Genomic DNA, 70711 nt, shown 5'->3' with positions numbered 1-70711 from the left:
GGTGGAGGCCAAGCATTGGAAGCTACGGGTCCACATGGGCCCAGGTCTTGAAGGGTTTGGGTGAGTAGGCTGTAGCCAGGCGTCCTCTGCACCAGCAGCTTGATGAAGACCTGCACAGTAGGGAGCTGCACAGTTGGAATGAGGCCTGTCCAGGCACAGGGTGCAGCTCCCATTAGGCGTTTCCTGCACACAAGGACTGACTGAGCCAGTGCCACCCAGCCACCCATACTCACTGTTGCAGGTGACAACTCATCCAGGGTCATCTGGGTTCCTAAGCAAAGTTGTATTTGAATGTACATTTGAAAAATTGTCATTGGTTTTGGTTAAGTACAAAAGCAATCTGACACTGTATTGTAAAAAAAAAAAAAGAAAAAGTCAAAATGTACAAGCACAGGAAGTTGAAGTGACAGCCCTCGGTTTTCCCAGTCTCAAGTCTAATGTGCATCCTTTGGAAAGTTTCTAATTTTTGTGAACACAAAAACGCAGAAGCATGCTTGTGTATCATGTATTCCTTCCCATAAATGGGAACATACTATCCATATTCCATTTTCTTTTTTACATTTTCTGACACCAATTGTAATCATCTTTCCCTGACATTTCGTATCAACTCACCTCTTTCCACAAATACCACATTGTGTTCCGTTGTGAGGACGTTGCACTGCTTATTTAGCCAGTTCCCAATCGATGCAGATGACTTTTTAAAAAAATAACTAGGGTTTTGTTTTGATGGATGTTGTGAAAGTAATATCTGTACATTGTTTAAAATAAAAACCTTCAGAAAGGTTTAAAAGAAAAGAAAGAAAGAAAGCTCTCTACTCCCTCCTCTCAACTGCCCACTCTGAGCGTGTTTCACGGCCTCTTCTCAGGTATTCACATAACGTGTTCACCAGCTTCAGGTGGCAACTGTTGCTTGTTGCCCTATCACCTCCCTGTGACCAAGGGATCACACCTCGCCCTGCCTTCCAGTCTCGGGATTTTGGGCAAATTATATTATAATAATGTTCTCAAGTTTGTAATATATTACATCCTGTTCTGAAATTACAATGAAATCCTCCATGTTTTGTCTGTTAGTTGATTCTTAAAATTGACACCTAATAAAGCACTTTGGTGTTATGATGATTTATAGATGCATTCACTGAGGATCCCAGCAGAATGGCTGGACCTGCTAAGCTCCTCACCAGCTAGAGAACATCTGAGGTGACTTCTTTTAAAAACTCTTTTGCATTTTCTTTTCTTCTCGGTCATACCTATGTGCTGCTGTTGGATGTTTCAGGGATTATTATTTTTCTTAGAAAGTATTAAGGATGTTTATCATTCTGAGTAATTGTGTGCTGGAAAATGCTTTTTCTTCCTTCATTTGTTTCTTCCTTTCTTCTCTGCCCTCCCTCCCTCTTTTCCTTTTTTTTTTTTGGTAGACACCCTTGGTTAATGGGCTGCGGGTGGAAGTCTTGGTTCAACTCCCTAGGACTGTGGAGGTGACACCTTGCTGTGTCAGGCCCTAGGGTATTGTCACAAATGACTCATTTGGTACCAGCTCAAGAGAAGAAGGCAGATGCTCAGCCCACTGTCTATGAGCCGCCTCCATCAAACAGGACAGTAGACTAACTGCACTTAGAGAAAATTCGGTGTTCTGAATTAGATTTGCTATTATGGCAGCAATATGCACCCACAAAAGAGATGCCTCAGGACTGGGGGCATTCAGTGGAAAACAAAAACTCTTTCCCTCCCCCAGACACTTCGCTCCTAATCTCCCCAGGAACGGTTTCTTGGAAATGCCCTCTGTGCGTATATATGCATACAAGTGATATAAAGACTCTGTAATAAACGCCTTTTGTTTTAATAATTACAACTTAAGCCAAAGTCAGACTTTATAACCCGGTGTCATCTTCCTCATCAAAAAGAGCTGAGGGGCCATCCACGGCCATCCACAGCCCAGTGGACAGTGGTGGGAGAAGCACAGAGGCCCAGCCAGGGCTGCTGGGTGCCCTGCAGGGCTGCCCGCTCTGGGGTTTGTGTTCTGACCAGCAGCTTCAGGACCTGGTGATGCCCCTGTTACCTGGTGACTTTAGCTGGTCTTGGTAGTCAGGTGTATATGGATCAAGCGTACACATCAGCGAGTAAATGCACAGGGCGAAGATTCCGGTCATCACCACGTAGAAGCCCACGTAGTAGAGGCTGATCCACACTGCAGGGAGAGGCAGGTCAGATGCCGCTGACACATTTCAGAATCGTGGTAGGACACATTTCAACCATTTAAGGAGAACAGCTCAGTGACATTTACTACATTCACACACAACTTTGTGCAACCATCACCTCTGTCTAGTTTCAGACCATTTTTATCACTCCAAGGAAACCCTGTACCCCTTAACTTCAAAGTCTTTTTAAAAATTGTGAATTTTAGGGACATGGCTATAAACTGCTGATCTCAAATCTAAGCCTGAAACTTGGAGACCAATCCTCAGATGTTCCCACCTTGCAGGTCCCTGGAGCCAGGAGATGTTAGAGCTGAAATGGGCCATTGGGTCACCTGGTGATGGAGGTGAGGCCTGGTGGGAAGCCCAGGCAAGGCCTGAGTTCTGGGATCCTGGACCACCCAGCCCTAAGCCCTAAGCCACTGGTGGGCCATCTTCTGCCTCTGTCCTCAGAGAGGCCCCTCCTTTCCCTTCCTTGCCCGGCACATACCCCACTAGGACAGCACCCTCTGCTGGACACGTACCCCACCGGGACAGGGTCCGGCCCAAAAGCTGCCCCGTGTCCGGGTTCCAGCAGTAGCGCTGGAATTCCTCCATCCTCTGGCTGCATGACTTTTTCTCCTGCAGTGCCGCCATCGTCCCTGCTGCTAGTCCCCTCCTGCAGAACAGAGGTGCTCCCCACACCTAGACTGAGAGGAGAAAATCCTCCTCTGGGTTTTATAGTCTCCTTCTTTAGAGGTCAAAGGCACCATGGAGACGGGTTCCAGAGAAAGACCACAGAGGTGTTATCAGACCCCAGCTATCCAAACACTCATGGTGGGCGGCTCCCTGAGCTCGGCAGTTTCTCTCGCTATCAGGGGCCCCTCCGCCTTCTCCCCTGCACAAATCAGGGCGGTGTCACCTCTTCTTACCACTCCCTCCTGTCAGGATGCCCTTGGCCTGTAACTTTGTTCTGATAATGACTAAGGAGAAATTCATTCTTGCATGAACAGCCACTTGTTCAGTTACGTCCTATGCTCTCACTTGCTTCAGGAGGAAAGATATAAAGAGCACAGGTCAGCACAAGGACAGACCTGGACCCGGACACTCACCTGCTGCTTGGACATTTCCTGGTCTGAAGATGACGTGGAGCAGGTGCCCTGTGTCATGATACTGCTGTTGCTGGGCCTCTGCAAGTGGCTGCAGATGCTCTCATTCTTAGTATTTATCACACTGGAGAGACAGCCTGTGACATCATGAAAGCAGGACCAGTGTGTGAAGGAGGTTAGAAGTTCTGTTCCAGATGAGAGGGCTCAGAGGGTCCCTTTACCTCTCATCATTCTTGATGCTCAGTTACAGTGATGAGGATGGTGTCCCCTGAGATCTGTCGTTGGGTGGGACTCATGCCCCTTAGGACTCTTTTGGTGTCTATGCAGGAATTCATAGCCATACAATCTGGAAGTGCTTTTCAAAACCAAATGTGCACCAGACCCTGGGCATCTTGGTGATTCTGACCCAGTGGATCCAGGAGTTCCAATGGGCTGTGCTTGTGGATGCAGGACTGCAGCAATGTCCAGGAGGGGGAAGCTTGGCCTGGCAGCATGTTTGGAGTAACCTGGAGCACCTTGAAAACTCCTGTCGCCTGTCCCACCCCTGAGTTTCTGAGTGAGCCAAGCTACTAGATGTCCTGAGCTTCCAGAGACCTGCAAGCCCCCCAGACCACCTTGATGTGCAACCAGAACCACTGGCTTAGAGGCTTTAGTGGTGTATGTAGCTGGGGCTGTGACATCTGCTCCCTGGGGCATACATCTCTGCAGTTAGGTTGAAAGGTCAATACAAGGCAGATATAATGTGCTGCAGAGGGCTTTCTACAAATATCTTGGTCAAACCCAATGGATATAATGAGTATTGTACAGAAAGACCTAGAATTTTATTTATTGTCACATCTAGGCATTCCCTCTAAGGGACCTATGTAACCAAATCTGAAGATTTCTTTGGTAAAAAGAATAATGAAAAGCCCTCTAGATATTATTCTGCCTCATTTTCTCATGGATGATTTAGAGTTTATCAGCAAAATGAGCACCCTAAAATTCAGATGGAATTGTACCATTTTAGATAGACTCCTAATTTCTTAATGGGCCAATCCTAAGCCTTTTCCTTAACACTGTTCCCATTCACAACTTTGGAACTTTAGGGCAGTAGAAACACAGAGTGTGGTTCTATTAGCTTGCAGTCTAATTGTCCGCAACCTGTGGGTCTGGGACCCCAAGTACGGGGGCCTGAAGATCAGTGCAGCAATGTTGTCTGTGGAATAAATGCCACCCTTGTCTGTGAAGCATAGAGATGCTCTTGAAATGAGCAAAATGTGAACTCTTTCTAGAAGTCTTTGAACTAAACCTTCCCTGCTTGGTATCTGAATTCCCAGAAGCATAAAAGTATGTGCTGAACTGCATACATATTATCAGAATGACCTTCTCTGGACATGTGCCTATGGGGAGGAGAGGCAGGGGAGGGGACACTGGTAGAGGGCAGCTTCCCCCATTGCATGCTCTAAAAATGTAGGACTGATGCCTCATTAAGAGTGAGCTCCAGACGAAGTGTAGAGCGCACCCTCAGATTCCCAAGTGGGGAGCCTAGACTTCTACCCCCACCCGGCAGTAATGAGATGGAGCCCGATTCTCTTCTACTGCTGGAGTAGAGTCAGAGAAAGCCAGCTAAAACTGAAGGGACTTAGGAAAATGTCTAGATTTCAGTCGATAATCACTCATCATACTAAGAACCAGGAAAATTTCAAAACGAATTAAAATAAGACAATCATTGAATGGCAACATCGAGGTGACAGAGATGTTGGGGTTACCCAACAGAAATTTTAAAATAGCCATGACAAAATTATTTGAGTGAGCAATTATGAACCTGCTTGAAATAAATGAAGAAATAAAAGGCCTCAGCAAAGAAATTGAGTTTAAGGAAAGAAATAGAAGATACAAAGAAGAACTAAATGGAATTTTTATATTAAAATGAAGAATAACCGAAATAAAAGCTCAAAGAATCAGTTTCACAGTATAAGGGAGAGGGCGAAGGAAAGAATCTCTGACATGGAGGGAAAAAAACAATTGAAATGACCTTTTCTGAACAATAGAGAGAAGATAGACTTGGAAAAAATACATAGAGCCTCAGGGACCTAGGGGACCAGAATAAAAATCAAACATCTGTGCCATAAGAGTTCCAGAAAGAGAAAAGTAAGAGGGCAAGGCTGGAAACTACTCAAAGAAATAATAACTGAAAACTCCCCAAATTTGGCAAAAGACATACACTTACAGATTCAAGAAGCTAAGTAAATCCCAAACAGGAAAACCATGCCCCATCAAATCCATGCCAAATGCATCACAATTAAATTTCTGAAAATCGAAGACACACACACACACACACAAATCTAGAAAGCTGCCAGAGAAAAACCATCTGATGACAGAAGATTTCTTATCAGAAACTAAAAGAAAGTTGTACAGTATTTTTCAAATGATGAAACAAAAGTATTGTCAACCTAGAATTCTAAATGTAACAAAACATCTTTTAGGAATGAAGGGAGAATCAAGACATTCTCAAATGAAGGAAAAGTAAAATAATTTGCCACCAGTAGGTTTATCCTAAAAGGATGGCTATAGGAAATTTTCAAAACAGAAAGAGAACATTAAAAGAAGGCTTATTGGAGCACCAGGAGGGAAGAAATAATACAGTAAACAAAATATAAGTAAATACTGTAGGCTTTCCTTTTCTTCTTGAGTTTTCCAAATTATGTTTGATGGTTGAAGTGAAAATTATCATGTTGCCTAATATTGTTCCAAATTTATATAGCTGAAAAAATTAATTATAAAGAGAGGAAGATAAAAAGAGGTAAGATTTCTATATTTCACTCAAACTGATAAAACGAGAACAAAGGATATGAAAAATATGTATATATAATGCAGTGCCTATGGCAACCAATAAAAAACTATATAAAGAGACATTTAGAAATACTAAAATGAAAATTGAATTCTAAAAAATGTTCAAGAACCCACAGGAAAAAGAAAAAAGAAAACAGAAAAATGTAAAACAAAGCAAACAGAAAAATGACAGACTTGAGCTCTAACATAGCAATAATTACATTAAATGTAAATGGTCTAAACACACTGATTAAAAAACAGACTGACAGAGTGGGTTATATACCAACTATAAGAAACTCACCTTAAATGCAATGATATAAGCAGGATGAATGGGAAATGATGAAAGAAGATATATCACGCAAATAGTAACCAAATAAAGCAAGAGTGGCTGTAGTAATGTCATATAATATAGACTTCAGAGCAGAGAAAATTTCCAGAGACAAACATTATATAATTATAAAGGGTCAATTCACTAAGAAGATACAGCAATCCTGAATGTGTATGTGCCAAACAACAGAGCTTAAAATATGTAAAGCAAATTGACAGAATTTAAAGGAGAAAGAGACAAATCTACAATTTTAGAGATTTCATTGTTCTTCTCTCAACATTTGATAGAACAACTAAGCAGAAAATCAGTGTGGTTATAGAAGAACTCAACAATATCATCGACCAACAGGATGCCATTGACGTTTGTAAAATATTTCACCTAACTACAGCAAAATACACTTGCTTTTTAAGTGTTCGTGGAACATTTATCAACCTGGACCATATTCTGGGCCATAAAATAAAGCACAACAAATTTGAAAGAAATGAAATCATACAGAGTGTTCTATAACCACAATGAATCAAACTAAAAATCAATAACAGAAAGATAACAGAAAAATCTCAAAACATGTGAAAACTAAACAACACACTTCTAAATAATATATGAGTCAAAAAAGAAGCCTTAGAGAAATTTAAAATAATATATGGGACTGAATGAAGACGGAATATAACACTAAAATTTGTGGAGCACAGGTAAAGCCGTGTTAACAGAAAAATTTATAGCACTAAATGAATATATTAAAAAAGAGGAAAAGTCTCAAATCAAAAATCTAAGTTTCTACTTCAAAAACTTAGGAAGAGTGGGGCGGGGAGCAAGCAGGAGGAAGAGTGAAAAGATAAGAGGAGAAACCAATAAAATTAAAAACAAAAGCAAAAGAGAAAGTTAATGAAACAACAAAGAACTGGTTCTTTGAAAAGATCAATAAAATTGGCAAACCTATAGCAAGAGAGAAGATACAAATAACCAATATCAGGAATGAAACGTGGTATCACTACAGACCCTGCAGACATTAAAAAGATAATAAGAAAGTACTATACACAACTCTGTATATTTAAACTTGACAGCTTAGATGAAATGGACCACTTCCTCAAAGAACACAGCTTGTCCAATTTGAAATAGGTCATTTGAATAGCCTTATAGTGATTAAGAAAATTTATTGCGTAATTTAAAATCTCCCAACAAAGAAACCTCCAGGTCCTGATAGTTTCACTGGAGAATTCTACCAAATGTTTAATGAAGAACTACAAATTATGTATTATATTATATAGAAAATAGAAGAGAACATTTCCCAACTGATTTTATAAGACTAGTATTATCCTTATGCCAAAACCAGACAAAGACAGTACCAAAAAAGAAAACTACAGACCAATATCCTTCACAAATATAGACAGAAATAGCTATGGCAATCAAGACAGTGAGGTATGGTGGAGGGATAGACACAGAGACCAATGGAACAGAATAGAAAGCCCAGAAACAGGCCCATACTAATATGCCCAACTGATTTTTGACAAAGATACAAAGGAAATTCAAGGAAGCACAAAGGGCTTTTTCAATAAATAGAGCTGGAGCAATTGGACATCCACTGGCAAAAAATGAACCTTGACCTAAGTCTCATACTTTGTAAAAAAATTGACTCAAGGTAGATCATAGATTTAGATATAAAAATATAAAACTTTTTGAAAAAAAAACACGGGAGGAAAATCTACAAGATCTAGCACTAGGCAAAGAGTTCTTAGACTTGACAGCAAAAGTACAATTTATAAAAGGAAAGAAAATGATAAATTGGACTTTAACAAAATAAACTTTTGTTCTGTGAAAGCCATTGTGAAGGAGATGAAAAGACAAGCTACAACTTGGAGGAAGTATTTGAAAACCACAAATCCAATAAAAGACTCGTATCTAAGATAGATAAAAAACACTCAAAATAGCAAAAAAGCAAACAATCCAGTTAGAACATGGTCAAAAGACATGAAGAGACATTTCTCCAAAAAGAATATACAGATGACAAATAAACACATGGCAAGATGTTTAGTATCATTAGCCATTAGGGAAACACAAATTAAAACCATAAGATACCACGACACACATATCAAAATAGCTAAAATAAAAAATAGTGACAATACTAAATGCTGGGAGCATGCTGAGGAACTGGATCACTCATATGTTGCTGGTGGGAATGTAAAATGGTACAGCTGCTCTGGAAAAAAGTTGCCAGTTTCTTAAAAAACTAAACAAACAATTACCATACAACTCAGCAATTACACTCTTGGGCATTAATCTCAGAGAAATGGAAATTTATGTTCACATAAAAATCTGTACATGACTGTTCATAGCAGCTTTATTCATGATAGCCCCAAACTAGAACAATCCAGATGTCTTTCAGCAAGTGAATGGTTAAACCAACCATGGTCCGTCCTCACCATAGAATACTACTCTGCAATAAAACTACTGATCCACACGACAACCTGGATGAATCTCCGGAGAATTGTGCAGAGCGAAAAGAGCCAAACTCAAAAGGTTATTTACTGTACAATTCCATTTATAGAACATACTTGGAGTGACAAAATTATAGAAATGGAGAATAGATGAGTAGTTTTCAAGGATTCAAGAGTGTGTGGGGGTGGGAGGGAGGTGGGTGTGTCTATAAAAGGGTAAGAGGAGGGATCCTTGTGGGGACGGAACGTTCAGTGTGTTGTCTGTGTTAAGGTCAGTGTCCCAGCTGTGATTCTGTGCTTTAGTTTGGCAAGACATTGCCATTGTCAGAAATTGGGCGAAGGGTACATGTGATCTCTTTGGATCATTGCTTATAACTGCATGTGAATCTATAGTTATTCCCCTCAAAAAGTTAATTTATATAAGGAGAGAGGTCCCAGAGCTAAATGAGTTTGAGAAACACTGCATACTTGACCCCTATTAGGAAGCCAAGTTCACTCGAAAATCTCTAAATAAGTTCCTTGATAGGAAACATATTTAACTTTGTTTAACCCAATGCTTGCCCTTCCCCAGGATGTAGCTCAGTGTTAATCCAATGGGAGTTGTCTTCCTCAGACCCGGTTTCTCACAGTGAGTCCTGACTGACAATGTTAACACTAGCTGGGAGCTTGTGAGAGACCTTCTCCAGGCTACTAAAGCAGAATCTTTATTTTGGCAAGATCTTCGGGTGACCCAGGACACACTGTGGCAAACGCTAGCAGGGAGTGCTCCATTCTACAAAACACCATGGGCACCACTGTCTCATTTGAACCTTGATTGAGAAGGCAGAAAGGGGTTCAAGTGATTGGCCCAAGGTCATCTGTTATTAAGTGGCTGGGTTGGACCCTCCAACCCACCTGGTTGGGCAGAAGGACAATGCCTGCTCAGCCAGCAAGTTCTCATTTATGCCTTCCCAGGCCTATAGAGAAGCCCACCTGTCTTTCTGCACCCACTTACAGGATCTCACTGCCCTCCGAGACACTCCACTTCTCCTACCATGGAATAGATGGGTAGGCTGGGCAGCCCCCCAGCCTCTTTTGGCCATGGCATTCTTTGTTCTGAAACTCTTCATTTCCTTCCCTCATTAAACTATAACCAACCCCTTACTCAATTCTTGGCATCCTTTCCCAAACATTTGCTGAGCTCCTACTGTGTACTCGAACAGACAGACAAGGCTGTGACCTCATGAAGCTGACACTTCTTTTGGTCCCGGCATCCATAAATGTACTCCAGATGTGTCCCAGGTGTGCTCCAGGTATACCCAGATATGCCCCAGGTGTCTTTAAGTTGTGCTCCAGGTGACTCTCAGGAGTGTCCCAGGTATACCTCAGGTATATCCCAGATATGCCTCAGGTATGTTCCAGGTGTGCCCCTGATGACTCTAAAGCATGCTCCAGCTGTGCTCCAGGTGCGTCCTAGGTGTGTCCCTGGACTCTTTATTCCCCTCTCATTCCTGCCTCTCTGTGTGTGGGGCCTCAGCACTGGGTATAGCTCGGGGGTCTCCTGCTTCCCTGTCTAATGTCACCTGAACGCTTCTCTTGGCATTTTGGCTTTTTGGGCACAGTCCAGGTAAGAGAGGGAACTGATGTGGAGCTGACCCTCAGCAAGCGCCAGGGTCACCTTCAGTCCTCAGAGCCAGCGGCGTGCCTTGGGAGCACAGCTGCTCTCAGTGTCAGGTCAGGACGAATGTTAGTCTTCACATACTGATCGGTTCCCTGGGCCAGTGGTCTCACCAGGGGACACCCCAGGAAGCTGTTCACTATGGTTTCTCTCTCTCTAAACTTCTATTATCAGCAGGTTTTCTTCTCTTGCTGTTTTTCCCTAAGAAGAAAATGAAATACACTAGGAAAAAAACCCAGCCATCTTTATAAATTGATGTTTCTCCTGGTGCTCCCTTCGCCCTTCAGTTCAGCCTTGCGTCCTCTCGAGAAAGCAAACAGGAGGTCTGCCTGGCTGCTGAGACCAGAGGGCTGCACGGGGCAGCTCAGAATGACTCCGAGGGGGACTTCAGTGAGGTGCACCTGGGGGTCCCGGGGTCGGTCAAGACAGAGGCAGCCTCAGAGGAAGGAGTAGGCCGACCGGCCATCTAATCCTTCTGGGAGCGGCTTAGGGGATTGTCTTTTTCTGGCACCTGCTCGTTGCCCTGAGTGTGTCCTCCATAACCCCGGGCTGGGATTTAGCCTGAGCTGTCAGCTGGGTTACCTGGGTGCTCCTGGTGTGGCCCCCAGTTATCTTTGTACCAGCTGGGACGCCTCCTGTCCCTAGAGCCAAGAACGGGCACAGGCCAAGGGCAGTGGGTCAGGCCCACTCTGGACACGGGTACTGAAGGTTAGCCTATGGCCTGTGGTGCCTGAGGGGGGAGGTGGGCTCCAGGATGGATTTCGGGTCCTTGGAGACAGTGGTCGCCAACTCTGCCTTCATCGCCGCCCGGGGCAGCTTCGATGGGAGCAGTGCCCCGTCCTCCCGGGACAAGAAGTACCTGGCCAAGCTCAAGCTGCCTCCTCTCTCCAAGTGCGAGAGCCTCCGGGACAGCCTGAACCTGGAGTTCCAGAGTTTGTGCTCGGAGCAGCCCATTGGCAAGCGGCTCTTCCAGCAGTTCCTGAAGGCCGATGAGAGGCACGTGCCGGCCCTGGAGCTCTGGAAGGACATCGAGGATTACGACACGGCTGATGACGACCTCCGGCCGCAGAAGGCCCAGGCCATCCTGGCCGAGTACCTGGACCCTCAGGCCAAACTCTTTTGCAGCTTCCTGGATGAAGGAATAGTGGTGAAGGTCCGGGAGGTGCTTGTGGCGAGTGGGAATGGGCTCTTCCAGCCCCTCCTGCAGGCCACCCTGGCCTACCTGAGCCAGGCCCCGTTCCAAGAATACCTGGGGACTCTGTACTTCCAGAGGTTCCTGCAGTGGAAGTGGCTGGAGGCCCAGCCCACAGGGGAGGACTGGTTTCTGGACTTCAGGGTCCTTGGGAAAGGTGGCTTTGGGGAGGTGTCCGCCTGCCAGATGAAGGCAACTGGCAAGATGTATGCATGTAAAAAGCTTAATAAGAAGAGGCTGAAGAAGAGGAAGGGGTACCAGGTGGGCAGCACAGCCGTTCACAGCAGAGGGCATGCTCTTAGCTCTGGTGGATGGGTGGGTCAGTGGGTGGGGAGGGTCCTCAGCTGCGTTGTCCAGCTTCATGCCGTACCCCTTAGCTGGCTGGCTGGCTCGCTCATCTTGCCTTTTGGACACAGAACCTCTCCTGTCACGCGGCCATTGGCTGGTGTCTAGTTCATCTACGTCTCTTTGTCCTGAGTCAGCCCTGTCTGAGCCAGGCAGCCGAGCCGAGTGCTTGGTGCAGGGCGGAGTGGCGGGAGGAGGTGGTGTGTGGGCTCTGTGGCCCTCTCGGCCTATGACTCAGCTTGTCCAACTGCTCTTAACCACGAGCCTCACACTGCACACAAACGGGGTTTGCTGACATCCCTCCTCAGAGAGCCTTCATATTTGTTAGTGTGGATGACGCTCCACATTTTATTATCCTTCTCGTTTTTTTTTTTTTTTTAGCAACACCACTAAGTACAGTGGCAGTGTTAGGGGAGACTGTGGGAAATTGTTCTCCAAATCTTTACTCCAACTTTCTGAAACTTACTCACACCCTGGCTTTTGCTATGATGGACAACACACAGGGAATGGAGCCAGGGCTGGTGCCGGTCCTTTACGTGAGGCCGAGCCTGTCCACGATGCCGGGTGTGGGCTGTTCCCCTAGTGCAGCTGTTTCGCAGGGTCGGGAAGTGAATGGAGGCACAGGCAGGTCGCTCTGAGTGGGGTCTGCTCTCTTTAACTGGAGTCAGAACCCATTTAGGCAGGATCAGCGAAAGCTGCTTAGTGTCTTAGGAACTCATCTCCCAGCCTCACGTTCTGTCCTCATGGCTCTTTGTCCCTTTCCTGCTGCACAGTGCAGACTTGGGTTGTGGACAAATGCAGCTTTTTGGGGCATACGGCAGCCACCACAGAGCACCCCTCCCCAGGGGGTTACTTCATGGTGCTCTCCCCCATGGGACTTTAGGGGGAAGCAGTTATTCCTCACAGCTGGCTGCCTGTAATTTTAACTCAACAATTAGAGTACTGCCATCTCTTCTCTCCCGAGTTCAGGACCTTCCTTGGACTTTATACACAGTAAAGTCAACCTAAAATCTTCCCGTGTGGTGTGGATAGAAAGGGGCCTTCTCCAACATCAAGAATTCCTCCTTCGGAAAGGGAAGCTGCTTTCCTTGTCCAAACACAACTTTGAAAAGCATGTTAAATAGATTTTATGACATTTTAAAATAAAGATAGAAAATGGACAGAGATGCAGTGTGGCTTGGGACCTCGGCTATCCTCTGCTGTCCAGAGAAGAGGGGCTGACATTGCAGCAGGGCAAGCCGGTTAGATGTAGGGAAGGGCTGGCTGGAAAGTCAGCCAAAGGATGTGCTGGAGACTTCACCTGGCATTTTTAAGACTTGTTAGCTGAAGCCGCCCTTGTTGGAGGCTCCGGGAAACCGGAAGTCCTCTGTACATAATGAATTTGCACGTAAGATTTTATCCCTAAAATGGCGGGAGTGAGGCATGTTTACAAGTTATTTGCAATTACTTTGAGCAAACTACCATAAAAATATATTTGCAACTCTGTTTCTAGTTTACTGTGACATTTTCTGACTTGTGAGACTTGGTCTTTTATGACAATGTCACTTCTCTGCCTAAACCTGGGTACTTTTCAACATCTTGCTTTTCAGGGTGCTATGGTAGAGAAGAAGATTCTAGCAAAAGTACACAGCAGGTTTATAGTCTCTCTGGCCTATGCGTTTGAAACCAAAACTGACCTCTGTCTGGTGATGACCATCATGAATGGAGGCGACTTAAGGTAAACGGGGGTTCTCTCTTCCATGTGGGAGCTGGGACGGGGAGGGCTCGAGTGGTTGAGTTTTGGTCCCTGGGGCCCAGTGGGGCTCCTTCCTACCTGCAGAGCACATGGTGACATTTGATGTGCCCTCGTCGAAATCCTCCGCTCTTTATCTTCTGGTTGCTGATACTTGAAATGATGTGTCCTTAGTCCCATGTGAAATTAAGGCTCTCTAGACCCTAGGTTTGTGTGGATGGTGGGAAGCAGTGAATGGGATGGGTAGCAGGATCATGTGGTGCTAGTTGGATGGATGAATAAAGGGGCGCTTGGGACCTCATGGGGGCTGAGGCCTTGTATTAAGAGGAATATAAATGAAGATAAACTTCATCAACAGCCCACTCTTGCGGATGATGGAAGAGCTGGAAACGTGATGTGGCCAACATTGGGAACCTTGGCTTTGTCATTCAGTGGAGGAGAGAATGGGGGGTTTCAGTTCTGTACAGTGCCTGGATCTGCCAGGGATCTGAGGGCCTGGCCCTGGGCTCCCGGGGGAATCAGACTACTGGCTTCAGAGAGGAAAAGACCCACTTGCTGGTTGGGCAACCTCGCCACTCTTGCCTCAGTGTGCCGGTGTGTAAAATGAGGATAAAGAATATCACTGGTATTCAAACGTTGTTGTGGGGTGTGGGTTAACACAAGCGAGACACTTAGGAGAGTGTCACAGTCACTTACACAAAAGGGGGCGTTGCTATTGGTGTTCTTTGCAAGATCCTGCACTTCTATTATCCCATCTAGTTTCATCTCCAGTGAACTTTGCCAGGTAAGTTGGTTGGCTTCATTTTCCAGATGAAGATTCTAAGGTCTTGACTAAGTAACCCATGTAAGGTTACACAAAAGAGGATCGGAAGGGTCTAGGAAGTGCAAATCACATGACAGAGTAGGAATGATCATGATACTATACTACATTACATTATACTATACCATACTACACTATACTACACTATATTGTATACTATAATAAATTATACTGCATATAGTAAACTAAAATACTCTATCACACTATAATACACTATACTACATTAAAAACCTATACTATACTATAGTATACTGCAGTATACTATACTATGCTATATATACTGTACTATACTATACTATAATATAAATGTAATATGAAAGCCATTTTTGTTATTATTCCAGCTATCTCATGCTCAGGCTGATTTGAATGTTTCTCTATTTTTTTTTTCTTTTAAGTTTTCTGGTCTGCCTCTATTCTCCCATGTTGCTATTCAGTTTAAGTAATTTATTTCTGTTTATTTGTTAACATGGTAGTGGGAAACATGACAGGAAAGTTATAGGGGAGGCTGGAGGCTGGGAGGGAGGCCCTACTGTGGGTCCCCTGAGGAGTCTGTGTGTTCGAGTCAGGGGAAGTAGCCAACACTCACGTGGCTCTGTGCTAGCTACTTATATTTGAGGTAACTCGGGTGCTTCTGCCTTCTTCCACCCTCACGCATTCGATTGGTCAGCTGGTGATGGTGAAATGGCTCTGGGGCCCATCTCCCGGCCTCTGCAGGCCAGCACTGGAGAGGCAAGAGAGACGAGTGCCCTTCGCTGCCCCGTTTCTCTCCTCTAATGCTTGTGGCGAAGGGTCTATGAGGGGAACGGGGTCATGGCATTGCCACAGGCTCTTTGCGCTGGACAGTGAGGCCCCAAAATGACCACTTTGCTGACACAACATGGTATTTTGAGGCCCTCACTATTTTCCCAAGATTTTACTTCCATCAAGACTGTGGTCACACTCTTGTGGTTGTGCCAGAAAAGCATAGGCCTCCGCATAGTCTGCCTCCAGGTACCACATCTACAATGTGGATGAGGAGAACCCCGGCTTCCCGGAGCCTCGCGCCATCTTCTACACGGCCCAGATCATCAGTGGCCTGGAGCACCTGCACCAGAGGGGCATCGTCTACCGAGACCTCAAGCCTGAGAACGTGCTTCTGGACAATGACGGTGAGGCGCCTCCCCTCGCCTGGCCTCCCCTTCCACCTTCCCCTCAGCCCTACTTGCTTCTGTGGCTCCGTGGGTCACCTATAGGGGGTTGGGCTGATTTTGATAAGTGCTCATCAGAGCCTTATTTATTAATTTTTTAAAAATTAATTTACTTTTTAATTGAAGAAATGATTTAAATTTTTCCCCCATCTACCTCCCTCCTCCCGCCTCTGGTTCATCAGAGCTTTAAGCAGCACGAAGACACATCTTAAGTTTGTTTATTGTCCATTCCGCCATTTTGCGATAGAACAGCATAGTCTCCAGATGAAGATTTTTGGGTGGACTTTGATGAAATGTGGTGCATAATTAGGCACTTAGGTCTATAGGGAGTTAATCCAGGATATCTATTGTGCCTGGAACTATTGGCAAATAGTTGATATTTTATGGCCAAATCCTCACTCTGTCACTCTTTTCTTTTTGCTTCCTGTGTGAAGTCACTCTCGTTCCCTCTGTACTTTGGATGGGGAGCAGAGGCACTTGGGTGCTGAGGCCTTGGGCCTCTCTGCCCTGGAGTGTACACGTGTGTGCATGTGGGTGAGTGTATGAACATGCATGTGCATGTGTCCACCCTTGTACATGTGTGTCGGCATGTATGCATATGTGTGTGCACGCACAGGTACATGTGTGTGAGCAGGTGTAGTTATGTGTGCACGTACGTGTACATATGTGCACATAAGTGTGAGCATGTACATTTGTGCATGCACATGTGTGCATGTGTGCAGAGGCTGGCTCTTGGCTCCTGCGGACTCCAGCAATACCAGGTGCCTTTGTTTCCTGGAGCCACATGTAATCTCAGCCCATGTTTGTTTTTCAGGCAATGTTAGAATTTCTGACCTTGGACTGGCCGTGGAGCTAAAGGAAGGGCAGACCAAGACCAAGGGCTATGCAGGGACCCCAGGTAAGGGCCTGAGGGCAAGAATTAGGGTAGCCTGTCCTAGGGGGCGGGGCAAGGCTCTGGAGGTCCTAGGGGTCACCGTGGCTGGGAAGATGACAGGAGAGGGCAGAGGTTTTGTAGGAGAGTGGCTCCCTCATCCCTCAGAATGAAAAACCAAGGAGGCTGGCTAGTGTGCTTGCACAGCTGCAGCACAAGCTTGCCCCCACTGTGGGGACAACCCCTCCCCACCTAAAAATCATTATTTGTTTTGACACACTGCGCCCTCTATGACGAAAGCTTTCGCCTTCAGCGGCTTTCTTGTTTTGTGTCACAGAATCCTCCCAATCCTTGGACTTTGTGCTCTTTCGGGGTTGGTACCTGTCACCATAGTGAGTCTGTCCTCATCTGCGGCTTTACTTAGGCAAAGATCCTATCTTGAATTTTTCTGGATCCTCAACCAAATCTATGAAGTTCGCTCCCAGGTGTGAGTCTATGAGTGGAAACACCACTCATGTATTTCCAGGAGACCCAGATCATTAGGAGAAAGCCCCAGGGGACCTCAAAGCCAGGATTTAAACTAATTTGACCTCAAGATTACTGCTGACCCTGTTTCTGCCGCGTGCGAGGGCCCCACCCGCCACCAGAGGTCCCCGTAGGCTTTTGCTGTGGCTGCCAAGCCTCTGCTTTACTCTGAAGAGAGGGACTGCAGCTTTCCAGGCCCGAGGTTCTCTTGACCCTTGCGTGAGGACATTGCCCCGAGCATTTGGGGTCAAGTGCAGGGAATGACCCTCAAATAGCTGCAGCAAATGCCGAAGTTAAGGTGTAAGAAAGCTGGGGCATCCAGCAAAGCCACAGGGGCTGCCTTCTAGATCCTTCTTCTGGCCCCTGTGCACCCACCCTCCCAACCCTAGGCCCCACCTAGAGACAGAGCCTCTGAGCCTCTGCAATTGACTGTAAACAGGGGACTCACTTTGGATAGTGCTGTGCCAGCCCAGTGGGACATGTAGTGGAAATATAAGGCATGCTCTCTGTCCCCAGTAAGTTTCCAGCCTGGAGGGGAAGATGAGTCAATATGCAGAAGAATTAGTAGCTAGACTGAAGTAGTAGTCATTCATTCATTCATTCATTCATTCACACAACAAATATCTGTTGGCGCTTGCTTTGCCCCAAGAGTTACATAAGACCCCCAGGATACAAAAAGGTGTAACATTTGGGACTGAGTTGAATGAAGCAGACTAGGGGTGCCTGTGGTCTGGCTGCCCTGTTTTAATCTAGAAACTGTGGTCAGTTGGACATGGCTTTCTCACAGAGTCTGGACAGTAATATAAGTCCCTGAAAAGCAGAACTTACAAAGATGCATTCAGGGCCAGGAGGTTCTATAGAATTTGACTCTCGTAACCTCTTTGGGGAGAATCGATTCTTATGTCACATCAACTTGGTCGGCGTTGCCAAGAAAGTCTCCCTCTTGGAAGCTTACCATGAGCATGGGTACATTGAAGGAACAGAAATAAATGGACCCAATTAGCTTCATTTACCTCAGAATGTCTAAAGTCATCCAAGCACAGAAGCCACCCCATGCCAGCCCATAACACTTACCCCTGGTGCCAGGGGAGAGAACTATGGCCCCCAGAAACTGGCTTGTTTATCCTTCCCAGGTGCTGGGCTGGCCTCTGCATGGTGGCAGTTAGGAAGTTAGACAGTTGGGAGGCCCAAAGTTTACTGACTTTCAAGATGTGGAGCTCAGAACATGGCCCCAACTCCCCAAATGTGGCATGTACCTGGCATTGGAGCAGATGAGACAAAGGTGGGCATCCGACCTGCTCTTGGAAGTTGGATTCCTCCAGACACAGACATCTGACAAGTTCTTACTTGCTTCGCTGAACATGGCATTTTTTTCTTTAAATCAGAGAGAGGAACAAAGCACATGGTTAGGAACATGTGAGTCACACAGCATAGTACGTGGGCACACGGACCCAATACTGGGCTGCACAGGTGGACTTCAGGCCCCAAGACGATCCGTCTCTGTGAACTTGGAGAGTCACCTATACTTCCTCAGCCATAAAAAGGTCACGATTACTCCCCACCGAGGTAATATTGGAAGTGAGAAGACAGTGGGAAATGTCTTAAAAATAAGAGGGAAAATGATTTCTCACCTAGAATTTATACTCAACCGAACTATTAGTTAAATATTGAGGCACAATAAATAAAAGCATGTTCAAACACAAAAGTTCTGAAGAACTTACTTCCTTAGCATCCTTTTTTTCAGGAAGCTACCTTACCAAAATAAGGGAGTCAACGAAAAAGTGGTGTATCTGGGAGGGAGGACACAGAGAAGCAAAGGGTTTCAGGATGACAGGAAGATTCTAGGCTACTGGCCGTACCCCAGAATCCCGATTAGAGACGGTAAGAAGGTTCCAAGAGACTTTCTCATGAGGATAGAATTGATAAAATATTTAATATATCAGAACATGACAGGGATTAGAGAATTGTCCAAGAATTTAGGGTCACATTGACAATAAGGACATAGATAACTAAACAAATGAAAGAAAAGATAAGATAACCTGGGAAAACCACTAAAAACATGTCAGGAAGGACATATGAATGGGTTTTAGTTTTGGTTCAGTAGGGGATAGTGAGAGCCGAGTGCTGACCAGCCAGATGATGTATCAGGACGAGGAGGACGGAAAGCGTCTGCGTGGCGGTGGAGGAGAGAGGGATAGAACTTCAGCTTCCAGAGCAGGGAGTCAAGCGAGGAGGCCCCCATGGGACTTGCAAAACCTGCAATATAAGTATGTGATTTAGAGGTATGGATATTAGTTCTAAAATAACCAGCTCAAACAATTCTGAGATGACGATGAGGTGAAGGAGGAGGGGTCAGGGTACTAGTATTTTTAGAAACAGACCTTGTAGAATTAGCTAATTCTTAATACGCCTGTATAATTTTGGGACAGATGAAAACCGAGTTACAGAAAGACGATTAGGTGGATTAGCAGTGGGTTTAACCACCATACCAAAGGACGATGTAGTGAATGGGAGGTCAGATGCCTGGGTTTGAATCCTACTTTGTTACCTATTATCAATGTTACTGTGAGCAAGATAGTTCTCTTATGATAAGGAAAAGTAATGGCACTTACTTCCTACTTAAAGGAGATCACTTTGCACCTTCACCTGGCACACAGTAAGCGTGGAATACGGGTCAGCTAGAATAAGTGCTACTTATGGGTGCCAATATACCGACTCACATCAGTCAAAAACAAGGCCTCCTTGAGTGCTAATAGCCTGGCCTTAGTGGGCACCCCTCAGCTTCAGGTGTGGCCCCTGAGACAGTACCCTCCCTCTTTGGAATATCTTAGCTTAAATTTGTACTTTTGTGCTCTTTCAGGAAGCATCCCGTAGTGCCTGTCTCTGCAACCCTTATGCCACACACACCTTTGACTCCACAGGTCTGAGACCACCACTCTGTCTGTCATGGGGTATTAAAAGGGAGATGAGGCTTCACACCATGTGTGGAGAGCATGGTTCTCAACCAGGGCTCAACTGGCAATTCTGGAGACGTTTTTGGTCGCCACGACTGAGGGATACTAACTAGTGGGTGGAGGCCAGGGATGCTGCTCAGCACCCTAGAGTGCACAGGGCAGTCTCATCACAGAGAATTTTATGCCTCAAATATCATAGCGTGAGAACCCTGCACTACGTGCACGTGGGAGCATCAGTTCTGCGACTACCAGGACAGGGTAAGTGCTCCCTGCCGTGCAGCTGTGTCTCTGACTGTGCCCTGTGCTCTTGCCCGGCAGGTTTCATGGCCCCTGAGCTCCTGCGGGGCGAGGAGTATGATTTTTCCGTGGATTACTTTGCCCTGGGGGTCACGCTGTATGAGATGATTGCAGCCAGAGGACCCTTCCGAGCCCGGGGAGAGAAGGTAGGAGGTGGCCCAGCCAGTGTTCCTGCAGCTGTTCTGGGGTTGACCCTTTTTGTTGGGGGAGATGCTCAAATCTTAAGCACTAGGCTTCTTGTGGTAGGTCCTTTCTGAGCAGAGGAGAGGGAACATAGACTTCATTTCATGTAGCTCCCGGCACTAAGGAGCATTTCAGGTGCCTTCATCTTTCCAAACCCACTGCCACGATCAGCGCTCAGTACCACCTGCCCTGCCCCACCTAGCCGCCTGGTCCCTTTGATGGCCTTCGTGCTCTTCACTGCAGGCGAATGCTAAGAACATTCTCCCATGATGCTAAGAACCTGCAGGCCTTGAACCAGGCACAGCACAGCAGCTTTTCTGAATGTTTTGGAGAAAAGTAGACATCGCATGCTGTGCCATGACCCCTGGCCTCCCACGCTCCTCGTTTCTCTCCTTTGTGGTCTGCCCCAGGCATCTCTGTGACCTGGGAATGAGGAGGCTGGATGGGAAAGGAGGCACCTCCGGGGGCCCGGTGTGAATGGCAGTCTTTAGACGTGGCCCCTCTCTTGCCCATTCTCACTGCCCCTTGGCCTGTATGCAGGTCACGTCCACCACTTTCTTTTGCCTGGACCTCTCAGTGTGTCCCCTCCCCGCCCCGCCCCCGCTCCCCTGCCATACCAGGTCCCCACTCCTATCCCTTAAGACAATTGTGAAACAAATTATGTCCCCAATATTCCAAGGGCAGAGAATCCCCACATGACTAAAACAATGAGTCACTCTGTGTCTCTGCAACGCCACCTTGAACCCTAGTAACCAATTCTTTCTCCTGACTTTCAACAGCTCAGAAGAACAAAGTAAAACAAAATGGTATGAGATCCACATGCAGGTAGAGACAGCCATAGGCCATGCTAGAAGCTCCCAACTCTCACCTCAGTTTTCGCTGATCTCACAGCCCCAACCACAACCCCTGTTCTCTGTGTGTGAGTGAGCATGGTGAGCTATGAGATGCGCATAGTGACCCAGCAGAGGTCCATCTGTACCATAGAATCCTACCTTGGTAGCAACAAGAAAGAGGGAACCTAAGTATACTTATAACATGAATGGGTCTCAAACCTGTTACATGAAATGAAAGAAGCCAGACATGGAAAAGTAACTCTGAATGATTTCATTTCTAGGAAATTTTAGAAAAGCCATATCTAATCCATCATGAGAGAAAACGGGTCAGTGTTTTCCTGAGGTAGGGGTGGAGATGGGCTGCAGAGGACACAGGGTACTTTGGGGCAATAGTGGGGGATGTTCCATGGAGACTGATCGAAACCCTTCACTGGGGTCACTGAAGATAGAGCTTTGTGGTATGTAAATTACACTCCATAGAGCTGATTCAAAATAAGGTGCCGTAGACACACCCTCAGATTTCTATCCAGTTAGAAGACCTCTCTGCCAGCTCAGGTCTATAAAGTAGACTTTTTATTTTCTGTTATTCTTATTTTCTCCATTGGGTAAGAAATAATTATGTAATGTGCCAAGGCATCAGCCAGAGTTCCCTAAACTACACTGCACCCCGACTTTGAATGGCATCTTTAGGGTTTCCTCCTTCGACTTGAGATATTGAGCCCTTTAACTGGTACTATTTGGGGAAGAGGTGTGCACTCAGGTGTTTACTGTCGCCTCCGCTCCGGTATGGGTGAGGGCAGGCTTCTTCCTGTGAGGAGTGCGAGCCGGGGCACCAACAGGGGCTGTCCAATCTCCTGGAGCCTGACATGCCAGCTCTGGCCTTTTTGGTGGGTTCCCAGGAATTTAATGTGATACGTGTCCCACTGCACAGGTGGAGAACAAGGAGCTCAAGCAGAGGATCCTCTCAGAGCCAGTCAAGTACCCGGACAAGTTCAGCCAAGCCAGCAAAGACTTCTGTGAGGCACTGCTGGAGAAGGACCCAGAGAAGCGCCTGGGGTTTAGAGACGGGACTTGTGATGAGCTCCGTGCCAACACCCTCTTTAAAGACATTAACTGGAGACAGCTTGAGGCTGGTACTGTCAGCACGCTTTTGGATCTAGCGGGAGGGCGTGGCGAAGAGGATGGGTCTGTTAGGTGACCCTTGCTTGCCGTTAGCATCTCCTAGGTTTAGCTCGATGTCAGCAGAGTAGGAACGGCCTGGGTGATGCTCTCCCAATAGCTGCCCTTGGACCAAGTAACACCACCACTCTCTACTGCTCTGTTCATCCCCCACACACCCCAGGACTGGGTGTTAATTGATTAGATCTCTTGGGAAACCTGCTGGAGGCCGGTCAAATTTGGATAGGATATGTAGTGAATGTGCTGGCTTACCTTTGAACTAAAGACCCGAACCTGCTGTTTTGCTTTTCTACACCTTATTCTTTCAAGGAGCTCATGATTGCTCGAGCTGTCTCCTTGGGAGAAATTCATTCATTCAACCAGTATTTGTTATCAAGTGTCATGTGCAAGATCCATGTGTACATGTGTGTGCTTGTGTGCATGTGTGCGCTTGTGTGCATGTGTGCGTTTGTGCACGTATGTCTGAAAGAGAGAAGTGTAGGACATAGCCAACCACCCCCGCCCCCCGAGAACCCACAGACAGGATATGTAAACATGTGACTAGATGGCAAGGGCCCCAAGGTGACAGAGCTGTATGTAGTAGATGGCCCAATAAGAAAAGTTATTTTTTCAAGGAAGGGTCAGAACAGAGGCAGCTCCCAGTTGATCTAAAGGTGGGCTCTGCTAGGGAGTGTTGTCAAGACTGGTCCAGGATGGGGTGAGGTCAGGCAGCTCTGAGAGATCAGAACCAGGAGGCACTGGAGCTAGGATGTTAGTCCTGAGGATGCTGCAATGGTGTGGCAGCCCAGGTTCCAAGTGCTGAGAGGGGAGACAAAGCGAGAGGCGAGAAGAAGGAAGGGTTAATCTCGGTGAGGGTCCTGGGTGACTGAAGTTCTGGATCTGGTGACTGGATAATCACAGGTTAGAAAGAAAAGCTTGCTTTGGAAAGAAGATGCGGGGGTCAGCTCTGGGCGTGTTGGGTTCTAGGTGTCCCATCTGCAGACAGCAATGCGCGGGGAGACTGGCACTAGAGCGTGGGTGTGGGGTCTGCAGAGAGGGTGTGTGCGGCAGCACAAGGGGAGGAGATGGTGAGGGGAGAGAACACGCTGTCCTTCGTGACAAGGCTCTGTGGGGGATGCCCAGGACCCTCTCGGATGTGCTGTTTGTTAGTGGTTGGGATACTCTGGGAAGGGCAGCAGTGAGACTGAGGCAGAGCAGATTCTCGGCAGATGCCTGTCTCATGCTCTGTGTGTTCTGTCTTCTGACAGGAATGCTGATACCCCCATTCATCCCAGACTCCAAAACTGTCTATGCAAAGAACATCCAGGACGTAGGGGCCTTTTCCACAGTCAGAGGTGTGGTCTTCGACAAAGCGGATACAGAATTCTTCCAGGAATTTGCCACTGGCAACTGCTCCATTCCCTGGCAGGAGGAGATGATTGAGACAGGCGTCTTTGGGGACCTGAACGTATGGCGTGCTGATGGGCAGATGCCCGATGACATGAAGGGAGTCACTGTGAAGGAGGCTGCTCCCTCGTCCAAGTCAGGAATGTGTCTGGTTTCCTAGAGGTGGAGGAAAAGGAACCTTCCTCCTCTGCCCGCAGGGACAAACACGCCTTTGTGAGTCAGCCAAGCCCACCCTGGTGACAGGCAGCTCTCTGGGCCAGGCCACCAGTGTGGCTGTGACTCTCACAGCACCGTCAGGAGAAAGGAAGCTCAGAGCAGCCAGACTTTCCAGCCCTGGGGTCAGGAGCCCCAGCTTGTACATAGTCCACTTCTTTTGCCCCACTTCACTTAAAAGAGATACCACAGTGGTTCCCGGACAGAATATACCAACAAAGTATAACTCTCCAGGCTCTTGTGTGGACATGCAAGCTAGTAGTGGTGTTCCGTAGCCAGGGTGAATGGCTGCTTAGATGAGAGGATGCTCAATTTGGGTTTCCTGACATCTTAACTGCAACTTTCCAGAGCCCTGTCCTCATGGGCAGCCTTCTCTTGGTTGGTCCAGGGGTTGGCAAACCACGGCTCTCGGGCTCCTGGGTACGACCAGAGGGGCCTGGACTGTTAGCCCCAGCCTGGTCCTCCTTCATGCCCAGCTCCTGGCCACCTGCTGCCTGGCCACTCCAGGGCCCAGGGCATGGAGTCATCCATCTGCTCCCCCTGCCAAGTGGATCTTGACAGCTTTGGAGGGTTGCTGGCCAAACTGGGACCCAACTACCTCCTAGTTTGTCTAGAGCCTCTGTAGGAAAGATGACTTGTCTTCTGAGCCATTGCGTGTGGTATAGGTGACTGTTAGGTAGAGAGACTCTCTAGTTTTGTGGAGACATTTCAAGTGTGTTCTTTAGAGTTACCTTATGAACATGAAGACTTTACCTTGAACTGGTGAAATAAACCCTACCAGGACGATCCTTCTTTCCTGACTGCATGTGTGGTATTACATGTAGAGTCATAGAATGCTCTGGAAAGGCCTTGGAGAGGCATCCAGTGCTTTTTGCTTTGTGATCTGAAACCATTACCTGTACATCTCCCTGGGCAAGCCCATGATGAGAGACCTGGGGGCTGAGGAATGCTGAGATGTGGGCAGGACAAATCTCTGTGCCCTCCTTCCCTAAGTCTTGTTTTCTAGAATGGTGCACATTGGTTAGGTAACAGCTATAAATTTCATTTCACTATATTCTCATGCAAGGAAGACCCATTTCTGATTTTTCCAAAGCTATTTATTCTGCTCTAGGTCCCCATGGCCCTAAAGAGTGATTTAAGCGGACTTAGCTGTGTGGCTGGAGGCCTGGCCCTGAACCCCTCTTTCTATCATCGTAATGTCTGTCCAGGTCCCAAGGTGCCTGAAGGGAGAGGCCCTTCTTGTAGCACTAGATTCATCACAAGCATTTATCTTGTGGTTGGATGGCCATCTGGTTACATTTGGACTTCAGATAAACAACAAATAATTTTTTTTAGTGTATGTCTCGAATATTGGATAGGACATACACTAAAAAAATGTTTCATTGTTTTTCGGCTAAATCTGGCACGCCAGTGACTTAACCTATGAACAAGAAGTTATTCCATTGAATTTGTGGACCTGTTGGGATAGAATCACAAAAGCTACGTATTTGTGACTTCAGTTGTCTCTCGGAGTCTGTTCAGGCTCTGTCTTTTCCCACTCCTGATAAAACTCAAGTCAGCCCATGTATTCACACATAGGCAATAAAAAGGCCTGTCGTCACTTTATTTTAAAAAACTTTTTAAACATAAAATTTCACATAGGGAAAACAAATCGTAGATGCTCAGTCCGTAACCACCCTGTGATACCCAGGGATGCCCCTGCTGGCACAAGAACCAGGATGCTGCTGGCATTGCATCAGGGGCTGGCCATGCCCCTACCCTGCTGTTCTCCTACCCAGAAGTGACCATGTGTCTGTCTGCTGCCACTTTAAGTAACAGCGGTCTCAAGGCACTAACTTCAATTCCCCATCCGTCCATGTAATGGTAGAGACTCCAGTCACTTCAAACCTCTTTCCCAACTGGGCTGGAGGGATGTTCCCACCCTCCCTTCCGAGTTCTCCTGTCCCCTGCGCACCCCTCCCCCCTCTCCAGTTAACCTCAGCTTCTGGCTCCTGGAGGTGAGGCTGCGGAGGGAGGAAGGTGGACAGGGCAGTTCTGAGCTTCCTGAGAGTTGCTTACGACCACTGCTCATTGTGGGACTTCTTCACGGGCCTTCAGGGACCTCTGGTGTGGGTCTCTCTCAGGTACAGTCCCCCTGACTAGGCACACCGCTGTCTGGTAGTGTATGGCAGTCCTCATTCTAGCTCTCTCTTCCTGCTCACCTGGGTCCAGGAGGAGACCTGCTGTCCTGCTCAGACTACCAGGCTGCCTGCTGCCCCCAGTGCAACAAATTTCTATGCCCACATCTGTGCCACGTGCTCAATAAACACCTGCCTAACTGAAGGAGCAGGTATTTCCTCTAAGGCCATGAATGACCTGGCATGTGTTGTAAATTAGGTTAAATTGCTTTTCTGTTCTTCCCTACCCACCTGATTACCCATGTGCCACTGTGTCAGAGGATGGTTGCTAAAATAAATAACTCTAATAAGAGCCAGAGACTCTAACGTAATACCCCAAATGTCCGGGATACAATGGACAGTCACTCATCAAACCAAGAACCAGGAAAACCCTAACTGAAATGAAAAAACACAATCGATAGTGACAATGTCAGAATGACACAGATGCTGTGATTCTCTGACAAGCGTGTTAAAGTAGCCAACATAAAAATGCTTTGACAAGAAATTAAAAAATGCTTGAAGCAAATAAAAATGGAAAATCTCAGCAGAGAAACAGGACAATGTGGGTGTGGTGAGGTTGAATGGGAGTGGCTGTTCCATGGCTGCTGGGGCGGCATGGACAGGACATTTAGGTTCGAACTCTCCCCCAAACTCTGCACTGTCCCCTCCTGGGTTGGCCCTCAGGGAGCCCATGTGGACGCCAGCCTTGTGCTCCCAAGGGCCCAACCAGGGGCCTGGAGAGACTGCCTATGGGACATTCAGGACCCCGTCTTGCCATATGAACACAGGTTACATGACCAGAACTTCTCATTTATACCTCTTCTGAGTTATTTATTCCATTCTCATAGCCAGCTGTTCTTTTTTGTCTACAGTCTTTATAGATTTGCAAAATATATAATCACTTAACATGAGCCTAGCTGGAATGAGCCTTAGGCTCCTTTTATTTCGTAACAAGGCCCTCCCTTCCCCTCCTGTGAGTGTTCAGACTCACAATGGGCCTCAGTTGAAAATAAAACATACAGATTACAGGACTTATGCTAGCTAATAGAAGAACGGTTTTGAAAGAAAAACCTCAATTTGAAAATACGACATTAAAAAATGAATAAGAAAGGCTTTCAGGTGCTACCTAGACAATTTAAAATGAAGATAAGATGGCTTGGTTTGAAAATCAAACCTCAGTTCCCCAGTTACAGTAGAAAAAGGTTCTTCCAAGTTCAACCTTCTTGCTTCCAAGGTAAATGGGCTGAGGGACAAAGGTTATCCAGGGCCAATGCATTACGTGGGATTTAATGGAAACAGGTGTGCGGAGCACTTGCAGCCTGGCATTTGAGCCGCCTAAGACTGAGTGGGTCTCATTTCCTGTCCCTGTGGTTCCAGGAAAGCTTGAGGGTGCTACCTTTCCCTGGCATGTTGATATTTAGTATGTGCCGTGAGCAAGAGGACAAGCCTGCAAGGGGTATAGTTTTCTCCTTTTAATAGGGCAACCACCAGGCTGCTGAGACTTGCACTTTGCAGGTTGTTTGGCTAAAACAGGAAACATTGGACAAGCCTGTGGTTGCAAATCCAAGGCCTGGGGGGCCTTGCTCCAGGGAATCATGGGAAGTATGGGAGCAAAAGAACCTTGAAACGTGAGATGTCATGGACAATCGAACCTTCTTGCTTGGGCTTATTAGAGCGATCTGGGAGATCATGGTTACAAAGCCTTCTAGCAAAGCCCCGGGTGTTTCTATTTTAAAAATTCATGTCTCTGAGAACATCTCCTGTCTCGTCCCTGCTCCCTCACCCACCTCACCCATGTGTACAGGCAGACAGGGGCCACCTGCCGTTTCCCTGGCTCCTGTGTGCATTATTCATCCCCTGAGCATCATCTCAGGGTTATTTGGTTACAGGAAGGAGTCTTGTTTTGCTGCCTGCATGCCACTAACCCTTGAGAGCCGGGAGCCAGGCTGTGAACGCACAGGTTCCTGCAATGATTTGCAAGGACTGAATGGCCCGTGGTTTCGGAACAAACCGGAGAAACCAAACTATGCCTGTGGCTGATGAAGGTTGCTTTATGGTTCTTTTAATCTCTCTCTTTGTAGAGCTGGTAGAACCCATGTCCTTGTTGTGAGAGCCTGTTGACCCCATCTGCTCAAATAAACTGGTTTCCATGTCAGTCACTCTGAAGTGGTAGGTCCTCCAACAAGTTCTCCCTCTAGTGGGGCAGAGACAGTGAGGGCATAGGTAGGAGAGGGACAATGTGCCCTGGCCAGGCAGGGAGCAGGTACTAAGTGGTTTTGGGAATCAAGTTTATTCAGTCTCCCTTCAACATATTTTTATGGTGTGCCTGCCATGAGATAGACATGGTTCTAAGCAGGAGGCAAAAGGGCAGACATCCCTGCCCTTGATGAATTTATTTTCGTAATAGAACTGAACATGTGCTGTGGCCATCCCTGCACACCAATCTCTCAGACCTACTTTTATCGGAAAGAGGCAAGGCTTTTGGTTCTTATAGTCCCTGGGAAGGCCCTTCTCCGGCTCTGTCAGCTGCCCTGGCCAGTTTCTGCCTCTGCGATGGCCCGGGGCAACCAGGGAGGGTTCCCTCCCCACTGGCACAGGATCAAGGACTGCAAACATCTCCTCTTTGGGCAGCCTGATCTTGTACTTTTAAATCACCCCGATCATAATTTAAGACACTAAATTCTAAATTCTCTTCTACCTCCCTTTCCCCATTCAAGCCAGAGCCTGTGAGATTCATGGCTTCAGGCGGAGGCCTGTGGCATGGTGGATAGGCAAAAACCCCGCAAGCCTTTCCATCTTTGCTTTCTCTAAAGCCTAAACCTGAATAACTGAGGAGTAGTGACAGAAGGTAAAGGGGAGAGGTTGGCTTGTACCCAGAGCAGTCAGTCTATGCCCTGCTTCCCAGAGTAGCCTTTGGTGCGGCAAAACCAAGTGGCGGCCCCACGGTCACCAGGACCCCAACCTCTCACCAGGCAAGGAAGAGACAGAGGTTTGCTGGCCACAAAAGCCAACTGAGTTCAGTGGTGGACAGGGGGCAATGGGTGAGGACTGATGGCCAGATGTACCTCCTGCCACACCTTCTTCCCCATCTGTCACTGAATGACACAGCACTGTCTAGACTGGAACTCAGGACCAACCAAGTGTGTATGAATATGTGTGTGTGTGTGCCTATGTGCCTGTGAATGCTGACGTGCTACTGGGGGGCGCACAAAGGCAATGGACTGACTGGGGACCCATAGAGGAGACCCGGGGACTCCTCCATGCTAGCTCCAGGGAGAGTTGGATGTCTCACTGGCCCTCATGCTGGGAAAAGTCCACTACCAGGCATGAACAGGAGGACACAGGGAGACAGAAGGGAGGCACCACCATGGCCCAGAATCATGGGACTTGCTGGTAATTTTCTGCCCCTCTGGAGCCTCTGGCACTCTGCCCCTCCCCGCCGCCCCAGCAGCTCCTTTCTCTACACCTGACATCAACACAGCTTCTTTCTGAAACCACTTATCCTCTACTTCTACCTTTTAGCATTCCATCTGTCCTGAAAGCAGTGATTCCCAGTCCCAGCTGCTCACAGACCCACCCATAAACCTTAAATATCCTCCCATCTCCAGAGGCTCTCATTGAAGAGTCCTGAGTACCGGGATTTTTAACGGCTCCTGGGGGTTCTGGTGAAAGGCAAGGCTTGCTGGTCATTGAGGAGAGCTGATCTCCACAAGGGTTAGGCCTGGGGGATCCTGGTAGTTCTCTAGCCCGGCATTTGCACTAACAGTTGCTGTTATCATTATCTGCTTTATGGTATAATAGTGCATTATATTTCCTCCTATTTCTCAATTTCAATTATAAATTTCTTAACAGGCAGTTCCGTATAATTCATCTTTGAAGCTCTCCTAGTATCTTGCACATAGAGGAAACACAGTAAATATTTGTTGATTGCATGAATGAAAGACTGAATTAAATGTCTATAGTCAGGTAAATACATGTTTTCCCATTCGGAAGATGTAATTTTGCTTTGAAATGAGACTGACCTGGTTTGCATCTTGTTTCTGCCTTTGACTAGCTACTTGACTTTGGAGAAATTATTTAAATTCTCAGTGCCGCCTCAGTTTCTTCATTTGTGAAATTAGTATAATACTGTGTGAATTAAATAAGGCAGCTCTGGAAAAGTGGTGATCATGGTATGAGGCAAATGGCAGGTACTCGGCTAATGTTAGTCCCATCTCCTGCCCCTGACTTGCTCCCACGGTTTGAGAATGAATCCCGCTCAACTTGGCAGCTCTGGGTGAAAGACTGGGGAGACTCAGTTGTTTCTAGGGCCACCTGGGACCTGTGTTCATGTACGGGAAGTCCTAGGATACTTTAAACATTTACTCAAAGCAAGAGGAATTTGGTATTAGGGAGGACAGCACACATTCATCATAACTGTTTTAATAAGTTTATCTTCTTAATGTCAATAATAATTTGTCCAGTCCCTATGATTATCCTCGGACTGGTAAAAGACAGATTTCCTCATCTTTTCATAATTCTCTTTGCAAAAGCTAATTAAGTTACATTTTAAAAATACCCTGATTCCAGACTATTGCTCCCTGCAGAGTTCAGCTTGCTACAGGCCTCCTGTGTCAGACCGAGATGGGGTATACCAGTTGTCAGTTAGTATAATTGGCACAAGAGCCAATGTATCTCATATGTTTGGTGTTTGCCTTGCTTAGGCTCCTGGGGTGGGGAAGGGTTCTAAGAAATGAATTCTAACCAATCTCCCTCCCTACAGTTAAACACGCAGGCTCTGTAGGAATTCTGAATCTGCTCTCCGTCACACCAATTAACCATCTGGGACCTCAGTTTCCTCCTCTGTGAAAGGGGAACTATACTGACATTGTTAGAGGATAATGCGATGTTTATAAGGTATAGCCGCTTGACTCCTGGGCCACACTTACACCTGTCACGTCCCTTTGGAGCCATGCTTTTTGAGATTCTTTGCCCTGAAAGAATTTTCAAAAACGTGCCCATTTCGAGTTTGCATCTAAAATTTTCTGTAATAAATTTATTAGTGGGAAATGAATATTATTTCTGGCAGCACTCACACATATTCATAAAATGTATTTTCAGCAAAACTTTGGAACTACAGATCAAATCCATCCAGTTTTTGGAACGCATTGCAGCACAGTGGGGTGGAAGTGAGCTCTGCCAGCCTACCTGTGAAGAATCTCCCAGCTCGCCACTTACTAGCTGTGTGGCCTTGGGCTACTTCACCTTCCCAAGCCTCATCTTAAAAGGGCAGTAACAGCTGTGGCTAACTTGTAGGGCTGTTGTGAAGACTACACAAGGGAGGAGTTTGAACATGGTGCTTAGGACAGTGTGCGCTATACTTTATTAAACACATGACGGTACCCTAATTGGCAGAGCCAGTCTTCATTTTCAAAGCCAGCAACCAAATCAGACTTGCTTTTTGTCAGAAAGTGTTATGAATTGTTTTCCAATTCAGACGAACGGGGGAATAGGAATCTCCGTGACAACCACTCATTTCTCAATTTACCAGAAATCAGAAGTATACTCCATCCTGGGTCTGTCTCTCGCTCCCGGCCTCGCACCTGGATTTTCTGTTTTCCAGGAAAACCAGGTGGCTGGAGGGCTGGGGAGCTGGGAGAAGGGGAGCGAAGGAGGGTAGGAGGTGGGAGGTGGGGGAGACCAAAGAACAGGGGAGGGTAAAAGAGGAGAGGAGAGAAAAGCAGACTGTGGAGGGGGAAGAATGTGGCTGGGGAGAGGAGAGAGAGGAGGGGAACAGGGGGAGGAAAAGAAACGGGTAGAGGGAAGGAAGGGAGCACTGGAGGGAAGTAAGCAAGCGGACAGACGCAGAGAGACGGGGCGGAGGAGGAGAGAGGGAGCGGCGCTCTCAGGCAGGAGGAGATTCTGTTGCCACCGCACCTCGACTGTCGCTGTCGCGTCAAGAGAGCAGACTTCGCGCGCGCGGTGCCGGAGGAGCGGCCACCTGGGAACGCGTCGGGAAGCGGCCCGGCCCAGGTGCAGCGCAGCCTCAGGATGCAGCCGCCGGCGCTTCCAGTGCCCGGACCCCTGGCCCTGCTGGACACCACAGGTGAGAGCGGCTCGAGCATCCCGGCAGGCCTGCCCCTGGCGTCTGCAAGTCCCAGCACCTCCAGGAGCGCAGGTCTAGTCCTTCCCGCCTCCTTGGAACTTTATCTGTGGTATCTTTGCGCTGGCACAGGCCCTTCATTCATACTCGCTCTTCCCCTTTTTTCTCTCCCTCTCTCTCTCTTTTTTTTCTGTATGTCTCTGACTTAGTGTCTCTCCCTGTCTCTTTCCCACTATCTTTCATCATGAGCAATAGACCAGGATATGTATGAATGAGGCACTCCAAACTGCACTTCCTTTCTGTCTCTTCTACCCAATTCCAGTCTCTTAAAAAATTCTAGGAAAAGTTTGTTTCAATAAGCCAGGGAGCTTCTTCTTGCTTAAAATGACAAGGCCCCTTACAGTTTTTAATCGGTGTTGTTCTATTCCAGCACACCCTCCTCTACGGACTTCTCCTCAAATAAATTTCCAGAATCTTTAGTTCTTTGATTCTCTGAATCAAGCCTGATGCAGCCTCGAAGCCTGGTGCTGGCCGGGAAAAGAGGAAACCTGCTGGACGTTCACACGTTGGGGCGCTGGCCTTGGTTCTCTACCAAGAAGTGGCCAAGATGGGAATAGTGCTGGGGAGAGGGCAGGGCATATTTTGAAAAGAAAAGAAAAAATAGTTCCAAGGGAAGGGATGCTCAGACAGCTGGAATGAGGGATCAGATGATGTCTTCCGGGGACCTGCTGCTTGCTTGAGAAATAATACAATCAAAAACTTCAGGTGTTTAACCTCGTAACTCTGGAATATCTTTAGGAAGTCTCTTTTTAAAAATAAAATTAGTAATGTTGTTTGATTTTAAAATAATAATCAAGGTCTCTGGCTTCTTCCTTGAAGAAACAATTCTATATCCCTCACTCTAAGGCAAAACGTGCGATGGTAAAATATTTACACACATTTTCATCCTCTAGGATGAAACTAATTACTTATTCGTGTTTAATATTAATAACTATCTGTTATTAACTAGTTATTACTATACTATTATACTAGAATTACTTGATGGTTTAAAAATAACATTTGACTTTGTTTTTCTCCTGAGGAGGAATGGTAAATTAAGAAAACACTAAGAGGTGATGTTTTATGTAAAAACACTAAACATTAGTGTAGCTGGGTGTGATTATGAGTATTTTCTAACTTACAGTTCTGTGTTCACTACTTTGGGCATATGTTTCATTAAAATCAGAAAAAAAAATAAAAAGGGATACTGATGGCTGAGGGGCACATCATTCTGCCTTGGTTTACTTTTCCTGGGACTGTCACTTTGCCTTCACAACTAGGTGTCCCCACATGATTACAAGAGCTCATTCTTTCTGGGAGGCCTGGGCCCTTCCAGCAGGAAGGCCATGCCTTGGAATCCCCCCAGTCTTTGTGACATCCTCCTTCCCTTCCTGGCTCTGCTAAGTGATGAAAGTGCTGAGGGACAGAGACAGGCCGGGAGTAGGGACAGCCAAGGGCAGGAGAACTGGAGGGGCTAATGGGGAGTGACAAGGTGATATTCTGAGATATTCTAGATAGGATGCACCAGAGAACAAACTGGAGTTTGGAAAAACATCGAGTAAGACAGGTAAGATTTAGCTGTTGTACATTCAGATTCATATGTTAGAACTGCTCCTTCGACTCCCAACTGGAGAAGCACTGGTTAAGAATAATTGCTATGCCATCTTAACGTTAATACCACCCATGATTAATGTATTCATTAATGCCATAGTTAATATATTCATTATGTTCATAAAAATGTTCATAGAACTGTCACATATATTCTCTTACTGATCCTTGTAACAATCTAAGAAGTGGGTAAAGCAGGTGGTTATCATTATCTCCACTTCACAGATCAAGAAGCTGAAGTTCATTCATTCGTTCAACATATAAGATAACTATCTCCTAGTTTGAGCTGGGCCTGGGGATCCAGTGCCGAACAAGACAGACACAGCCTCTGATTTTATGGAATTCTCCTTCTGCTGTGCTCAGACAGAGTGAATGGCTGCCCAAGATCACACAGCCGGTCTGAGCAGATCAGTTTGGGTACAGTCCATGTAAGCTGCCACCAAGGTTATACACCAAACGGTAGATAGTTTAATTAACAAGGCACTGTCGTAAGAGCGCTTCAGTTATAAAAATGCACATAATAATATTCAGGACAGGAGAATCTAGAGAATAATTCAGGTAATTCTCGTTGTCTCCCTCTAATTCAAACTCCCTTTTCTCTTCAAAACCTGATCTAAAAATGCATGTCTTATGGTAATTAAAAGATCTTACATATTCTTATTTTTTCTTGAGTTAACTTTTTATTTTCTTATTTTTTGCAATATCCTATATTTATAAAGAATAAGGTCAGGATTTTTCTTTTTGTTATCTCTGTTTTACCTGGAGTCAAAATACGACAATATGTGTCATTAGAATAAGATTGTTCAAAACCATTCCTTCCTAGCGTTCCTGTCTTTCCAGACCTTATATTAACCTTGGAACCTATGATCGAAACGCTGATAAAAAGGGATAGCTCGCACCTTTTGCATTTTTATCATGTAGCAATTTTAAAAGAAAAGTCAGACTTGGGAAAAAGTGGTGAAATGGTAAAGTTATATTGAAAATGGTTCATAGGAAAATTTCCATGAGCTCAGAGGAGATGTGTTTAACATTCTACTCTGTGATTAGCATGTCAGAATGTCATTAATGAATTTGACAAGGGCTGACCACATGCTGTTAGCTAGTGAATCTCATCAGATCCCTATTCGTCATGCCAACATTTCTGAGGGGATGAATCAAAACAGAGCCATGAGCTTTAAGAACCAGGATATAGCTGTCAGGGTTCTGCAGACAGATAGATCCCCCAGTGAACTATGAGAGGGTTAAAACTGTGGTTTGAAGCAGGTGCTGAGGCATCTACTTAATTATTTTCACCATGATAGACATGTAGTGCACTTAATTAAGTAAAATAACAATACAAAATCTTTTGAGGAGAAAGGCATTTGTCTGATCATTTTCTCAAGTAGTTAGTCCCATAAAATTTAGCTTTAGAAGTCCTATTGCTCTTAAAATACATTTTAACAATCAAAACATCAGAATTGGAACCTAAGAAAGAATAGCTGAAGAGGAAATTGCACTAATTAAAAGCAATTGGCATTTGGCTCTATTCGCAGGTATTTGGAGGCTGGCGAGGGTAATCTGGAAAAGAAAAGGGGTTAATCCTCTGGTCATGCTCCAACGAGAAAAGAGAATTAGACTCCGAAAAAAGTTAAAGTTGCTACCCAGTTGCTAGGTAGTACTGTTATCATTAATATGATTATTTTATGAACTTCCACAAGAACAGCAACCATAGTGCTGTGGGAATCAGAAAAAAAAAAGAAAGAAAACAGAGCGCCTCCCTTCTCTGCTCAAAATCCTGCAACAGCCCAGCTCTCTCAGAGTACAGCTAGGGGTCAGATAAGAGAATCCACCCATGTGGACACAGGAGGTAAACCTGCCTCTTTAGCAGAAAACACATAACAGCAAGAACTCCGGAGGCAGATGGCTGAGATTTGAATCCCAAACGCCCACATCTGAGCCTGGAGAGGCTGGTTCTTGCAGAGTGGAGCCTTGCAGATAGCACTGGGGATAAGGCCACCTGTGCAGAGGGGAGCCCCCTCCTGCAGCCATCCCACCATCCTAAGGTCCTGGGAGCTGCAGGCAGCACCTGGGCCCGACACTTTCTGCTGGCTGATTGGGAGCTAGCTCATGGTTTATAATCTTAGCAAGTGAATTGCTCTCATCTCCTCCAGGGTGAAGGTAATAGGTGGTTTAGGATGAGCTTCTCAGGAGAAGTGTTTTCTCAAGGGTCTGGAGGAAACGGGACTGTGCCAAGGGCTGTGTTGAGCCTGAGAGGAGTTGATGGCAAAGGGAGAGAGGGGGGCCCCCATGAGGTTCCCTTAAGTCTCTGCAATGAGATGTACTTCCTGAGACATATGCCCTTGCTAGGTCAGCTGGATAAAAACGGTGTGCCCAGATTAGCCAAGTTATTCTGGGTTTGCACATTGATTTATAGTTTTGTGTAATTTCTTTCTGAGTATGTAACAATCCTGTTCTTGGATGCTATAACCTTGACTTTCCATTAAGCTTTGCTGATAAGACTGCAGATGTGTGGCTCTTTGGAGGCAAACCTCCTAGAGTGTAAAAAATGTCTGCATGCCGGCGATTCCAGTGTTCATCTGAGTTAGCAGTTATAATCAAATATGCAGCTGCTTCCCCCATGAAACACACACACACACACACACACACACACACACACACTGTTGATTTTAAAACTTTGGCATAGGAAGAAACATCACATTTTTCTTTCATCCCCTATTTTGTTTTGGAGTCACAGAATGGTTCGGCTTACACTGCTGGAGGAGAGAATAGTGGGTGTGCCCCCCAGGCTCCAGGACCACCAGGCCTTCCAGAGCCTTCTGGGCTCAGGGAGAAGAGCCACAAGGACACTGAATGTGCTTATGTTTGCTAGGACCCCCTTTCTGAGTCCTGTCCCTTACTAATGGCTTCCTCGTTTGTCCTCCTCCCAGAAGGGTTTGTGAGAAGAAAGAAGACTTCCCTTTGGTTTGTGGGGTCCCTGCTGGTGGTGTCTGTCTTCATCCTGACCATTGGCCTCGCCGCTACCACCAGGACGGAGAACGTGACTGTGGGGGGCTACTACCCAGGGATCATTGTGAGTGACGCGGTCCCAGAAGGGGCACTGGGCACCATAGGTTGCTGTGGCATGGTGACATACTCCACTCCAGCTCCACAGAGTTGGAGGTTTAGGGCACGGGAACTTCTATTGGTGATTGTGATTGGCAGAATAATAGCACCAAAGGCATCTGTGTCACCGAAGGATCTGTGAATGTGCCGGGCTACATAGTAACAGAGTATCAAGGCTGCTAGTCAGCTGGCCTCGTGAGAGAGTGATGATCCTGCATCGTCCAGGTGGCCCAGTGTTGGCACAGGGTACTTAGAAGTGGAGGAGGGCGAAGGAGAGGTATCAGCCATGTGATGGGGGAGGATGTTGATGATGGAGAAGGGCCACAGGCCAAGGAGTGTGATGGCTCTGGACATGGGAAAGGCCTGGCCCAGATTCTCCCCCAGAGCCTCCCGAGGATTTTAGGCCCATGAGATCAAGCTGATCAGACTAGTCCTTGGAAAACGGACATGTAGCTTTAAAAGACACCTGCCAAAGCACCTGGATTAAAGATTACTTTAATAATGGTATCTCATGGAAACAACAGGAAAATGACACCTTATCGGATCTGGCAAGAAGTGGTCACCCAAATTCAGAATTATCAGAAAGATTTTTTGAATTATTATTCACATCCATTCTTATTAGCAATAAAATTTGCTCCAGTTATCTGCAATGTACACAGGGAGCGTCTGTGAAATTGCCTTTTATCAGTTATGACACCCTTAAAATGCACCAGAACCTTGAGCTGTTGTGTCATAAAGTGCTAAACCAAGATTTTTTAAAAACGAAGCTAATTCGATCACATTACTCTCACCAAAAGTATTATTGAGGTTACTAATAATATCGGTGACATTTTTAGCAAGGATGAAAAGGTTTTTGGCATTTTTAATATCTAAAAATATTTAACGAATATTTTCATTTCATCTTTATGTTATCCTTTATTTTTATTTTTTGTCTATGCTTATATATCAACATTATCTACCTGTATATAATTTATGAGTAAACACATATAAATAGTGTCTGTATAGAAAAAGTTCTATTGGTGAAATCTCAGGAAGCCGACATTGTGTTGGAGACCCTGTTTTTCTGCCGTGTGTCCTGGACAAGAAGGGGAACCTGGAATTCAAGGGGTGGAGTTAGTGGCTGAGAGGATGTGTCCTCCCAAATTATGTGCAAAGTCTCAAGATCAGTCTCGAATAGTAGTTTTTTTGGCTTGTTCTTTAAGGTTCACTTACTCAGGATTCCCTACCTTAAGAATGTCCTGGTGTCGTCAGAGCCCTGCTCTGTAAGGGACCTGATTCCAGGGGAATGACCAGAATGAAATTAGCTTTAGCTGGATGATTCTGAAAGTAAACTATGGAGATGACAGATGAAATTCACTTAAAGAAAATGGGGATGAAAGTCACTTCCACGGAGATCCTGTGTCCGGCTTAGAAACCTATAGCAAAGAGTGGATCTCAGGAAGAAACTGTGGCTAAGCACCTCAACATTTTGGAAACAGGATTTTCTTTTTAAAGTCCAGAAAAAATGGAACTTAGTGAAACTTAATAGATATATTTTAATGCATTTATGTTGAAGTGGGATTTTGATATCTTTGAATGGTGGAGTTTGAAGCTCCACATAAAGAAAACGTTTGTCTCCCCTTACTCCTTGAGAATTCTTCAATTATTAGTAAAATCTATGTCTGTACTTACATGTCCATCTCCTTAGATGTCATTACAGATAAAGATATCTGTAGACATAAATAGGTCTGATTTTTAGTGCATTAAATTTGACTACATGACCATAGAGACTCCATAACTGTGTGGGTCAGCTAGTTAGTGGCCCCAATGGTCACTCAGAAGTCTGATGGGCAGGGCTCACCTGCTGTGTGAGAGTGGCTCTAATGCAGGGTCCCAGTGCAGCAGAACCACATTGTCTGCGAGAGGCTTGTCACCAGATGCTCTGAGCAGTGTCATCTGGGGGTGTTGCTAAAATTCTATGTTCTTCAAGTTGAGAGGAAGCTGTTTAAGAAATTCTTCCACAAGGTAGGCATGGGAGGATGAAACACACCTGTGTCCTCTGGACACACTCAGGTGGAGGGATCCTGGTGCCCAGCCCACAGATCCTTCATTATAAGATGAGGACAGCCATGGGAGGCTGAGAGCTCAGGCTTTCTTGAAGAACAAGAAGAATGATTCTTAGGAGCCCCTCCTTTCTCTATTTCCTTTCCTTCCCTAAGGTTACCTGTCTGCCTGCTCACCTGAATCAAAAGCTCATCTCTGAGCAGTGTCAGCAGTGTTCATGGATGACTGGAACTTTTCTTTTGAAATACCTGTGATTCTAGTTTTCTAATATCTTACCTAAGGAGTCCTTCTCTGACTATGGGACTTGAGACAGACCCAGGAGAAACATCAGGTGGGCCTCTCATCTGATGATCAGGTGAAGAAATGGGCTCATGAGTGGTCTGGTCTACCATGAAGAGGTTGTCCTCTGTGAAGGGGAAGGGGGCACATAATGCTCTCTTTTCCTGTAGCCAAGAGTTAAACTGATGTAAGAGTTCAAATGTTTGAATGTAGAAGATGAGATGGATCATGTCTCAGCAGTTTCTCTTTCAATCACTGGCTTTGATGGAGCCTTAGAAGCCCATCCAGACATGCATGAAGCCATCTGCCACTTGGTGGTTGGAACTTGGCGAGGTGGGAGTGGCCAGCCTTGACCCTTGGATAAAACGTTTTAAGGGTGGCAGTCTTCTGTGCATTGTTTATTGTTAAATGTCAGAATCAAGCCACCAGGCATGCTAATCAGATGTTTTCTCCCTTGTTTTTCCTTTGCTCTCAGCTGGGCTTTGGATCTTTCTTAGGAATTATTGGCATCAACCTGGTGGAAAATCGAAGGCAAATGGTAAGAAAGTGCGTTGTTTTCTTTAAATGACGATATTTCATCTTTTTTTTATTTAATGGCTGAGAAGTATGGAATTGTTTTCTTAACTTCCTTTTTTGGGGGGTTGTTTATTGAAAGTGCATAAAATTACAATTGATTTTTCTGTATTGGTCTTGTATCCTGCAACCCTGTTGAACTCATTTATTAGTTCTAATCAGTTTTTTAGTGGAGTCCTTAGGATTTTCCACTTGTAAGATTATGTCACCTGCAAATAGTTTAAAAAAGAAGCAGAGATAGTTTTGCTTCTTTTTTCCCAATCTGTATGCTGGAGTTCTATTTCTATGGCTTTTCATAAAAGAAATGTGGGCCTTGGAGTGAAAGAATGAAAATCCAGAAGCAACAGCAGTAGCCAGAGCAGATTGGGGTCCAGCTCTCCAATAAGCTTCCCTGTACGCTGGGGGCACCCAGGTTCCTCAAAGCAGATGCTTCTGACTGGCGTTGTTTATACAATCTCATTTCTGCCTTTTCAGAGAAAGCATTCTTCCAAGGCTGACGTTGTGTGATAAACATATATTTCACTATTTGACATTTAATTTAGTATTTATGAAAGCTGAAACCTATGTCCACCATGTCTAGCTGTGCGATCTTGGGAAACTTACTTGACCATTTCAAACCTCAATTTCTTCATTTTCGGGATTGTTGGGAGCATCTGAGTTAATGCATGTGAGGACATCTAGCACAGCGCTGGCCCACAACAGGTGTTCAGAGAATAGTAGCCATTGTTACATAGATTAGTCGGAAAAATCTAGTTTTTTCAAAAGGAAATAATAGCAGGCTGAGAAAATGTCGGCTAAAGAAAGTGCTTGTATTTCAAATGCATCTAAAATAGACCACACCAAAATTTAGAATGCTTTCTTTTTTTCTTGATTTATTTTTAGTTTAATTTTTCACTACAGAAAGTTTTAAACATATTCAAAAGTCTACAGACTAGTATAATGAACCCCTCCGTATCCATCTCCCACTTTATCAGCTGTTGACTCTGGGCCAATCTCATTTCATCTCCCACCTATTTCTTCCCTTCTCATATTATTTTGAAGCAAATCCCAGACATGATATCATTTCATCTGTAATGATATCATTACATGGTATCGTTTTACTCTGTTCAATTTAAAGGGTGGAATCTAATCACTAGAAGTGGCTTCACCATTATCTCTGCCCATTATTACGTCGGTATCCAGTGATATCCAAAGAATGCTCCAAAATAAATCAGCTTTTGATACTTTTCCATCCATGAATGAGTTATTACTTTCTCCTCACCCAAACAGACATATTAATCACTGATTTCACTAACAGCTCTATAGTCTAACTTGGTCAAAGGATATCAAAAGCCAGAAATGGAGAAGTTAGGGCCTAAAAAGTTTGTTAACTGCTGATCTCCCCCACCATTTGTGTGAGCATGCCCCACCCCCGCCCCACACTGGAATCCTCCTAGACTGTCGTTTACAATTCTCTGAACAAGAAGAACTAATGGGACTAATAAGAAGTAACTTATAGGTTAGAAAATCTTTCTTTCAGAGGGTTAGGTTATTAGCTTCTGGTTGTCTGGTCTAGAGAGAAACTTTTTTCCTGCTCCTTTGAGTGTTACGTGACACAGGGCTCCTGCTTGTCTTCCTCCCCACTCTTCTGCTTAATGCCTTCTGCTTCAGGTCTTGACACCCTGGGAGTCTCATCAGCCTTCTGGGGGACATCCAGCTCTTCACCTTCTCACATAGAAACCCAGATGGTCTTTGCCACTCCCAGGACTGAGTTGGATGGGGCTAAAACAAAGGAACAACCAAAGGGCTTTAGGCAGGGCAGACATGACACCGTGGTCCTAGACCCTAGGTCACTACACTGAGAGGATCTGAAGATCATCAGGAAAGAAATCTGCCCACGTCCACAGTGAACCTTGTAGAGGCTGAGCAGATGGGGCTGGGCCCACGCATGACGTATGCTTTTCCTCCAAAAGTGTCACGAGTGATTGCTGTCCTAGAGGGCAGCAGAGGGAGGTCAGTGGCCCCAGTCACACACCATCCAACCTTAGATGCCCACGTCTCACCTCAGGAGCTTGGATGCAGATATAGGGAGCCCCTCCCAGGTGTCAGTTTATCCCAGAATGTGGTCCCCTGCTTGCCTGCGTGATATGTTGAGGGCGAGCCCTCCCTGCAGAGTCTCACCAGGTAACTTAATGCTTTCTTCACTTTTTCCCACTCAGTTCCTTGGGCTGTGCTTGTAGGGGATGGGCCAAAGGACAAAGGACCCTGAGTGACACCTTCCTTTGAAGACACCATCACCTATACCTTCCAGAAGTTTGGTTAATTTCATGAGAGAAAGATGTGGAGTTGGGGTGAAGGAGGCGAATGGAGAAGCTACAGAATTGCCTACATTTTTTGTCATCCGGCTGGCTGGGGGTTGGGTGACAGAAACTAGGTCTGGTTGTAGGAAAACAGGTCAAGCTCTAGTGTGTATTGAGTATTGAGGCCTGTGAGAACACGTATCTGCTGCTTAGGAACTTGACTCAGCAGTTTTGATTCCTTAAAACCTTTATTTTGTTGGCTGGACCTGCCTTCTTGTAGGTCACCAAGGGCCTAAGTGAGGCCCAGGTGGACCCCTGCCCTGTAACTTGCTGACGTATGAAACACTCAGGCTCTCTGACCTCTGAGGACTGGCCTCCATTCCATTCATATAGCCTCAGCATTTGGACCCCAGTCCCGGTTCCTTCCTGTTTGAGGACTCCCAGCAGCAGGGGCTGGGGGCTAGTTTTTCCAAGCGTGCAGGGCCAGGTATGTAACTCAGAGCATGTTTTGCTGCACTAACTTGGATCTTCCCCTACTGTGGGCTACATGTGTGTGCCAGGCTTCGGCTCTCCAGCCAGCTGTTCACCAGTAGCCTGTTCTTTTCAACTTTAAGCTCCTCTAAAGGGATATTGTCCTGCAGTCCGACTCATAAGCAGCGTTGGTGGATCGGCAAGCATGAGAAAGTGCCTCGCTCTGCACTCCATTGGTCCTGGGAGCAAGCATCTCATGATACAGTGATTAGGTTGATCATGTCCACAGGGGAGAATTTACACAGTACCAGATGCTCTGGGTCTCTGTTTTTTGTGGCTATGTAGATTTGGTAAGAACAAATTCTCATGATGAATTGTCCTAAGGAACGTACAGAAGTGTTCAGTCTCCACCTAGGTAATAAAAATCCTCCATCTTATTCTACAAAATGAGTCCTATCTCTGACATGCGTGGTCTGTTCTGAAGATGGAGAGGGTGGGGGAGATGAGAGGAGAGCCACTTCAACTCCTTTTCACCCTAAATAGAGCAGAGCCTTTGCTTTGTTCCTATCAAGATTTTTACCTAGAGGTTCAGGTTGCCAACGCCTCCTCCTGGGAGGGCCTGGAGAGGTCAGAGGCGCATTCCAGGCTGCCCTCCTTCTCCTCTCTGGGTGCTGAGGGAAGAAATAAACATTTAATGAGTGCCATTCCTTGCCAATTTGCTGCCAGCTGATCTCTCCATCTCTTCCTTTCTATCTATTCTCTTCTTTGTCTCTCTGCCTGGAATGCTCTCTCCCTATACCCTGACCTTCTTCAGCTTTAGTAAACATCAGTTCCTTCTTCAGATCTTAGCAAAAATGTCAGGTCTTCAGAAAAGCTCTCTGGACCTCCAAACCTTTACAACAATTACATTTCCTAGCACTTACCTGTTTATAACGATGTTTCCTGAGATGCGAATCCAGTTTTCACACCACCAAATGGGCACCTACACGCCTTTATTTAATGAATAAATGAATCTTTGGAAGACATGAATTTTAGGTGGAAGTTGTTGGTTACAATGCTCTTGGCTGCAAAGAACATAAACTGCAGCCTTAACTGGAAGAGATTGCAAGGATTTGTATCAGGACATCCAGAGCGGGTGGTTTTATGGTTGGCTGATTCTATGGCTTACTGTGTCCCGAGGCCCCCGTTCCTTCTCTCTTTCCACTCTGCCCTCCTCAGGGTTTCATTCTCCCGATATAGCAGCATCCAGAGGAAGAAAGAAGATGGTGCCTTCTTTCGATTCTCTCTTAAGAAGGACACAACTTTCCTAGAGTACATGACAGACCTTCCCTCACATATCTCATTGGCCAGGTCCATGCTCGTGTCTAAACCAATCCCTATCATTGGATCACCTCACCAACAGGCTCACTTAAAACCTGGGTGGTGTCAGCTTCCCAGAGGGACACGGCTAATGTGGAAGTGAGTGACCCAAACACAATTGACATTAGTTACGAAGAAAGAAAGGAGAGCTGGATGCTGGATGGACAGCCAGCAGGACTCCCTACAGAGACCTTTCTCCTTTGAATTTGAAAGTTCAATCTCAGGCAACGGGTTATATCACCTGTGTGTCTGGAAAGATGTATCTCATTTCAACGAATAGTTATCAAGATCCTAATATGTACAAGGGACATAGTCTCTACCCTAAAGTTTTAAATTTTGGTGTGGTCTATTTTATTTATTTTTCCTTTTATTTGCTCATGTTTCTGTTGTGAAATCTAAGAATTCCTCACCAAATTGAGTTCATGAAGATGTATCCTTATGTTTTCTTTAAATTTTTTTATAGTTTCAGCTCATGTTTAGCTAATTAATCAATTTTTAGTTACTTTTTGTGTATGGTGTAAGGTAAGGGTCCAGTTTCATTCTTTTGCATGTGGGTATCCAGTTGTTCCAGCACCATTTGCTCAAGAAACTGTTTTTTACCCTGTCCATTGATCTCGGTGCCCTTGTAAAAAATCAATTAGCCATAGAAGTTTGGGTTTATTTCTGGACTCTCAATCTTAATGCCGTCTAGATATTGGTCTATATATCTAGCCTTATGTCAACAGCACACTGTTTTGATTACTGTAGATTTGTAGTAATTTTTGAAATTAGAAAGCATGAGTCCTCTAATGATGTTTTTCTTTCAGGATTGTTTTGTCTATTCAGGGCCCTTTGTACTTCCATATGGCTTTTCCATTTCTGCAAAAACATCATTGACATTTTGATAAGGGTTACATTGAATCTCTAGATTGCTTTGAAGAGTACTACCATCTTAACAACATCAAGTTGTCCGGTCCATAAACAGTGGGTTCCTTCCATTTAATTACGTCTTTAATTTCTCTCAGCAATGTTTTGTAGTTTTCAGTGTGCAAATCATTCACTCCTTTGGTTATTCCTAAGTATTTTATTTGAGGGAATGGTATTATGAATGGAATTGTTTTCTTAATGTCCTTTTCAAGTTGTTCATTGCTGGTGTATAGAAACATCACTCATTTTGTGTATTGATCTTGTACCCTGCAACATTGCTAAATTCATTTATTTCCTGTGGTAGTTTTTTTTTATGGGGATTATTTGGTATTTTCTATATATGGAATCATGTAAATAGAGATAGTTTTACCTCTTCTTTTTCAATATGGATGCATTGTTTTTCTTTTTCCTGCCTAATTGTTCTGGCTAGAACTTCCAGGACAATACTGAATAGCAGTGGTGAACGTGAGCATCCTTGTTCTATCCCTTTTAAAATCTTTCTGTCTTTTATCATTGAGTAGGATGTTAACTATGAGTTTTGGGGAAATACCCTTAATTATGTTAAAGAAATTTCCTCTACTTCTAGTTTGTTGGGTGTTTATATCATGCAAGGGTTTGGGTTTTGTTATATGCTTTCTCTGCATTAATCGAGATGACAATTTAGGTTGTTTTTTCTTCATTCTATTAATGTGGTGTATTACATTTATTGATTTTTTGTGTGTGTTGGACCACCCTTACATTTCTGACATGGAGTATGATCCTTTTAGTATGCTGTTGGATTTAGTTTGCTAGTATTTTATTGAGGATTTTTACTTCTATATTCATAAGGAATGTTGGTCTGCTTTTTTTTCATAACTTTGTCTGCTTAGGTATCAGGGTATTGCTGCCCTCATAAAATTTGTCAGGAAGTGTTTCCTCTTCTCCTATTTTTTGGAAGAGCTCTAGTAGAGTTTATGTTAATTCTTCTTTAAATGTTTGATAGAATTCACTAGTGAAGCAATTTGGTCCTGGACTTTTCTTTATGGGAGGTTTTTCGTCATTGATTCAATCTCTTTACTTCTTACAGGTTTGTCGAGTTTTTCTATTTTTTCTTGAGTTAATTTTGGTAATCTCTGTGCTCCTTAGTAATTTGTTCATCTCATCTAGATCATCAAAGTTGCTGATGTAAAATAGTTCATAGTATTTTCTTATAATCAGTTTAATTTCAGTAAAGTTGGTTATAATGTTCCCAACTTCATTTCTGATTTTAGTTGCTTTTTCTCTCATCTTAGTCAGTCTAGCTAAAGACTTGTTGATATTGTTGATCTTCTCAAAGAATCAACTTTCAGTTACAGTGATTCTCTTTATTGTTTTTCTATTCTCTATTTCTTTCATACTTGCTTTAACCTCTATTATTTCCTTTCTTTTGCTGGCTTTAGGTTTAGTTTGTGGTTATTTTTCCAGTTCTTAAGGTGTTAGGTTGTTAATTTGAGATCTTTCTTCCTTTTTACCGAGCATTATGTTTGCCACATCCTATGAGTTTGGCTGTTCTTGTTTTCGTTTTTATTTATCTCAAAATATTTTAAAATTCCCCTTGTGATTTCTTCTTTGACCTATTGGTTGTTTAAGAATGTGTGTTTAATTTTCACACATTTGTGGATTTTCCATTTTCCCATCTGTTATTGATTTTTGGCTTCATCCACTGTGGTTGAGAAGAGGAAATGCAGCAGCAAAGATGGAAGAACCAAAGGATGGGGGTGTAGTAGATGGAGGAGGCGGAGCGCAGGGGTGTAGGTGGAGGAGACAAAGTGCAGGGGTGAAGGTGGTATAAGATGAGCTCTGAAACCCTCCTGAGTTTCTTTGTTGGGGTAGCAGCGTGGCAGATGGAGGAGACAGGGAATAGGGGGGAAGCAGGAGAGAGAAATGCTAATGAGCTAATAGTCATAAAGTCTTAGAATAGTAACCACACGACCATTTGTTAAATAAGTAAGTTTGTTATCCTGGAAGCCGTGAGGAAAGTGTTTCCGTAGGAGAGTGATCAGCAATGTCAAATGCTCACAGATCAGGTCAGGTGAGGTCTGAGGCTTGACCATAGATTTACACTGTGCGGGTGATCGCTAACCTTGACAAGGTGGAAACAGAAGGCGAGTGTGCAGACAGCAATATCAGCAACCCTCTAAAGGAGTTTAAGAGAAGCAAAAAGGTGGAGGAGGAAGAGCTACTGGAGTGGGAGACATAGAGAAAATGGTTTTGTTGTTTAAGGAAAGAGGAATTCTGGCATATCTGTGCCGATGGGAAGATATAGTAGGGGATGAAGACCGGTGGCTGTGGGAGGACTGGTCACATGGTGTTCCTGGTGGGTAAGAAGTGTGGAGCCACTGGTTTGGGTAGGTGTGCAGCCCTTTGTCCCTAGTAATGGGGCACAGAGTGTGGGGACCAGTGTGGGGCTGGCAGGTGAGGTCAGATCTTGTGCAAGTTCTCTTCTGATTACTTTTGTTTTCCCTGGGAACTGAGCACATAGGGTCACCTGCTGCTGAGGAAGACAAGAGAAGGAGGGATGTGAGGGGTTGGAGGAAGGAGAAGGTATGGCCTGGCATGATCCTGAATCAAGTGAGGACAGGTCTTCATGCTTACCTGTTCAGGTGTGGAACATTTGGAGAGCTATATTTAATTAGATTTGGGCTTTTGGCAGGTGAATATGAGACCATAAGGGAGGACAAAGGATTGCAGGTATTCACAGGGATTATGATGACTGACCTGGGTTTATAAGCTGGGAAATGTCTTATGGTGCAGAGACAGTGATTGGTCACCAATGACTGGTGACCAGTGACCAGGTGGCAGGACCAGGGTAAAGGGCCAGGGTATGGAGTGTCTGTGCCTGTGTTGCAGTGCTGAGTGAGAGGCAAGCCTGTGGAAAGAAATGATGCAGAGCATGCGGCCGGCACCGAGAGGGGCTGCATGCAAGGAAGGCGATGAACGTTGTCCAGGGACTGAGAGCCAGGTTAGTGGAAGGATCACTCTGGACCTCAGAGTCGCTGAGAATCGAGCTTGTGGTTACACTGGGGAGGGGATCTGCGAGCCAAGAAAGAGGGAATGAACTGGAGATCAGTGAATGACAGCTGCCAGGAGGACTGGTGTGAGACACAGACCGGAGTCTGGGGTTATGGGAGGAGAAGGGAGAATGGTTTGGGTGGTAATATGCGCCAAGTCGGAGCACATCCCGTCCCGAGGCCCAGGGGCCCAGGAGTAAGGCAGAAAGACCTAACCAGAACCAGGATGTAGTAGATGTTACAAAGGAGCTGAGCGTTTACCGGATTTTACTGGTGCCAACACCAGAGGGCACAGCAGAAAGTTTTAGGAGATTTATTCAGAAAAGGAGATGAAGGGATACATGCGGTTGAGGGACACACAGGGATGAAAGACACATGGGAATGAGAGGCACAGAGTCCTGACCACTCCAAGTGACGACCTTCCCAGCAACACGCTCTCACCTTATCTGTTTCCTTTCTAACTCCCCTCTTATCACCACAACCTTATCTACTTGGTATTAGTTTTTTTTTTTAATCTACTATGCCCTGTTGGAATGCAAATGTGTGAGCCCAGCAGAGATTTGAAGGTGACCTTTCCCCTCCTGAATACCATGCTTGCCCTTCCCCCAAGAGAAGAGACCTCACGCAGTGCAATAAAATATTTCACAACCTTAATCTAGAGCCTTTTAATGTTGCTAGAGTAACGGAGAGTTTCTATCTGCAAAATCCATAGGTTCTGGCAGTCCTCACATATTATGGAAAGTGATTTTGTTTGTAGCATTTAGAGGACCGATCAGGTTTCTGCTGCGTGCATTCTTCTGGCTTTGTATTGTTAAACTCACCAGTAGCTTGAAGGTAAATTAGCAATGCCCACCTGTGACTCGAAAGCCAAGGAGAACACTTGGTTCTTTCCTAAGAGGCAGCTCTCCTGTCACCAATTCTGGCAATTTTGCATTTCTAGCCTGCAGAGTCAGAGGAGAGAATTTCCGACGTTTTTCCCAGTACTACTACCTGGACCCTGGGGTTTGCACACCAAAGAGGTTCTTGGGCAACATCATGCCTGTAGTCATCCCAGCACTGAATTTATCACATGAATGGTCTTGCTATTACTCAATTTTACTTTTGCATTGGTAGTAGGAGGAAGGGTAACCAGGCACCAGGAAGAACCAGCTGAAAGTTAATGAAAAAGGACATTGAAATGATGGGGACAGTTTGTGCAAGACCAAATCAGAACATCTTTATAAATCTAGACAGTCGAAGGTAGTCCTGCATTGTTAAAGGATACATTTGGATAATATGGGTTCTTGCATGTTTCAGGAATCTATTCTACTTATATATAAACCCAGATTTTATATGGTGAACATATTTATAATTTCCGTAGCAGAATTTGTAATAGCAAGAAATTGCAAATTGTTTAAATAGCCATTGCAGGCACTGGTTGCATAACCCCTGATTATTCATGAGAAGTGTGCAGAGGGCCACAGAAATGAAAACACTCTCTAAGGCACAAAGCCACCTGTTTATTCTGCGATATAAAATCAATAAGAATATACCTTGTACGGGGTGAAATCCGGCCTAGGATCTGTCCTGGACTGAAAGTCATTGAGGGCAGAAGGTAGTGGTGAAGAAGGGAAAATTCTGCAAAAGGCACTGTTAATGTCAGGGTGGAACTTCGAATTGGTTTGTATTTCATAAAAGGTTTTTTGTTAAACACTGGTTGCCCACACCTTCCTTTTTCTTCTGCTTCCAGTTGGTAGCAGCCATTGTGTTTATCAGCTTTGGTGTGGTGGCCGCCTTCTGCTGTGCCATCGTGGACGGCGTGTTTGCTGCTCAGCACATAGTGAGTTCCATCCTTTTAATTTTGTTCTCAATTGCTTTCTTGGGTTTAAAAGATCTACACATGAGAATAAAATTACATGTTGCAGAACTGAGCTCAGAGACCTTCACTGTTTCTCTCTCCATTAGAGTTTGACAGTTGCTATCTTTCCTTCTCTCACTTTTCATTTCCTGCAAAACACACACACGCATGCACGTGCGCGCGCGCGCGCGCACACACACACACACACACACACACACACAAACACTCCATCACATCATTATCAAATGCTTCAACTTCCCAAGTAACTTTCCTCAGGTCTCTTTAAACTTAAGACAAAACACATCTTGAAATCCATTGATTCTTGACTTCCCAGGTTTTATAGTTTAAATCTATCTCTCTTAAAAGATTATGACAGAATTTTCTAGCTTGATGCAATAGCCTGTGAAATCTTTTTACATTTATTTTATCTAACTGTGTAGAAGCCTGAGACTGAAGATTCTATAAATAGTTACAGTCATGTGCAGTGTAATGATGTTTTGGTCAATGATCAGTAAGATCGTACATATGATGGTGGTCCCATGAGATTATAATGGAGCTGAAAAATCCCTATTGCCTAGTGCCTTTTTAGTCATCATAATGTCATAGCGCAAGGAATTACATGTTTGTGGTGATGCTATAGTAAACAAGCCTACTGTGCTGCCAGTTGTATGTGTGAGACAGAGAAAAACGTAGCAGAGCCATCTAGGAAAGCCTGATCCTGTGAAGTAGGCTGGGTCCTTGCAGGGATCATGGAGAGGCCCTGGGCTACCTGGAAGAGGTGGAGGCCCTAACTCACCAGCCAAGGTCAGAACTTCACCACGATCTTCCTTCTAGGTTTTTTTTTTTTTTATCATTTGTTGAATAAATATTTACATTTATAGCACTTTTTAGGAAATTATATATGCTTTGTCCCAGACTTTTGTTTCTTGCTTTTCATTTTTGAAAAGATAATTGAACCAAGTCCCTGGTCAATATTCACTATGATGGTTCTGACACTTTGTTTGATTAGAACAGAAAGTATATCCTTTGGTCCGAACCTTTTTTTGCCACCCCGTGCCTAAGTTACTAAAGTCAGCAGGTTGCTTTGGTGTTGGACTGTCACAGCTGAATTTTCTCAAATGTCATTTGATTGGCAAATATTGATCAAAGGCCTTGCTCTCCCAAGCTCGATGCAAAGACGAATGTGCCTTGGCCCTTTTCTTGAAGAGCAAGTGTCTTAGTGCTCAAATTATGACAGCTGGAGTTGATTATTCCAAGGTCTGCTAAGGAGGAAATTTTTTGTCTGCTCTCAGAATGTCATTGTGGGAGTAGTGTCCCAGAAATGGATGTGTATTTGGGTGCAGTGTTAGCCGATTGACCTGGTGGTCAGCAGACAAGGGCATGTGAATGATGCCATCTGACCCTGAGTCAGCTGGTTGCCCGACTCGGGCAGCTTCCTCCTATCATAGGGACCCTGCGAGGCTGCACAAGGCAGCGCATATGAAACCCTGCTGGGGCCATGAGGCGCCAGTTTGTAATAGCAGCACCAGTAACAACTCCGGACCATGTGTCTGCGGTTGTCACACAAACCCATTCCTGTCTCTCAATGGGGATAGAGAACAACTGGTCAATATAATTTCCTATGAGAAATTAGCATTTTTATTTCTCCCACCAAATTGAAGGCTTGGGTCTAGCAGGTAGTTTTGGAGACCCTAGTTTTGAAAGAAAAACTAGTCTTACTTTCATGAGAGAGAAAATTCTTCTTGACAGAGGGGCACATAGCAGCTGGAGGTGGGGTCTCAGCTGGAGGTAGGATCTCAGCCCTGCCTCTGTGTGTGCCAGCTTTTCCCAGGCCTCATCTTTCTCTCAGCTCAGGTCTGAGAGAAATTTCCTTTGAAACCAATAGTTTCCCAGAATCTCCCCCGCTACAGCAGTGAAAACAGAGACATGCTGTCCCTCAGCCCTACTTTGTTTCATGAACGAATAGGATTTATTGAAGCGATTATCTTTGCAGGAAATATATAAATATCACTGGATATAATTCCAGGCTCCCTTGTTCCAAATTGGCTGGACGCCTCGTGAAGCGAAACATCAGCCTCCAGGAATCAGAAGGTCATTGCTGGCAGGAGATGTGTCAGGAATCAGCCCACCTATCTATTTCCACCCAGCAGGGCATGTGGTCAGGTCTTCTGGACTACAGGACTCATGGGATTCATGGTTCATTACAGGAGAAATGGGAAATGATGTGTCTGGCAGTCACTTGGCCGGGCCTTTTGTGCCAGCTCAGGGTGGACTCATCTTTCTCTGGCAGAGTAACTTTGTGGTTACCCCAAAGTATTTTAGAGGCTACTCTGGCGCATCTTTAGTGACTGACTGCACAGTGCTGACATCGAGGGCACACTGTCCTCTTGCCTTCTGGCTAGTTCCTGCTTCCTTCTTTCATCTTACAGCCACTTACTGAGGATCTACTTGTGCCAGGTGTGCAATGGACCAGGGGAAGCTGGCTTCTATCGAAAGGGCCAGGGAGTCAACACGTTAGGCTTATGGCCACATGGCCTCTGTCAAGGCTACTCAGCTCTGTTGTCGAAGCACAAAAGCAGCCACAGATGATATGTGGATGAATGAGTTTGGCTGTATGCTGATAAAACTTAATTTACAAAATCAGGCAGTGGCCTGGGTTTGGCCCACAGGCTGTAGTTGGCCAACCCCTGCAGGAGACACATGGGGATCTAACTGAGATTTAATGACTTACAGTCTGATGATTAATGTCTTAGTGTTAATTTACGTGCAACGGTTAAGAAATAAAAACTGTGCGAAATGGTCTACCTGAGCACCTGATGCCCACTTTGCTAAGCCAAAATGACACCAACTCTGGGCTCTCTACAGCTCCAGAAGAGATTAGAGTTATGTCCAGTTTTATCTAAAATTCAGAAACGAAGTTTGTGTGATTTAGCTAAGACTACAATAGATCACAGTTTTATTTGATTCAAACTAATAAGAATTATTTCATCCTGATTGAATAGTAAAGATTAGAGAGAAAATGAAACTGAACCACTGTTGTTTCTGTGTTAGGAAAAGTTTTAAACTAAGTCTTTGTCACTGATTTAATGTGACACTCAGCTGGGAGTCAGTTATGTTCTAGAGCGGACCTGGAGAGAATATTTGTGTCCTCCCCACACATCCCTATGCTGATACTCTAACACCCCATGTGATGGTGTTTGAAGGTCAGGCCTTTGGGAGGTGATGAGGTCATGAGGGTGGGCCCTTCAGCTGCCCTGTATTGACCAATGGGATTAGTGCCCTTATGAAAAAAACCAGAGCTTTCTCTCCATCATGTGAGGACACGGCGAGAAGGCAGCCATCTATAAGCCAGGGAGAGGTCCTCATCAGAATCCAACCACGCTTGCACCCTGATCTCTGATTTCCAGCCTCCAGAACTGTGAGAAATAAATGTCTGCTGTTTAATCCACCAATCTGTGGTATTATGGTAGCCTGAGAAGACTAGGAGAGAGGTAATGGTGAAATGTGCTTTCTTAGACCTGGGTGGCCGGCCGTTGAGCTGGGCTGGACTTAGATCAGGACAGTGTGAAGCTAACTTTCAGGCAACCCATGAATCTAGACCTTTTCAGCAAAATATTAATGTTGAGTCTGGAAGGGCATTTCCACATGGTTTATAGGAATGAAGAAGGGTGACTATTCACAGAGTTGATCAATCAGAACCTGAAGCTTGTCATCTGCACGATGGTGCAGTCACATGGATTGCATTCACATGAGTGTTGCTGGAACTGGCCTGATTCCCTGGGGAACAGGTGCTGAGCCAGAGCTGCTGACAAAGGTGTTATTGGAACAATACCCATGAAGGGAAGGGAGGAGTGGAAATAGGCAGGGGGGCTCCCAGCAGAGGGACTCCAAGGGGCAGAACCGACCCTGACCCATAGCATTGCCCTGTCATTGCTAGGGCCTGAGGAGGGCTGAGGGAGACCCTCTATGCCAGCCCTACCCAGTCTTTCTGGTCACCTGTTTCTATAGCTCTTTCTACCATCTTCCATGCTCTGTACACACATCCTGTGCTCATGGGAAGATAAACTCTATGAGGACAGAGACTCGGCTCTATTCTCCATTGCTTTGTATTCCAGAATGGGCTTGGCATATAGTGGCACCAGTCCGTCAGTAGTTGCTGCCTGGGTGAATAAATGCCTGACTGTCCTTATCTGTTGCCGGTGTCACTGGTAGTTTTTTATACTCTTTTCTTAAGTCAGAAGCAGGAATGCTTTGAGAAATATGATTAATATAGTAACAAAACTAAATACAGTTATTTTCATCCTAACTCATTTTATAACACAGATTATATAGTTCCATTGGCGTTTTACCTTTCTGTGTACCCCTTGCCATTCTCTACAATAATGATTATAAGCACTTTGTAATTGTCAGTTTGTCTCCTTCACTAATTCATAGTTTGGCACTGTGTCTGTTCCATGAATGTTGGGAACAGACTCATGGATGGACAGTTGGGTAGGGCCATAGATAGGTGTATGCTTGGGTGGTCGGTAGATGGATAGATGCATGGAAGGAGGGAGGGAGGGGATGGATGGATGAGAATGGTTGGATGGATGGATGGATGAATAGAGAAATGGAGGGATGAAAGGTTATTTGGATGGATAGATGGAGGGAGAGAGGAAAGGAAGAAGGGAGGAAGGGGGAGTATTTATGTATAGAAGGATGGATGGAGAGAGGGGTAGATGAATGGATGGATGGATGGATGGATGGAGAGATGAATGCATTGATGACTGAATGATTAAATGAGTAGATGGATCGTTGGGTAAGTAGATGGATGATTGGCTGGTTGGATGAGTGAGTCAATTAGTCTGAAATCCATCTTGTTCCCTTCCTAGTTGAAAATATGTTTTGCTTTTAGGGAAAGGGGCAGGAAGCAAGAGGTCTTCTTGTTGAGAGCTGTAGGAGTTCACCTTAAAAGTTCATGCAACCACCTCCCTTCAGCTGCCCGGTATTGACCAATGGGAGAAGTGTCAACCCAGCCTGCAGGGACAGGGTGCCTGCTCCCCTGGGTCATGCTACTCACCTGCCTCCTGGATACAGGAGCCAGGCTACTCTGGAACGAGCTATGGTATTTCCTTTGTGTTATTTATCTGGCAGGCTCTAGTTGGCTTTGGCATCTCTCCTTTGGGCTCACAGCCTGTGGCAGACAGGCCTGAAATTGCCTCTGGCCACTCCTGATTTGGAGATGAAGCTGTAATATTCCATTTGTGTTTGTTGCTAGGAACCAAGGCCCCTCACCACAGGAAGATGCCAGTTTTACACCAGTGGGGTGGGATACTTGCATGACGTTTACCAGACGGAGGTAAGCAAGAGCATGGGTTGATGTGTCTGGTTTCACTCTGCTCATCCGTGGATCCCATAAAGTTTTCTGTGTCCCTAGTCAAAATCTGAATGTTTGGACTCTGACAGTTCTCGTCATGTCTTCCCTCTGTGCCAAGGGGAGGCATTTGTAGCTCATGCTTCGTTTTGAGCTGGCTTTGATATCTTATGCGTTGTATTTATTTTGGAATCACAGCTGCTGACTTGTCTTCTGTGACCCACGACAGTCCTAGAAATTTACTTGCTGAGTTGGGTGTGGCTTTTCTAAGGAGCACTTTTTATTGACTTAATCACCGTAATAAAAAGCTAGGAGACTACATGTGCATTTGCCAAGAAACTCACTGCCTATCTCTGGGCCAAAGACATCTACAGGGTGATTTCATTTCTATTTCTAGCTGAGTGAAGTGCCAGGAGTAACAGAGAGCACTGCGGCACACCATCTTCTCTCAGGCCATCCCAGGTGGCCATGTAGCGCCTTTTGTCTGGCTATTTCACTCCAGTTCTGCACAGATTTGCTCGTTTAACGAAACACAGCCTCAAACTGCATACAAATGTCAGAGAAGCGGGAAGAGTAGCCAGGAGAACACAGGCTGTAGTTAATGCTCTGCACAATTGTTGGGGGTGCTCCATAAACCATGGGGGAAGAGGAGGGCATTCTGCATGCTGAAGCATAGTGCACTGAGCGGCTGACCTGAAGCTCCCTGCCGCCCCTCTCCAAGGGAGGTGACACATTTCTTCTCTAAAGGCTGGTCTCAGCATTCACAGCCCTTCTCCTGGCCAGAGGGAGCCCTGGGCCCTTGTCCTATTCAGAGGGAGTCATGGGCTCTCCAGGCTCTCCGTATGCACCCGCTGCCCCTCTGCAGGCCCTCGTGCTGTCTTTCCTTCCTTCCTGCTCTCTCTGCTGTGTTCAGTCCACTTCAAGGTTGACTATTTCCCTCGGCTCTTAGGATCACAGAGAAGCATGGCTCCCATCCTGACTGCTTTTGTCAGGCCTGAGGACAAGGTTATGTGCAGGGCTGCCCCAGCTCCATTCTTCCACCAGGGGTTCTCAACCTCACTGTCCATCACAATCATCCTAGGAGCTTGAGCAGATTCCAATGCCGGGTCCCACCCTAGGGAAAGGGTTCAGCGAGATGGGGATTCATAAGTTCCCCAAAGATTCTGGAGCTGAAGCTGCCCACACAACTCAAACCAGCTGTCAGCAACTTTCTCTGTAAAGGGTCAGTAATACTTTAGGATTTACAGGCCGGGTAGTCTCTGTCTCAGCTACTCAGCTCTGTCTCTCCAGTGCCAGAGCAGCCACGGGCAATGTGTAAATGGATGCATGGCCATGTAGAGCTTGGCTGCAGGCCCCTAGTGGCTGACCCTGCTCTAAGCCACCATCCCCTGCTGTTGCTCTCCATACTTCCCAGAGTGGACACCTCCTGGTAGGGGACACCTAGGTTTAGGGTCAGGGTTAGGATTAGGTTTTTCGAACTCCGGCTCCCCATCCTGTGGCTCTGACCTTCCCACGAGCTGGTTGCTGGGCTCAGAGCCATGCGTTGCCCTTCTCCTTCCTGCCCCCTGCCCCGTGCCTGCCCTTGACTTTTGTCTCACCGGTCCTCACCTGTGATGCTTCCCAGCTGCAGTCCCCTTCTGGGTATAAGTCATGCTGGGGCTATTTTCATGATTCCCACTGGCCTGTTTCTGGTCACTGTCCTTTTTGACTGTTTCCCACACCATTTCCAAACTAATCTTCCCACTACCCTTCTCAAGCACTCCAGAGTGCCCTGTTACCAATTCGGGTGATTTCCAGAGGTTAACCACAGAACTTTGAAAGAAAGGCCACCTGCCCAATGGGCTTACTTGAGACACAACTGAAGAGGGGACAGGTTCCCTAAGGCTTCCTGACCCAGTGGAGCCCCAGAGAGGCTCTGAGGACCTCTCGGGTCTGGCGTGCTCTGGGCTCTGCCTCTTGGAACCACCCTCGGCTGCTGCACAGAGTTTGGAGAACCTGCTCGAATCCCTGTCTGTCACTCAGTGTACAATCCTCCCTCAAAAGCTCCTTCTCTTCCCCAGATGTCACTGCCCTCCTTCTGAAATTGGGGTAGTTTCTGCCCTGCTTACCTCCCAAATGTGGGTGAGACTGCTCATGCCCCTGCATCAAATTAGTGCTGAGGGAAGGAGGAAATCACATGTTTTTGCCCCAATCTTGCTTCTTTAACGTCAAATGTCCTCCAAACATTTGCAGCCCAAGGGGAGGCCTCTGTGTGGTTTAGGCAGGGGTCAGCTTGGTTAGATCAGGCTGCTGGGAGCTGTACTCTCTGTGGCAGGAAGAGTCTTACCTGGAGGGGCCCACCAGGAGGAGGTTCTACCTATTCCTACCTGGAAGGATCCCCATCTGGAGGGGTCCCACTTGGAGGAGACCTTAACTATCCCTGCCTAGAGGAGTCCCTGACTACCATCACCTAGGGGAGTCCTACCTGAAAGAATCCCTACCTGAAGAAGCCTTTACCTATTCCCTGGAGGGGTTCCTGCTGGAGGAGTCCCCACCTAGAGGCATCTCTGCTTGGAGGCAAGATGCTCAGAACCCTGTCTGTCTCCTTGTCCCACAGCGCTGTCTGCCTGGGCTCCCTGGCATGGCTGAGCCTGTCCCTCTAATTCCTCCTGTAGGGCAGGGCCCTGCCAATTCCCAGACCTGTTTTACCTGGAATGGGGGGAGGGAGGGGAAGGTCAGGAAATGGAGCTCAGGATGGGGAACTGCCCCACTGACTGGGGCACAGCAGCTGGGGCTTGGCTGTCAGGGAGGCCTGTCCGCTCCGGGGGTGAGAGTGAGTGGGCACGTGGGGTCAGGTCTCTGAAACCTGACAAGGTCTTTCTGCTTGCAGGTCACCTGTCACTTCCTGAACAGCAAGTGCCAGCTGAAGGTGAAGAGCAACACCTGCTACTGCTGTGACCTGTACAACTGCCAGAGGTGAGTCTGGCAGGGAGTGGGGTGGGGAGGATGCCCCAGTGATGGTCAGGACCCCCACTGCTCCTGGATGTGACCATTGGGAGCTCCCCCTTCTGTCCCTCTTTCCTCCTTCCTTCTCTGCTCTTCCCTGTCTTGGACACTGAATCTACCTCATCTCCTTTAGCTCTCATTTACGTGAGGAAAGGGTGTCAGCTCCATTTCACAGATGAGAAACTGAGGCTCAGTGATGTAGCGAGGTGTGGGGAGGAGAAGCATTCTAAGAGCCCCACGATTACATCTCTAGCAGTGAGCTGTGCCTCTGGACTGTGAACTTCAGCAGCATTTCTCAGTTTTTCTTCTCAACCCTTAGCTGATGGGACAGTTGGCTAAGTGGGGCTGGCGTTGGGTATTTCCCTTGATAATACCGCAGCAGGGTAGGCTCTGGTTAACCAGCTTCGCTTGAGGACAGGCCTTGTGAAGAAGAAAGAACACGCTGGTTATTTCAGAATGGTTCCTTTCCCTCCCTCTGCTGGAAGCCTGAGGGCATTTTTCTCTGATATTTACTGTGAGAACCTGGTTGAGCTCCTGGAGGTGAATCTCATGATATTATGCCCCCGATGACTGGGTCCCCTGCCGGTGTTAATGCTCAGACTTGTCCACAGCAGTCCATTCATTACAGGTCAGTTTTCTACCCTGGCCCTGGTTCCGTGGTGGTGTCCGCTGGCTCTGGGAAGCTGGGCTTCCTGTATCCGCCTGTGTGTATCTCCACTCCAGTCTGGGAGACAGTGGTTTGTCCTGTGACCGCCCCTCTGATGATTCCAGAAGAGTTGATGTTTCAGTCTGTTCAGCTTTTTACTTGTTGTTACAGCTGAGTATGAGCTCTGAGCCCCTCGCTCGTGGAATGGAACACTCGCCCTATCGTCTTTTACATTTCGTATCAATATCTTGAACACCTACATTAAAGCCAAAAAGAAGTTTAATGTTTGCTTCTTGGGGACCCCTTCCCTGAATTGTTGAAAAACCCAGAGGTTTAAGCTGCATCCTCTTCCTCAGGAAGAGGGTTCCATCCTATTTCTAAGACACAATGGAGGAGCAGCACGTGTGTGGATCATGGTGGCTGCCACCAGCAGATTCTTGTGACCCAGGCTGCTGGTACATGGCCACGAAGCTGTGGTCCAGGGCCCTGCACAGACCACTTCATGTTGTGAGGGCCAGGATGAACCCCTTCTGCCAGGGTGGCTGGGTTGGGAGAACTCAGCTGTTAGCCTTTGCGCCCCACTTGCTCTGAGGGTGACTCAGTTGGGGTCCCATTGCCCTTTGCAGAGCCTATGTTTGGGGAGTGGGCATAGTGATGGTGCTGTCCTCCCTGCTCAGAGGCTGGGTTCTTTCCTTACAAGGACACCCAGGCTCCCTGCTGCCATGGCCTTGGGGTACAGCAGGGTGACGCCTCTCCCTAGCATTACCAATAGGACCCTCAGGGCCTTCATGAGCTAAGAGCCAGAGCTCGTCGGGATTTGGTTTACCTGGTCCCAGTATCCTGTCCTCCCAGCCCTGCTTTGTCACATGCGTGGCAAGATCGCCTCCTCGAAGGCGTGGGTGACGCTGTTGTCCTCTCCCCATGTGCAGCACCGAGTACTCTCCCACATACTACGAGTTCGTGGGCGTGAGCGGCTGCAAGGACGTGCTCCACCTCTACCGGCTGCTCTGGGCCTCGACCGTGCTGAATGCCCTGGGCCTGTTCCTGGGCATCGTCACAGCAGCTGTCCTGGGGGCTTTCAAGGACATGGTGAGTAGTGCCGCCCAGGAGCGGGGCAGCCACAGCATTCCAGACAGACCAGGCTTTGGGGCCCACGTTCTCTGAGGCAGGCATTATCCTCTCTCACCAATGGGGAAACTGAGGCTCATGAAAACCACCAGCCATACTTATAATGTTAGCAAGTCTTCACTGGTTTTTTCTGGAAGCAGATCCTGTTCAAACACTTTAATCTCCTCTGCCCTCTCAGGCTTGTGTTACATGATCCCATTTAGGAAACGGAAGTTCAGCTACAGAGAGAGAACCGGAACTCGATGCTCTGATGTGTCTGTCTCCAACTTTTCTCACCCCAGTTGCCGTTGAATCACTGGAGCCTCTGATTTGGTAGATGTGGTGGTGGGGTGGCCAGAGTCCGCATTTTCCCAGAGTCGATTCTAATGTGAGGACTCTGGAGAACGGGTGCTTTAGAGTTTGGGCCTCAAGCGTCAGCCGCTCCAGGAAGGAACAGTGACTGCAGGGGCCGTGCTGTGAAGGCTGCTCTAGCTAAGTCCCTCCCGCAGGGCTGTGCCCTCAACACAGTTCTCTTCCCACGGGAAAACGCCTCATGAATGGAGCCGGCCAGGCAGAACCCTCTTCTCCCACCCTCTCCCTGTGGAACCTCTTAGTTTTAAACTAAATATTCTCACATAGTGCACGAATGGCACCTTCTGTAACAAGTCTTTTTCATTCATAGAGGTGCCACAGGCAAAGGAGAAACCCGACAGTGTCACCAGTCAGACACCAAGGCGTGCACATAACAGCTCATAGACAGAAAGCCACCCACTGTTGCCTGATTTTAACTCTAAGGCCAGTGAGAGCACACATGCAGACAGGTCCTCCACAGGCCAAACCAAAACCTGCCTCCACATGTAAATCTCTTCCTGAATGATCTCTTGCTACTCGGCTATTCTGAAGACTTTAGTCATTGTCTATTTTTAATAGCTTAGCCTGGAGCCCTTCTGAGATTGGTGATTTTCTTGAAGTTTTCATTTCCCTAGATAAAACCCGAAATACCATGAGAGATCCTGGTATTCCCTAGGAACCAAACCCTTCTCCTGGCTGCCACCCTGGAGGATGCAGACAACTTCCCCCAGCTCTGGCCTTGGTCGCAAGAAGTCTTTGAACTCATACAAGACAAAAGTCGCCGGTCACCATGCCTTCAGCAAAGGCTCCAATAGGTGTAGCATCTCTCCCAGGTCAGGGTACCTGGGGTCTATAGAGTCCCACAGGGAACCTTCCGTGAAAACCCTCAGTACAGGGGCTTTTCCTGCTATAGCTAGTTCAAAGTTTTCTCTCTTGGCAGGTTTTCTAGGAGAAGAGAGAGGTTAGACTGGAGATTGGATGCCCAATGTGTCTGGTTAGAGTTCCATCTTCCCTTCAAGCCTGGGTGAAGGTTGTTGGGACAGCGGTCAGGCCGGTGGGCTTTCCAGAAGGGGCTTTTGTATTCATTAGAGTTTATAATAAAATTGCGGGGGAGTTCTGTCGGAACGTAGTGCTGCCCAGAAGGGCCGCTAGTCACACGAGACCATAGACTTGTGTCTAAACTCTGTTCTGGACAATTTTCTTTCTCAAGCCCCAAGCTCTAGGGTGTTGTAAGAAGCAAGAATGGTAATCTCTTAACATTTTACACCTGCCTAGTAGATACTCTTATAAGTTTAACGAATTTTATACTTTAACAATTATTTTAAGGAACGAAGGCCCTTCATGACCAGCTAAAAGCTGTGTGTGCCCTCTCAGCATGTGAGGGCTTCATATGTAGGTCACCAGATCCTTGTCACGATGTGGGTGCCAGAGAGGCATTTCGTATGCCCAGTAGGCGGGGCATGAGGAGTCTCTGGGGTCTGCAGAGGGTCTCCTGAGGCTGATGCCTCGTTAATGTGGTAACACTTACATACACAGACATTTCAATTCAGCCTGGTGAGGAAGAGTCTGCACTGAGCCTCAGGTACATAGAGAAATGCAGGTGGACAGTCCTGTTGTCCCAGCTGGGGTCTCTTCTTGGTCCCTCACATGGCCAAGCTCAGGGGTAAGAGTGATCAGGGCGAGACTGAGCAGATGCGAGAAGTGAGGGCCAGGCTTCCTAGCGCCCCCTGCAGACAAAGAGACCATCAGTTCTCCAGAGTGAAGCCGGCCACGCCACAATATTTAGCTCCCTTATGGGAGACCCCACTCCCAGTTCTGCCTGGTGCACGCAGTAGGCGCTCAACAGTGTTTGTTCATGGATATGGCATCAAGGCAGCTGGGAGTGTGGGCCTCGCCCTGAGTTTTCCATTCTTTCTGTCTCCCTTGTTTCGTGCTGCCCTATTCACTCCTCCAAGTTTAACTCTCGAAACAATGAAATTCAGTGGTGTGCAGCGAATTTGTGCCGAATTCCCGCTAGAAGAGCACATAGTGCTGGGCCTGGCAGGGATAAAAATAACAATTATTATTTAATCCGTTCTCTTTCCAGGGGAATGCCTGCATACCCGGGGGATTAGTGGAGGTGGTGTTTGAGCGAGGGAAGGTGGCCCCGGGTCGGGTAAGGCAGGAGGTGAGAGGTGGGTTAGCAAAGCGACTGCTCCTGCTCTGACCCCCAACGTCCCTCCTTGGCTGTTGGGTGGTCAGCAGGAAGTGGCAGCTCTGGGTGAGTCTCCGCTCCCACCGCCATCTCCTCTCGGCTCGCCTCCTTCCCGGCTGGTTAGCATCGCTCTGGAGCTCTGAGGCCTGGTTCTAGGTTCCAGACTTCCTTTGTCTCCCCACCACCACTCCTCAGGACCTTCAGTGGGTGGTGATGAGTTTTCAGATAAGCCACCTCTGCTGTCTCGGCCTCTCCCTGTCAGTGCCTGCCCCAGGGGTGTCAGGTGTGGCCCAGATTCTGTCTTCTTAGGGAGGGATGCACCTCTGGTCTGGGAACCCCTTGAGCACCCCATGTGAACGACTGGCTTCCCTCTGGGGTGGGGTTCATTGTAGGCCTGTCCTCTCTAGGGAAGGGGTGGGTGGCTATGAATCAGGGCCTACGTCCTGTTCTCTTTTTGAGAACTACAGCCTCTGAGTGAGCTAACAAAGCACGAACTCTAGGAGTTTGGAATGCTTTGGTGTTATTTGCATTTCTCCAGAAATCCGTGGGCTGTGGTCACCATGGGTGGTACATGTGGGAACCAAGCCAGCTCTGAGAATGTCGGTGAAGTCAACTTCCCTGCTGTAGCTGAAGCTTCACTGAAAGGTGCCTGTAACGCTACATGTACCTGGAGAGAAAGGATCAGTGGTTTTCTTGCTTTTTCAAAAAGCACCAAAGAGAGCCTGAGCTTAACCAGTCATCTTGATGGGTCCCTGGGACAAACAAACAGAAAAATAAAAAGCAAAAATAAGCCTGCTTTTAGGCGTTTAGTTCCAGTCCTGGAGATATTGATCTGAGGACTGCATCTTCCCCTGGCAGGCTCAATAGGAGGACAGATCTCACCTAATTGGATGGCTTGAGTACAGGACTCCCTAGAAGGGTGGCTTGAGGCTGAGGGTGCCCAGTCTTTGGGAAGGCCAGCTGATATGTCTCCAATCTCTGTGGCAGGTCCCTCTGTCCCAGCTGGCCTACAGACCATCTGCTCCACCTCAGATCCTCTACAACCCTGCCCAGCAGATCCTGGCCTACACGGGCTTCTGCCCAGCACCTGCGACCCTCCCTACCTGCTCGTCCTACCCTCTGCCTCTCCAGGTAGGCCCAGCATCGCCTGCCTGAAGCCAGTCACACGAGACAGCGCTGATTGGAGGAGCCTTGAAAGGAGGCTTAGGTTGAAGGAAGACAGGGTGGGCCGAGGGCTTCCTTTCTTCTGATTCAGGAAATGTGGTGGTGGAGCCAGCGTGGACTGGAAAGGGGGTTGGGGCCCACCTGAGGGGAGGCATGGTGGGTAACTCTGCACACTGCCCCCTCACATGGATGGACATTAGACAGCCCTGTTTGGCATTTTGGGTGTCCTTTGCTTTGCATGGTCTTGGCAACTCAGCTATTGGTGTCCTTTGGGCCTCAAGTCTTTTCTAATCCATGACCCAGTCTCGACAAAAGTGTGCTGCAAAATTCTGGCCAGAGCAACTGGAAACATACCACCTTGTGCCTGGGTCCTGTCAATATAACAAAGTTATGTAGGTGGGGCCATGTGAATTTGCCAATATCCAACCACACTTTACTCACAAAAGTGGCGACTTCATAGATTCACCCTAATATAATGCCATTGGCCTTGAGGGATGCTGAGGGAAGAGTGACATTTGGTGGTGGCGAAAACTTATTTGCAGAGCAGCATCTGCTTTGTCCTTTCATTTCCATTTGTGGTTTCAGCTTTTCCTTCTTTATATGCTAGGAGGCTTATGTCCATGCTGTAGTTGAACTAGACCCTGATAATTTGTCACCTTATGGACTCCAGATCGTGACACCACTGACACCGGGACCAGGTAGCTCTGTGGGGGAGGCCGCTGTGTGCACTCTAGGATGTTAAGCAGCATCCCTGGCCTCCACCCACCAGCTGCCAGTACATCCCCTGTTTTTATAAACAAAAAATGTATCTGGATGTTGCCTAGTGTCCTCAGGGGCAGAGGTGAGAACCACTGGCCCAGACAACTTATCCAGGCTTCCGTTATGGGGCGGGGCAGCCAGATAAACTTAGCATGCGTTCTTTTGCTCATGTTGATGAGAATACCAACCATCAACAAGTTCTAGGAAGTTTACAGTATTAAAATATGTGAGGAATTATGTTTCTGTGCTTGGGCGGGAGGTGCTGTGGATGAATGGGGTGGGGTTGGGAGATTCAGGTCCTCATCATTTGTTATGAAGTCATATGTTAATTGAAGGGACCAGCATTAGATGAATGGTCCTTGCAGGCAAGCAGCAGTCGGGGCTTTCGATAAGTCTGGAGCCTGAGTTTGGGGTGCTGGTTGAGTGTCCTGCTCTTGCAGGTAGGATGTGTTCCTTCAGGAGATGTGCTATTTGTGGGAGTGCGGGATGTGGGCGGATGGTCACCATCCATAAAACAGTGCTGGTGAGTGAATCTGCTTTATTTCAGCATTGTATTCTGTCCTCATCTACCTCAAGGGTCTCTGGCTCTTCAAAAACAGCAGATGTCCTCTCTTTACCTTCCCGAGGGAGGCCTGGGCTCTCTTCTCAATGGCCTAATCAGCTTTTATTGCCAGCACATGTAAGAGCATAATTTCATATTCATCAATAATCAGATTTCGAGGGGAAGACAAATCAACGAGGCTTCACCTGTTCCCTTAAGAGAAAAACAACGGAATCGATGCTTCTGTTTCTGCTGACCAACAGAGAAAGAAAGGGAATACTTTAAGTGTTCTGTTGAAGCCATCAGCAGCAAAAAATTTACTCCCACATAATAGCAAGGCTTGAGACAGGCTATTGGGGCCTGTTTTGAGCAGCTGGCCAAAAAAAAAATCTTAAAGGGAACCTACTTTCCTTGCTCCCAGCAGTTGTCTGGTCAGGAAAATCAGGGAATGGCGTGGCATCAATGAATTTTTATGAAAAAGGACACAACCAGAAATTTAGCTCACATCCTGTAACTACGAGATTTCTTGTTCACTCTCTTGGTGGGGGCGCCTGTGCGGGCAGAGCTTGTTCCTGGTGAGGCCCTGTCTGCCACGGTAATGCACTCTGTAGTCTCTGGTATTTTACTCCTTAGTTCATGGCAGTTTAATCTGTGGTTCCTGGTGGTTCACTCTGTGGTTCATGGTTGTTTACTCCGTGGTTCCTGGTGGTTTACTCTGTGGTTCCTAATTAAAATTTACTCTGTGGTTCCTGTTAGTTTACTCTGTGTTCTTGGTGGTTTTACTCTGTAGTTTCTGGTCGTTTACTCTGTGTTCTTGGTGGTTCACTCTGTAATTCCTGGTGGTTCACTCTGTGGTTCGTGGTGGTTCACTCTGTAGTCTGGAGTGGTTTATGCTGTGGTTCTCTCAGGTGTTCATTTCCAGTGAAGAACTGAGCAGACACATGGATGGTAGGATCTAGGAGCTCCCAGCAGATAAGAGAGAATGTTCTCTAGAGGTTTGCTTTGTCTCTGTGGTCAGAAGAGTGTGAGTTTGAGAGAAAGAAAAAAATGAAAGTGGGCAGGGGCTTTGGGCTGTCAGATCCTGAAAGCCTGGCTGTCACCCCTGAGCAGGGTGACGTTCTTGGCTTCAGCTACAGCTCATGAGGATATTTTCTTTGGAGAATTCTGAGGTCCCAGGGCTCCTGGGACTCCTCAGTGGGGAAGTCTCCAGGAAGAGTTACAGCAGACAGGCTGGCTTGTCAGGGCCTTGGACGCCTGTCAGGCAGAGAGCAAAGGAACCATACAGCACTACCGGTAGATCAGAGCCCTTAAACACTCACCCTGTGTTATTTCATAAAAGGGATTGTTTGCTTTATTTAGCCAAATGTGGGTTTTAAGTAAGTGTTTTCAACCCTTAGAACTTAAGAAAAAATATTAAGAGGTTTGTTGGTAGGTGGAACAAACTGGAAATTTTATTGATTTAACATCTGTACCATGCCCCAACATTTTTCTCAGAATCACTTTTACTTGAGTCTGTGTATTAGTCAGAGTTCTCCAGAGAAACAGAACCAATAGGATGGATGTGCATATATAGACATAGACATGAATATATATATATATGTATGTGTATGTATATGTATATGTATGTATATATATGTATATGTATGCACGTATATGTATATACATATACATATACATATACATCATATACATATACATACATATACAGAGAGAGAGAGAGAGAGAGAGAGAGAGAGAGAGAGAGAGAAAGACAGACACCGAAACTTATAGGGCAGGATGGTAGGCTGGAGACCTAAGAAAGAATGGATCTTGCAGTTTTGAGTCCAAAGGCAGTCTGCTGGCAGAATTCCCTTTTCCTGAGAACCTCAGTCTTTCTCTTAAGGCCTTCAACTGAATGGAGGAGGCCCACCAACATTATGGAGGATGATCGGCTTGACTAAAAGTCTGCTGATGTCACTGTTAATCACATCTACAAAATACCTTCACAGCAATATCCAGACTGACATTTGACTAAACATCTGGGCACCGAGGCCTGGCCAAACTAACCCGTAAAATTAACGATAACACTACATTGAAAATGCTAAGTTCTTGTTTTTTTGTTTTTTTGTTTTTTCCTTAAAGTATGAAGTATTGGGTGAACCCGGGAGCTCTCAAATGATCTGGGCAGCCTTCTCCTTGGATACATTTGCACTTCTGTGTGTCCTGGTGTCAGTCTGGTAAAAGGCCAGCAGGTGCTCGGGGCTGGGAAGTCTGAGGAATTCCACAGATGGGAGTTTCCACAGGTGGCTGCAGAAGCAGAGTTTATGCAAAGGAAGCCCCAGCTAGGCAGGATGGGCTTGCTCTCCAGCCTCCCTAAGTATGTGCTCTGATCAGCGAGCCTTCTCACTAGGAGGGCCTTGGTTAAGTGGGTGATTCTGGGTCTGGGAAGGAGCCTGAGCCCCAGGAGTGCCCTTGGAGGGGCGCTCTGCATGGACTGCATGTGTGACCAGCCCTCTCCGCTGACTGAGGAAGCCTTTTCTGTTCAATTTTGCAGCCATCCAGCAGCTTCCCAGCCTCGTCCTCCACTGACCTTTCTCTGTCCGAGGATGCGCAGCCTCCGTCCCAGTCCAGCTCTGGCTCTGGGCTTCCGCCCAACGCCCCTCCTCTCTATGTCCCGGCCCCTTTTCTTCCAGGGGAAAAGCCTCCCCCCTACGCACCGTGACGCAAAGGGAGTAGATTAAAAAAAATATATATATATTTTGATTTGTTAAAAAATGAAGCAGCCTCTACAAAGCCTACTTCTATGGCCAATCTCCTAGAGACATCAGGAGAATGTTCCAGATATTCGTGCCCTCCTTCCCTTCCTGGGTACATCTGAGGCAAGGAGAGGCCAGCACCAGTGGCGAGGACTGAGCCCCAGGTGACCAAGGCCCAGGTGGCACCTCTGCTTGGCTGCCTCATTCAGCATGTAATCCAGACACCCTATAGAGCTAAAACTTCTAACTGGAGCTGCCTGGCTCTGGTATTCTGTCATCACTTACAAAAGAACAAGTTTCATTTCCTCCTAATTAGTTAGTTGTTATTATTATTATTTTGCAAAGGGAATATGGCCGGTGGTATCCATGTGTAAGGATAATTTTTAAAAGAAACGTGTTGAATGTTTATAGATTTATTTGTGTCCCCAAGAAGGGGCAGAGTCTCCACCCTCAGTGCTGTGTTCTCCTGGCATTTATTTGCTCGGAATGAAAAGACGCTTTGGCTCAAATATAAAATGCTGTTTCTGAGGCCTGAGAGTTGACTGCGGCCTGTGTGTGTTGTCTTTTCTAAATCCGCCATCACACCTGAAGAGGGGTTTGCTACCCGAGGTTGCGTGTTTCCTATTTAAGGCGTCTGGGTTTCCAACTGTCATCCTTCATGGAGTTATCTGGGGGCTGCCCGGTCTGCTCCGTGAGGCACCTGTATGGTTACCCCTAAGAGTCAACCTGTGTTCTAAGTGACCATGGGAGAGGGCAGTTTCTGAGGCCCTTCCGCCGGAACCTGGGGTGCAGAACAACAACTATTGACCGATGTGCGCCCGCCTGCTGCCGGACACGCCTGAGGCAGTAGGTGAGCACAGACCTTGTAAATGATCAAATCCGGGTTGACTGACAGACCAGAGTCCCTAAATGACAGTCTTGAATCAATGGGGAGAAGAGATAAGGGAGGGAGAGAGAGAGAAGGAAAGAGGGAAACGAGTGAATACACAGTCTCCTGCTCCCCCTGCTGGCTATGAACGCAATTCTGTGTAACAGGCAGACTATCCTCAGCCTCACATAGAAACATCTCACATTCAATTTTCTGAGCACATAGTAAGTTTTCTCTAAAGAAGGCAACCATATACATTCAAATAAGGAAGTGACACATGTGGAATGTAGCAAACACAGGGTGAATCAGTCCCCGGAAATCTGGCTAATTGATCTTGGAAAGGCTATTGATTACAGAGCAGAAGCAAAAGTCCTGGTCACTGGTCTGGTGAGACATTTTCAGTTAGTATGAATACTATTTTGTTAAGTTTAAACTCACGTGCCCAAGTGTTTTCCAGGAGAACCTGATCTGATCATGGCCCGGCACAGCCTTGGCCTCTGTAGGAACAGGATGTGGTCCCCTTCTTCCTATTTGCAAAGACAGGAGATGTCCACCCTCTGGGTTACTAAATGGGGAAAAAGGCACTTTGTTTCATTTTGTCATTAAAAGGAAAGTTCCTTTTGTGAGTTGAGACTGTGGAGAGTGGGAAATGTAGCCACACGAAGACAGACTAATGCAATGTCAGAGCTTGGAGGTGGGCCATCCGATCACCGATCTAGGGAGCTGAAACTGGAATGAGGGCCACTAGGCATAAAGGGCTGACCCTGGCCTCAGTCTGATACAGCTAACTGAATATTAGTAATAATAATAAGCTGGCAGAGCCACCGTGCTGCCCCTGTGGCTGACACGTCTGGGGTCACATAGCAAGTACCTTGAAGAGCAACACTCTTCTGCCTGGAGTTTAAGAACCAGAACTGTTCAACTGAGTCAGGAGTTCTTTGCAATCCAAGACATTGAATGCATTGGTGGGTTCCCTGTTCCATGAGCACCTGGACAGGGGAGAAAGATTGGTTGCATGAATCCTGAGCATGTACAGAGCACCTGCCAGACCTGCGGAGGGTGAAGGGCCACCCCCTGGCAGGCTGGCCTCATCAGGATCGGTGCTGCCCCAGGTGCTAACAGCAGAGAAGCAAAGTTACAGATCTAGCAGCAAGCCTGTGCCAACTGGACCCAGGCCACCAGCTCCCGGAAGGCAACTGAGTGCCAGACAACACAGGGACAACCTTCGACCTCTACACATGACCCAGGGCCAGAGACATGCAGTGGCGTCAGTGTTTCCCCAGACTGTTCATACCAGTGTTACTCAAACTCACTTCTGTCTGCCCTGCGAGGTGTTTTAATCTAGCCTAGAGCCAAGAGACTGATAAAAAATATTAAGCTCCAAGCCCAACAATTTTGCTCTTGTCCACAAAAATGTCTTTATCCTTTGCCCCAACCACAAAGAATGTGAACAATTCAACTTCCAGCCTGGGGTGGCTCCCATGCTGCACCTCCCTTCCCCCAGGTCCCAGGACACCTCCTCCACTGCCTGCAAACTGCAAGTGCCCACACATGGTCCCCAGTCTTCAAAATACCTCCCCCACCCCCTGCGTACTGCATGTGCTCACACCTGGCCCTCCAGTCCCCAGGAACAGCTCCTTCACCCCTGGCACATAGCACCAGGCCATACCCGGCCTGCAGTGTATCCTGGATGCCGTTCCCTGGATCAGGGCGGACTGTCTCTGCCAACATCTGTGCCTCACAGTGACAGCCCCTGGCCTGGCTCTATCTGAGTCTTGATGATCCGCGGGATCTGGACCTGCAGCTCTGATGGGGTGGGTCGTCTGCTGAGTTTACCCCACTTCATTCCTGATCACAGACTGCAGTAGGCACTCAGGGGACCTGGGCTGGAGGCTGGTGGGGTGGGAGGTGTCAGGAAGGCTGCTAATGAGTACAGGTTTCCTTGTGGTGTGTTGGACATGTTCTGGAACTAGAAAGTGGTGATGGTTGCACAACCTGTGACTTAACTGAATTGTACACT

General features: G+C 46.5%; 3 protein-coding genes across 4 annotated transcripts in view; 2 read left to right on the top strand and 1 right to left on the bottom strand.

The window, feature by feature from the left end:
* Positions 1–2828, bottom strand: part of ATP4B (ATPase H+/K+ transporting subunit beta) — a 6705-nt gene extending 3877 nt beyond the window's left edge. Inside the window, exons 1-2 of the mRNA XM_039878761.1 lie at positions 2717–2828; positions 2057–2185 (exon numbers count right to left, since the gene is read on the bottom strand). Of these exons, the coding sequence (XP_039734695.1) occupies positions 2057–2185; positions 2717–2828 (241 nt within the window). The remainder of the gene's footprint in view (positions 1–2056; positions 2186–2716) is intronic.
* An 8326-nt stretch (positions 2829–11154) lies between these two features.
* Positions 11155–24195, top strand: GRK1 (G protein-coupled receptor kinase 1). Its single transcript, XM_039878811.1, has 7 exons — positions 11155–11961; positions 13635–13762; positions 15588–15745; positions 16599–16682; positions 20453–20577; positions 22379–22580; positions 23874–24195. Exons 1-7 carry the CDS (start codon positions 11263–11265, stop codon positions 24170–24172), a joined length of 1695 nt encoding a protein of 564 aa, XP_039734745.1. The 5' UTR covers positions 11155–11262; the 3' UTR covers positions 24173–24195.
* Positions 24196–32411: 8216 nt separating this feature from the next.
* On the top strand, positions 32412–67789 carry TMEM255B (transmembrane protein 255B). Of its 2 annotated transcripts, XM_039878808.1 has the most exons (9): positions 32412–32466; positions 37038–37180; positions 40010–40072; positions 49881–49970; positions 55246–55326; positions 58211–58296; positions 59902–60061; positions 63612–63755; positions 67622–67789. In XM_039878808.1, the coding sequence occupies exons 1-9, from the start codon at positions 32412–32414 to the stop codon at positions 67787–67789; spliced, it is 990 nt and encodes a 329-aa protein (XP_039734742.1). The 2 variants fall into 2 exon arrangements, with proteins under 2 accessions (XP_039734742.1, XP_039734744.1); XM_039878810.1 differs by lacking the exon at positions 63612–63755.
* Positions 67790–70711: the final 2922 nt, after the last annotated feature.

This window comes from Pteropus medius, unplaced genomic scaffold (genome assembly GCF_902729225.1).
Source record: "Pteropus medius unplaced genomic scaffold, Ma_sr-lr_union100, whole genome shotgun sequence".
Classification (NCBI taxonomy): Eukaryota; Metazoa; Chordata; class Mammalia; order Chiroptera; family Pteropodidae; genus Pteropus; species Pteropus medius.
This window is presented reverse-complemented; position numbering and strand designations above follow the sequence as displayed.

Bases quoted from the DNA above. Each gene is read 5' to 3' on its own strand.
- GRK1 (XM_039878811.1), top strand. From the start codon at position 11,263: ATGGATTTCGGGTCCTTGGAGACAGTGGTCGCCAACTCTGCCTTCATC. The intron at 15,746-16,598 runs GTGAGGCGCCTC...TTTGTTTTTCAG, and splicing joins CGTGCTTCTGGACAATGACG to GCAATGTTAGAATTTCTGAC. The intron at 16,683-20,452 runs GTAAGGGCCTGA...CTTGCCCGGCAG, and splicing joins GGGCTATGCAGGGACCCCAG to GTTTCATGGCCCCTGAGCTC.
- TMEM255B (XM_039878808.1), top strand. From the start codon at position 32,412: ATGCAGCCGCCGGCGCTTCCAGTGCCCGGACCCCTGGCCCTGCTGGAC. The intron at 37,181-40,009 runs GTGAGTGACGCG...CTTTGCTCTCAG, and splicing joins GCTACTACCCAGGGATCATT to CTGGGCTTTGGATCTTTCTT. The intron at 49,971-55,245 runs GTGAGTTCCATC...GTTTGTTGCTAG, and splicing joins TGTTTGCTGCTCAGCACATA to GAACCAAGGCCCCTCACCAC.